We start from the raw sequence: 69,088 nt of genomic DNA, 5'->3' as shown, positions 1-69,088 counted from the left end.
CTATGGCAGCTGAGTCACTTTTCTGAGCCATTTGAAGCTCAAGTTTCAGAAATAACAGCAGCAGCCGCAGCAACAACAACACACAGACAGCTTTGCTTTGCTGCAAAACTATGGAACATCTGGATCGACTCTCAGTCTTGGTCTAAATGCCTCAGTAAAGTGGAGGGTCCAGTATCTGAGACCCAGAGTCCAGTACTGGAGTCCACTTGGGTGCTGCTCTCCCTCCGGCCCTATGTGCTCTGAAGGATCCAAATTTTAAGCCTCGTTCACTGTGCTGTGTAGAGTGATGGTCAGTAAACCACTGTTCACAGGTCCAGTCCAGCTGCTGCCTGTCTTGGGAAATATTTTACTCGAACATGGCCACACCCATCACTTCCATATTGTCTATGTCTGCTCGGGGCCACAGGGTGGAGTTGAGCAGCTGTAGAGCAAAGAGACTGTCTGGCCTGCAAAGCCTAAGATATTTACCACTTGGCCTTTTCATAGGTAAGGTGTGATGCAGAAGAGAGAGGATGTGCTGGGTTGGAAGCCCCGGGTCCCAGTCCTGACCTTGTGGCTGACTTGCTCTATGCCCAGAGGAGCTCACAGCCCCTCTCTCCTCTCCAGCGGAACTAGCTCTCGGAGTTTAGTTCGAACACTTTAGCACCTTTCCATTTTACGCCAGTCTCTCTGGGGCTCCTGCCCTGAGACTAGAGGACCCCACACTCAGTGGACTCTACCTCTTTGAGAGCACCACGCCAGAGAGACGCCAGATGAGCAGAAATCCTCAATAGGGTGTAATTAAAGAGATAACATGAAAGATCCCTGTGAGCAGCAGAGGGCAGTAACAAGGGATCCAAAGGCAGTTACCTATCCCTTGTATGAGGTGGGGAGCTACTTATGGAGACGGAGTAGCTGACGGATGGCTGTTCCGATGGGAGTGGACATGAGGACATCCTGGGGGAAGCTTGCAGGTTGCACCTGCACCCCAGAGGGGAGATAAAAGGTCCGGGCAGGGGAGCACTCTCACACTTGGGTGCTTGGCCCTAGTAACAACCCTGAGACTCAGATTTCTAGGACCATGGCTTCTAGCTGTATTAACAACTGCTGCTCTTCAAGCTTTGGGAAGTCGGTGTGAAGGCTCCTAGCTCCAGGCAGGCTATGGCAAGCAGCTGCCCCAGGAACTCCGTGAACTCCGTGAACTCCGTGCCCAGGGGCTGCCCAGCCTCCAGCCCTACTGGGGCCCACCCACAAGGGAGCCGCCAATCTAGTAGCCATCTTCCCAGAGCCTGTGGCTCATGGCTAGTCCAGCCTGGACAGTTTTGTGGGACTGAGCCCTTACCTTGTAGAATCTGACACTAGCTCCAGGCATATAATGCTAGAATTATAGGATATTCAGATGGTGTCACAGAGAATTGCTTGGTGTGTGAAAAGCCCATACATCTAGTGTCAGGAGTATCGTCAGTATAAGAGGAAAGAAAACAAACAAACAAACAGGAGTGCTTTTTCTAGATAGTTGCAAAGGAAGACTAGTTTAAACTATGTTCTGCTCTTGGGCCATAAACAGGGTAATGGGAAGGAAGATGGTGACAAGTCTAAAGACCTCAGTGTGAGAGTGGCACCACCCTCACAGGCCCAGAGTGGAGCTTTGTCACAAGTGTCTCCCCCACTCTAAGACAGGGACTGTGTCTTTTCTAGATGCACCCCTGGTGTCTAGAATATGTCATGGTAGGTGGGAAAATAACACTGATAGTGAATAAACTTTGTGGATCATGGGGCTGGACTAAGAAATCAGATGGTAGATTCTATCTAATTTGTAAGAAAATGTGCCTTTTCCATTCATCAAAGCTTCAAGAGTTGTATAACTAGAATAATAAAACGACATGCTCAGCCTCTTCATACTTTAAACAATAAAAAAAAGAAAAAAAGAGTATGTTTTTCTTGACCTCTGATTTTCTTTGCCACCATTTCCTAACACCTGGGAGACGTTGCAGTAGGAGGCGCTACACACAGGAGTTGTCTTCAATCTTTGCACCCACTGCAATGTGTGATGACGGGTGATGTTCCCACACAGGGCACAAACCCCTGGATGCTCCCATGCATCTTCCTGCAGGTAGGCTGTGGGTCAGGCACAATTTTCAGCTGCCAGCCTGCAACTCCACACCTTCCTCTCCCACTGGTTGAGATACATCAATAGGCAAAACACCATGTTTGAAAATAGCATCTCAAGACCACCGCTCCCTACTTCTATTTGCAGTAGACTTCCTGCCTCTGGAGACCAGTATTTCTAAAGTCAGAATCAGCCCAAAGAACTCGTGCATACAGGTGAGTAAAGGAGGACTAAAGGGTCCCGACCTCCATCTCTCCCTCTGCCTCTCCACTCCTTGTCACAGAACCTGGTTCATATATGTTCACCAAGGGCCAAGAGTTAGGAAGGAAGGCAGTTTTAGGTATGAGGGCAAGGATCCTCACCCCACATTCACCTCCTTTCAGAAAAATGCAAATCAGTAGAAACAAGCAATTTTACAAAGGAACATGCAACACCAGTGTCATTATGCAAAACAGCATACTCAATAGAAGCCCAAGCTAGGATGATAATGAGCTTAAATGAAGAGAAGCATCATCCAAACATATAAAGCTTCAACAGTGATGTTGTAAAGTATTTATGTTGAGATGGAAGAAATCGCGGACTTTAGCCAATGAATGAATCCTGCCAGAGAATAAGGTCAAAAGATGAATCCTATTTAGCAACTCAAGAGAAATAACTTTAAAAGTCAAGTTCTCTAGCTCACAGAGAAGATTGTTGCTATGTGATGAGGTGGTGGAGAGCAGCAAAGGGGTGTCTGAAGATGTAACCTATGCAGATTGCACGCAGAAGCCTCTGAAGGAGGGGATGGCCTAGCCTGGTAATGACTTCTAATTATGGTGTCTGCAAAGGGCTATTCATTGATGAGCTCCGAGTAACCCTAGACCTTTCCTTGAAAACCCAACTTGAACAGAATGCTCAAATTCTGTATTTCTTCTCGATAGAACTCCAATAGCCTATGTTTCACATACACATAGCTGGTTCATTCAGAGATGTCTGCTCAGTTTTTCTCAGTGCTCAAAGCACTGGCAAATACTCATTTTTTTCAAGGATCTTGTTATAACCACTTTGTAGGCGGGTCTTACTCCACATTAGGTGTTGTTCAGTCTTAGGGCCCTATCTACCTCCTGCCACAAATTTTGAGAAGACTTTCTGGACCTCAGCAGGCAGCTAACTTGGTTCCCCAGTACCAAGAGCCAGTAGGGTGTGCTAGAACTTTCTCCTGGCATCTTCTGGCATGGTCCTTGGAGAAACCCTGCCATATTGCGTTGGTACCACAACATCTGTATTTTCTGAGACACAAAGAGGAATAACATAGAATCTCAGATTCTTGTTTTATCTCTTCATGTCAACTTCTTGCCCAGTTTGTAGGCCTTTTAATCCTTCTTAGTTTTGGCAATGACACAGTTGTTCTGTTGGGATGGTGGTGGGAATGTGGGGGATGGGCTGGTGGTCAAGTTGAAGAGAACAAGGATAGGCTCTGGAGTCAAAAGAAGCTGATATTGAAATCAGGCTTTGTCATTTCATAATGGAGTTGATCTTAGAAAAATGACTTCACATCCCTGTTCCTCAGTGCCTATTTCTTTCTTTCTTTTCTAAAATTAAAATAATACATACCTCGAAGGATGGCAAGAAGGATTAAACAATAGCATTGATCAATCCCCTAACATATACAGTAGATGCTTGATAACAGACTTTAGAATCAAGGAAGTAAGAGGACCCATCATGACTCTGATAATTCAATGTCCTTTGAGTTTCATGGCCAATTCTTATTTGGGATTAAAAAGATTATTCTCATTTTTGTTGGTTTCTGGCTTCTTGAGCTCACTTTTCTTGGTTCAGATTAAATGGTTTTCAGGGTCACTCTGATACTGATGAGCCTCTCAGACATCTATGGCTGTCTGAGTTGTGGTTGTTTCCCGATGGACTGTACATCAGGTGTGTGGCGCAGAGACTTGCATGTAGGATGGGCTGGGAGATGTATGCTGAATGAATAGACTTATGGAAGTTTTTTGACCCTTGAGTGAGTCTGAAAGGCAAACAACTGAAGAAAAAAGAAATGTAGAACTTATTAGAAACCCAAATCATAACATCTACTAAGAACCAGTATAGGGAAGGCTGGTTGATTGTAAACCCAGAGTGCCACTGCTGTCACAGGGGTCTGTCTCTCCAGCTATTCCAATGACCCACAGTAACAGTCATGCCTTAGAGTGGGCAAATCAACAAGGAGGCCAACCCCCATCAAGGTATATACATCCAATGGCTAAGAGCACTTTTGTTCTTTGAAAAATAATAAAAGCTTCCCTGTCCTCCCACCAACAGACAACCTGATATCAGAGCCAAGAGGCACCTCGGATCATCAGCATCCCTTTAATGAGGTGAGGAACTCTTGGTGGTAAACTCAACAGCTGAGTAACAGGATGGCGGTACAACAACAGGTCGAGAATCAAGGCAGTGAGGTCAAAACGCTGAGCCAACACCCATCTGGGATGGGGTATAAAAGGCCCAGGAAGGAAGGGGGTTCTCAGACTCGTGTCTTGGCCTTTCCAGCTGCTCTGAACCTCCTGTGTAGCGTCAGCCCACACCATGACTTCCTTCTACATGACCTCAAGCCAGCCTCTGGGCAGCATCCAGAATCCTGGAGAAAGAAATATCTGCCCCTCCTCCGGTGATATTGGGTACCACCCTGGCTTAGAGGAAAAGGCTGCCTGCCAGGGCCTCTTGGCCAGCCTGGCACATGTCAACCGAGTTCGAGTGGGGACCACCCCGCTGGGCCGACCCAATCTCTGTCTGCCCAACAGCTGCCACAATGCTTGCCCCTTGCCAGGAACCCGCAACATTCCTGCCAACATTGGAAGCTGTGGGGCCTACGGTGAAGGCACCCTGAACGGCCATGAGAAGGTGACCATGCAGTTCCTGAACGACCGCCTGGCCAACTACCTGCAGAAGGTGCGGCAGCTGGAGCAGGAGAATGCGGAGCTGGAGACCAAGATCCGAGAGTGGAGCAAATGCCATGAGACCACCATGTGCCCCAACTACCAGTGCTACTTCCAGACCATCGAGGAGCTCCAGCAGAAGGTGGGGTGTGGAGTAGCCTGGGGTGTGCTGGGCCTGAGGGAGGCAGAGGGCGATGGCAGGCAAAACCACTGAAGGCTCAAAGAGCTTAGGGTTCTTGGGTTTCCTTGAGCAGGAGGGTGGACACCACACATAGGGCTGGAGCCCAGTGTGACATTAGTGTGTGAATGGTCTTCCTGGTTTTTCTTAGATCCTGTGCACCAAATCTGAGAATGCCAGGCTGGTTAGCCAGATTGACAACGCCAAGCTGGCTGCCGATGACTTTAGGATCAAGTAAGTAAGAGTCTAAGAAGGCCCAGAGTGACTCCTTCCTCCACCCTAAATCCCAAATGTCCAAGCATTTGTTGAGTGAGGGAATTACTGTTCTGTTTCTTCCTTCCTAAATTCCCAAATTAAAAACAAGTAATAGAAAGAAGGTAGAGAAGAAACAACACCATTAAGCATGTATGGCATAGCCTCAAGTTAGTCCTATGTCATCTATTTCCCTAAAATGTAAGATAAGGATGCCTGAGCTCATTACTTAAGAGGAAAATAGGGTGATTTCAAGAATAAACTGAATATGGGAAGCTATTGAATTTCACCTATCAGTTGGAAGAGCCACTTACGGAGGGGTCAGTGTCCAGATTTAGCTATGAATCCCTCAGCTACCAGGCATTTCCACTCAATAAAGGAGAGAGACGAACAAGTAGCATAACACAAAGAATAAGGGAGCAAATCAAGATCCAGGCTCCTGCTGTTGCTTCTCTTTCTTAACAATAGCCCGTGAAATGGCCCGAGCCCTGTACTGGGTTCTAAGACACATGTTCTTAGGCAAGTCAGTTAACTTTCTGAACCACAGTTGCTTCAATGCACAATGGTAAAAATATGACTGCTGCCCTAGGCCACGAATCCTTTGAGAGGAGGGGATGAGTCTAATTCTTCTCTGAGGCCAGAGACTGAGCACAGTGAGCAAATGAGGATCCACGGTACTTAGGAGGTGGGAACCGGGGTCAGGTGAGAGGGGCTTTCCTTGACATCTGTTGACCTTGCATCTCCTGTGATGGAAGGCACGAGAGTGAGCACTCCCTGCGCCTGCTGGTGGAGGCGGACATGTGTGGGATGCACAAGCTCCTGGATGACCTGAGCCTGGCCAAGGCCGACCTGGAGGCCCAGCAGGAGTCCCTGAAGGAGGAGCAGCTCTGCCTCAAGAGCAACCACGAGAAGGTCTGGCTCTGTGGCTGCGGACTCATGGTGGTGGTGGTGGTGGTGATGGGGGGCGGGGTGTTGGGCAGGAAAGGGAGCCCCTCCCACCCTGTGGCTCTAGGATTGGAGTCAGTTGGCATCAGGATAATGGGTTGATCTGGGTTTGAGCTGACTCTGTGGGATGTGGCAGATGGGAGTTTCTTCTCCAGAGATTTGCCTCATGAGTTTAGGAAGGTCTCCACATGGGTTCTTCTCATTGGCCCTGACAACAAGACCTTTCACATCAGTGTGTGTGTGGAGTCACCCCTCACACTGCTTGTCAGGAGAGCGGTTCAGGTGCTGTCTGCTCTGTCAAAGCCCTTTCCTCACTTGGGGTTCTTCTGTTGGTTCTTCTGTCCCTGCAGGAAGTGGACATTCTGAAGTGCCAGCTGGGAGACAGGCTCCGGATTGAGCTGGACACGGAGCCCACCGTGGACCTGAGCAGGGTGCTGGAGGAGATGCGGTGCCAGTACGAGACCATGGTGGAGACCAACCGGCGTGATGTGGAGCAGTGGTTCGAAGCTCAGGTGAGGCGGTGCTGCGGGGTAGGGGGCAGGGGGAGCCTGGCTGCCATCCGGGCAGGGTAGTGATCACGTCTCTGTGCACTGTGCTTCAGTCTGAAGGCATCAGCCTGCAGGCCTCGTCCTGCTCTGAGGAGCTGCAGTGCTGCCAGTCGGAGATCCTGGAGCTGAGATGCACAGTGAACGCCCTGGAGGTGGAGCGCCAAGCCCAGCACCATCTGGTATGGGTCCTCCTGCACCCGCAGGGCACTGCGAATGCCACTGCCACGGCCTGGTTGCAGCATATCTGAGAAGTCTCCCTACTCAGTTCTATAAACATTAAGTTTGAGCTTGATTTGGGTTCCTCTCTCCTGGGTGGAGAAGGCTTGCTTTTAAGGCTAGTTCGACCCAGAAAAATGGTTCCTATTACAAGTTAATTCCACTTCTTTCAGAATGAGGTGTGGAGGTTCAGGCGCTCATTTCACAAGATTTTGCTGGGTGTCTCCTTCATCTCATGTGCTGGAGGCATTAGGGGGAACATGACACAGTTCAAGTTAGACTTTTGTGTGTGTGTGTAAAAAGTCATGGTCACATTGATGGCAATTTCTTCAGAGCTCTAGAAATGCCCTGTGACTTCATGGAATTTGCCACCTGCCTGTTGAATTCAGCCATGATCTTCACTGCTGAATTTTTCATCCCCTGGGACTTTCCCCCCATTATTTCCCATTATAGAAAGACTGTCTGCAGAACTCCCTGTGCGAGGCCGAGGCCCGCTTCGGCACCGAGCTGGCCCAGATGCAGTGCCTGATCAGCACCGTGGAGGAGCAGCTGGCCGAGATCCGCTGCGACCTGGAGCGGCAGAACCAGGAGTACCAGGTGCTGCTGGACACAAAGGCCCGGCTGGAGTGTGAGATCGCCACGTACCGGAACCTTCTGGAGAGCGAGGACTGCAAGTAGGTGTCATCTAGGCAATTCCTGGCCAAGTCATTCAGCCGTTTCTCAAAAGCTCCTCCGGGTAACAGAAGGGCAGTCCTCACAGCACAAGGCTCTCCATGCACCTGTGGAGCCACCACTGCCAGTGCTGCACACACTCTGGGTCAGAGGTGGAGTGAGTGAGCAGGGACTGACTGTCCCTTCAGAGGAGGCTGCCATCTACCAGGTCTCTTGGCATAGATTTGAACCAGTGGGTTTTTTGGACTAGCTTTTCCTTTTTAAAATCTTTCCTAGTATGTTATACCCCGTGGGATAGAACCGGACTCTCCTGTACAAAACCTTGATTCTGGCAGGCATTGGAGAGATCGCCTGGTCGAACTCCAGAGGTGCAAACTAGGCGTCAGGGGGCAGAGGGCTTCGGTTGCATCAAGTCCTGTGGTTTGGGAGTGAGGACCCCTTCGTCATGCTCCACACACACATGTAGCAGTGAGCCTTCTATTAATTTCCACCCCTAACCTTGCCCACCTTTTCCATCTCTCTGCAGACTCCCCTGCAATCCCTGCTCCACGTCTGCCGCCTGTGTGCCTCCCGCCTGTGCTCCTCGCCCGAGCTGTGCCCCCTGCACCACTTATGGGCCCGGCTCAGCCTGTGCAGCCAGCACTGGGAGCCGGTTCTGAATGTCTGTGGACCAGCGGAGGCGGCCAAAGCAAGGGGATACCCACATAGCAATGCTCATTAGACATTTCGGAAATCTGGCTTCTATCACTGACTTTCCGCCTGCATAGGCCTGTCCAAAGCTACCCGGAAAAGTGGGATCTTGACGGGGAGCCTTCCCTCCCAGCTCCCGATTTTCCCAGATGGGCTCCACACCTCCCTGGTGGGTCCCGATGACCAGTGGTGGCTCAGAGTATCCACCTGGAGACACTCAGGGATGGGATCCGATGGAAGAATCATTCGGGGTGAGTCTAGGGCAGTGATGGCGAACCTTTTGAGCTCGGCGTGTCAGCATCTTGAAAAATCCTCACTTAACTCTGGTGCCGTGTCACATATAGAAATTTTTTGATATTTGCAACCACAGTAAAACAAAGATGTATATTTTTGATATTTATTTTATATATTTAAATGCCCTTTAACAAAGAAAAATCAACCAAAAAAATGAGTTCGCGTGTCACCTCTGACACGCGTGTCATAGGTTCGCAATCACTGGTCTAGGGCATGACTTGAAGTTGTGTTTCAAGGACACCGATGTTAACTTGAAAAATTTACCCACTAAACTTACTTCGTTTGTGACCAGGGAAGTGAGGAACAAACTTCACTGTTTAGGATTCCCCCAAATTGACTGTTTCTAACATCTCCAGGCTCGGATAATGGTCCCAGAGAGAAATATCGGACTAGAAACTGTATATTTGATCATTTCCTCTCCCACTTCCTCCTGCCTCCCTGCGAAGGAAGCTGGTTCCACTTCCTCCCTAGGTCAGGGGAGAACCTCCTTGCAACAAATCTGAGTTCTCTCCACTCAGGATCCCTGTCATTGACAAAGGGCCAGGCTCGCCTCTTGCTATGTCAAGGAACCTTTCACATTAAGAAGTCTCTCTTCTCTATAAATACTGCCTCTCACAACTATTGTCTGGCTAGACTCCCCTCTTCATCTAATTTTACCGTAAAATTTCAACAGTGACTTAATTTTTTCTAGCATGTCCCCCTGAAGTATTAAAACCTATTGATTCAACAGGAGAGGACTGCTGGCCACAAGGGTTTCAGGGTAATGGAAAAATAGATCACGACAGTATCTTCAACACATTTATGTTTGCTTACTTCCTATGCTTCTGCTCTTGTCTCCCACTCTTCCCCATCCTCACCATAATCCAACCACAGCGGCCTTTCTGTGCAGGACGTGCTAGGAGACCTGTCCCTGCTCTTCCTCCTCCCTGGAATGCTGTTCCCCTCTTCCCTTCCTGGTTATTCAGGTCTCAGCTGAAACATCACTTCCTCTGAAAGATCCTGCTTGATCATCAATCTTCGGTACTCACTTCTTCACTCTCTGTCCTGTTTATTTTCATCTAAGTATCTCTCAACAGCTCAATTTGCTTACTTGCCTATTATTTTCTCATTAAAATGGTTCCTTGAGATTAACATTTGTCTACTGCTGCTTCCCCAGGGCTGAGGCCACCACCCGACACAGAGCAGATGCTCAATAAACATCTGTGGAAAGAATGAACGTGTCTAGACCTGATTTTATCATTGACTCGCGATGTGGCTTGAGAATCGCCAGAGCCTCAGTGTTTTGTTCCTGCTATAAAATGGGGCTAATGTTACCTTTCCTACTAACGTCTTGAATCTGTCATGATGGCAGAATTAAAATACTCTGAAAGGGAGAAAGCACCATATAAACCTCCTCCTGAGCCAATATCATACCATGACTAGGAGTGTGGGTCCTGAGACAGATGGGTCAGGTTCAAAGCTCACCCCGGGCCTCCAGCCTTTTCCTTGAGGCAGTTAAAATAAAACTCCTTTAGCAGCTAAATTCAACCAGAAACAAAATGATATACTGAATAACTTGCTTTCCAGAACAAATTGTATTTGCATTTGTCCAAAGAATAAGGAACCTTTGCTTTGAGGGGCAGAGCCTTCTTAGCAACCCCCTTATACCGAGTTCATCCAAGGAGAGGGGACCCCGTTTTGTGGGTGGTCTTGTCTTCTTTTCCCCTATTGGACCCACCAGGGTTAAAGTGATGGGGAGACACTCAGGAATTCCAAGGGTCACTGATGACTTCTGCAGAACTTCGTTTTGGGGGGATGTGGATTATATGTTTGCAGTCCTGATTTCTAAGTGTGGTTGCCAGATGGTTGGAAAAATAGCTCAGCTCAGCCTCATGGCACATCCTACCTTGTGGCTCTTTAAGAGAAAAGGCGACGTGGAGACACAGAGGAGTGACACTGCCACCAAAGTTAGAGTCAAGGCCGGCCTGGTTCAAGGCAACCTTGTCTTCATGGGAAGGAACTGCCTGTTTGCATTTGGGCCCACAGCGTCCAGCTCTGAATGTGGCCCGTGGTGAGAGTGTCCTTCTGGAAGAACCTCTTGTGTCATCAAGTCATTTTGTCTGAAGTTGATTGACTGGGCGGTGTTAAGGGGCAGGAACTGGCTTGTCCCCCTTCCTACCCCAGTGATCTGAGCTTTAAAAAGCTCCCTCTGCAGGGTTGACATCTTCCTGAGAAGAGACTGTTGTGTGTGTACCCACCTTGAAGGCGCTGCCTGTCGGGAAAGCTCCCGTCTCCTGCTTCAGCCCAGCTCCAGTCTCCCACCTACACCTGGTGGGCTTCCGTCCTCACCATGGACAGCAGCAGCGACATCACACAGAGCCTGCTCTGCTCTCTTCCTATGATTGTTAAAATAAACACTGAACCCTAACCACACAATTTTAACTGGAGCTTTACGTAGCGGTGGTTTCCTCCTGCTGGTGTTAAATGCCATCTCTTCTCTCTGAGAGCTGAATGTCGTTCTCTCACACTCAGAAAGGCGCACATTATAAGCCCCTTAAACTTATGAAGCAGAGGGGCTCACAGGAGTTCAATAACTTGACTAAGGCTGAGCCAGGACTTGGACCTAGATTTCTCTGGCTGCAAAGCAATTGTGTCCTAGAGCTCGCGTCTTTATTCTCTGTTCTTTTGGTGACTGCCTTTTAAAGGGACACCCTGCAATGTAAGCCTTGGTTGCCCCTGTTTCTCACACTCAGGGTCACTGACACAGTGCAATTTGGAAAGTGGCTAGACGTGGATTTACTGAGCACAAACCTCACAGGACAGTGGATTAGTCCGTTCTCTGAACCAGCTGGTCTGCACCCCAGCTCACTGCTGTCTACATCCTTAAAAAAAAAAAAAAAAAGTACAGTGGGGCCTTGACTTACAAGTTTAATTTGTTCCGAGACCGAGCTCGTTAAGGAGCTCGTTAACTCAAATTACTCTATCAACTCAATGCAAAAAATTGGCTGAGAGACAGCTGGTATCTCAAAAAACTCCTTAGTCGGGACACTCGTAAGTCAAGGCCCCACTGTATGCATATAAGATCTTTGGTTAATCTCTTCCTGCCCTCTGGCCTCCCTCTTTCCTCTGAGATTCATCAGTCTGTTCCATGTTTTCACGCTTGTGCATTGAGTGTCTGCCACCTGGTGGTCAGTTCACATCATAGCTACGGGTCAAATGTCGCTTAGGCTTTTATATATATGAGATCCTAAATGAAAACAAATCTTATCCTGATTTGATTTAGGACCACAAGGTTTAGAAGTTCAGGATTTTCTTTCCTTGGCATAACATGCTATTGTCTGGCTTTATACTATGTCTCTTCATTCATTCATTCATTCATTGCACATTTATTGAGCATCACCATGCACCAGGCACTGTAGAGGTTAATACTGAATATGATTTGCTCCATAGCTGAGCTCATTTGATTATTTCTTTCATCTTTTCACTGATTGAGCATTTCCTGGGTGTCAGGTGCTATGCTGAGAATTTCAGAGATGAACAAGACAAAAGGAATAAGATGAAAATCCCTGCTTCTAAGGATCTTCCTAGTAAACTGACAGCAGAGTACACTATGAGGGGGGTTATATTCAAGGTAAACTAGGGACTCAGTGTGAGTGGAGAAGAAGAACTCACCAAATACCAAGTAAAGCTGGAAGAAGATTCAAGGCTACTCTTGAACTGAGAAATACGAACTCTTAGGGATAAACCTGACCTTCAGAAATCAGAGTATTTAATAATAGATTTTTCATGTGCAAAATGAAGCCAACTTGTCCATCTTTCCCTATTTTTCCTGCACAAAATTTGTGAAGTGGGCCAAATAAATACTTCTATAATGACTTATTCAGCTCATATTTCCCCAACGTCCTAAATCATTCACCCTCCAAGTTCCCATAGTCTATTTTCCTCCTTTCCATTTAATGCACCTTTGTCCCAGGACTATCTCCAGCCAGGTCAGTGAGAGTTTTATTAGCTTAACACCCACAGAAAATGGTCCCTGAGAAACCCAGAGTAATGGATGAGTGACATCCAGAGGCTTATGGGGACACAAGACAGCAGAGGTGGTTCCTGGTCCAGCACCCCAGGGACCTCATCAGCCAGGATCGTCACTCAAAGTGAAGGGTGTGAAGGGCAAAGGGGCTCTGAACACTGGGCAGAACAGCATTGTAACCCAACTGATTCAGCACAAAAGTCAGATTCCTGAGATGGGAAAAGGAGCCCAAGGGTATCCAGATGCTAACAAAACACCAAGCATTTTCTGTTTGTACAAGGCCTCTTAGAAAAATAACTCACAAAGTTATACAAGCAGAACACAAATACTGTAAAAACTTGAGACATAACAAAAGGCTACCATGTGCAAATAATCCTCCTCCTCAAGTTAGTTTCTATACACACACGAGTGAGGTGGTGGATATTAAAATATATATAAAATTGATTTCAGAGAGGAAGGGAGAGGGAGAGAGGGATAGAAACACCAATGATGAGAGAGAATCATTGATTGGCCACCTCCCACACGCCCCCCTCCCCAGTGGAGATTGAGCCCACAACCCAGGCATGTGCCCATACCAGGAATCACACTGACCTCCCAGTTCATAGGCTGATGCTTAACCACTGAGCCACAATGGCCAGGCAAGGTGGGGAATATTTTGATGTACTGATAGATGCGGCTCATGGTATTCTCTCTGAAACACAGGGCCCTGCTAACAAAAGCTATAGCCTTAGCCACATTTAATGATTCGGGGAAGGGATGGCATAGAGAAGGAAGGGAAGAGGCTTTTGAGGTTCAAAGACCAAGATCTGAGTGCACAAGAGCATGGACTTGTCTGACACAAGGAAGGGCATGTGTCCTGCTCTCTGGTTAGATGAACGCATGTTGGGATCAGGGGATAAAGAGGCAGGGAAGGGAAGAGAACTGAGATGCTGGTAGGTCCTCTGCTGGTCTGGCCCCTTCTTCCAGGCTGGGATGGGGAGTCAAGGGCAGGGGCATAATAGATACCCTAGGTAGGCTTGGGGATTTAGGAGCAGAGGGGACCTGTTCTCCCTTCCCCACTTGGAATCTGGAGAGGCACCAAGACCCTAGTGGAGAAATGGTCCAGGGGAGTCTGGGAAGTAGAACCTTCACAAAGAATCCCGAGGCCGAGGGTGACATAGCAGCTAAAAGTGATCGTGTGTGTCGAAGAGCAGCAGAGATGTACAGAGGGGGTCCTGCGAGCTCCAGGGGACTGTGGATGAGGATAAGGATGACCTGGCAACACCTGGGGGTTCTGACAACCAAGCTCTAGGCAGAAGGACCCTGGTGGGCCACCTGGGCTGCAGTGTGGATAAATGAAATCGCCGAGGACACACCACTGCCTTCCTCCTTGGCCCCAACACCATGGAAAAGAGGCCTCTGGAACTTGGGGTCACCCCTTGGGAAAGGGTACTTAAGATAACTGAGATTAAGGTTCTGCCCTTTGGTGTAGTGAGAGATGAAGATTAATAGTGCAATTTAGTTAAAGTATCAGAAAAGCTATATATTTTTCACACCCGACTTTATGGTCTGAGATTCAGTCTTGCTATAAATTTATGTCTACATAGACGTCCCTTTTGGTAATTATAAAACGTAGCATGCTAGGTATCTTGCTGTGCACTTGGATTTTTTTTTTCATTTACGCTTATATTGTAGGTGTCATTTCTATGTCAGCATCTATAGATCTACCTCATTATTTGTAATGGCTGTAAGCCTTTTCCTACACGGATGAACAACTCATTAACCAGGCTCCTGTTGGTGGGCATTTTGTTTCTTCCTCGTCTGCTGTGACTCCCAAGCTGTTGCTATGAATATCCTTGTTACCCTTGGACACGTGTCCATGTAAGTGTGTCTGCAGCATAAATTCCCGGAAGTGGAATAACTGGGTCAGAGGGTATGTGCAGCTGTACTTTTAATAGACATTTCTGACCTGCCTTGCAAAGAGGTTGTATGACGCCATAGTATGTGACGGTGCCAACCTTGTGACATTAACCTTTTTAAAAATTTATGGTTGACACTATTACAGATGTCCCCTATTTCCCCCCTTTTTGATCTTTGCTAACTTAAATAGGTACAAAATGGTAATTTAATAAGCATTTTTGAATTACAAATGATGTGAACATCTAAACCATGATTAAAGGCCATCTGAAAAAAAGTAACAGCTAACACTTGTTTAATGCTTCCTGCCAGACATTATTTTAAACTAGAGGCCTGATGCATGAAAATTCGTGCAAGAGTAGGCCTTCCTTCCCCCGGCTGCTGGCACCGGCTTCCCTCCGGCACCTGGGACCTGGGCAGCTTTGCTCCGGGCTCGGCTTCATCCAGAAGGACATCTGGAATGATGTCCAGAAGGACGTCCGGTCTAATTAGCATATTACCCTTTTATTATTATAGATGATTTATAGATATCAACTTTAATACTTAAACAGATCAATGACCTGGGTGTTATTGCTGCTTCCGTTTTTCACATGCAGAAACCACAGCATAGAGAGGTCAAGTCACCAGGCCCCGTTCATACAGCTGGTACATGGAAGAACCAGAATTTGAATCCAAGCAGGCTGGCTCCATAGTTCCTGGCCTTAACCACTCTGCTATGCTGCCTTAAAATTCTGTGTAATGGGTTGTAGTAGCAGATAAATATTAAAGCAAGTGTCCTAGGCTAGAATGTAGATAAAGGAACCTGGGATGGGGAAGGGAGGGGAAGTGAAGAGAATTATTTTCATATTGATCAGTCTCTGATGAACTGAATACCTGGGACAAAAATAAAGCAGAATAATAATGTTAAAAACCCTTAAAATCAAATTAAAGATGCTCAAGTAACAGGTACAAAATCCCATCCAGAGACAAAGAAGCACTGATCAGACCGTCAAACCTCAGAGAGAAGGCAGGGGACAGTGGGGGGGAAGTGGGAGAGATCAACCAAAGGACTTGCATGCATGCATATAAGCATAACCAATAGTCACAGACACTAGGGTGGGTGAGGGCACGAGTGGTGGGAAGGGGGGGTAATGGGGTATAAGGACACATATGTAATACCTTAATCAATAAAGAAAAAAAAGAAAACAAAGTCATGAACTATGACGCTAGCTGCAATAAAAAACACAGCCCTGTCCATTAAAAAAAATCACATGGAAGAGAAAAGAAAATGGTGACTTTTCCTCCGTTTCAAAGCCTCTCAAGATGGACTTTCGAAATCAGAGATCAGGTGTCCTCCTGCCAACTCTGATCTTTACCAGAAGCAAACTTCTTTCTGCTGTAACACACAGTGGGTGCTGCCTGTGGACAGCACGCGTTTGCTTAGGTATCTTCAGAGTCTCCCCCCTGCAACAGACAAGGTGGCTGCAGGTGAGACCCAAGCCCTGTGGGCTGCTCCAACTCCACTGCTTTTGCTCTCACTCAGAGACGCACCAGAATGGCCCCAACGCCACGGCATTGACTGATGCTATTCTGTACCCAGTGGCCCCCGCCCCCTGAAGACAGATGGTAGCTCAAAAAATTTTACCCCTGAAGAGAGAAGACAGAGGTGGCCCCTGTGGATGGAGGGCTGCAGGACTACCTTTCTCTTGGCCCTTCATCGCCAGCACCTCCCTTCATGTTACCCGGCTCATATGCTGTACTCAGGGACTGGGGCCTGTTTTCACAGGTGAGTGAACAGGGCAGTCTACTGTGTCCAGGGTGGGATCCTCCTCACCTACACAGCCAAGTGTATCTCAAACACGCTGTCCACTTACTGCCAGTTCCTTTGAGACAAAAGAGAAGCAGCAGAATCCACGGCTCTATAGAGGAGCAGGCAGCACCAATGCTGTTATGCAACACAAACCTTACAGAGCCCACATGGGGGGAGAGGGGGCACACAATCCAGCTTTAGAAGGGGGTGTCAGCCAGGGATGCAAACTTCAGCTCTGATGCCTAGAAGTGTGTTCTGAGATGGAAGGAACCGTGATGTTCATCAATGGGACAAATCCTGCCTGGGGATAGGGTCAAAAGATGGAGCCTATTTAGCAAATCAAAGGAAACCATTTTAATGGTCCAATTCTCTGGATTACAGTGATGCTATGATGACACGGAAGAGAGAAACAAAAAGGTGTTTGAAGATGAACATATGCAGATTGTGCTGAGGCCTCTGAAGGACAACCTGGCTGGGAGAGGTCTTCTAAGGACTGTCTCAGCAGAGAATTCTTCATTGATGACCTCAGTAGCTGGGAGAGGCTCAGCTGACCCAGAGCAGTTTTCCTTTGGGGCGGAATTGCAGTTCTCTTTATTTTATTTCTTCTTGAGAGAATTCCAAGAACCTAGGTCTCACCAATCCTCACATCCACTGCCTCCCATTTGGGTTCCAATGGGGATCCTTATTCCTGAAGTTCGCTCAGAGAAGAGACCTATTTATACTCTTTTAGGAATATCCCATTCTATCTCCCTCAGTCTTTAGGTCCCTCTACTTTTCCTTGGCCACTTTGGAGGGGCAATGCCTGGTCCCACAGAAGTTGGTCGCAATGGCCCCTCAGCTTTGTTGAAACTCTTTGGGATCCTAGATATGTTACAGATTCTCATATTTAAGTATAGCTTTTTCTATGTGCATTTTATTGTCCTCCCTGCCTCAGTATCTCTGTGCCGGAATACAAGGACCCTCAATAATATTGTTTTTCACTCCAACTTCCTGTCCAATAATTAAGCCTTGTACACTTTCCCGAGCAATGACCTGGGAAGCAGTACAGGTTGTTCCCCCTGGGGGTTGTGGTGAGGTTGAGAGAGAATGGGCTCTACAGATATGAGATGGAATCTAGCCCTTGCCAGTTTATCAGCTCTGTGAATAAAAAATGAACTTTATTCTAGTTTCCTCATCAAAGCTAAGAACAGCCACCTCACAAGTGGGAAGGACTCAATAGGAAAGAATATAGTAGAATAGCTAGCTTACCTGTATCCTCTATAAATGTTAGTTCTCGAACTTTTGTCTCAACATCCTTTGAGCTCTGTTGCCCAATTTACCTTTTTCTGGATTAAATAAGATTATTGTTTTTTGTTAGTAGTTTCTCTCTAGATACACCTGTGGTTAGGATGATGAATTTTCTATCTTTCACTAACTCTCATTGATCTATGATTTTCATTCAAGTTTGTTTAAGACCCTACGATTTCAGTGACACTGTTTTCTCCTGAAGAACGGGGACCACAGTGTGCCCTGGACCCAGCACACCACCTGAGTTATGGGGGTGGTCAGGAAACATGCTGAGCAAGTGAATGAATGAATGAATGCGGATGTGGACTAGTCAACTAAAACTGAATTAGCAGCAATGTTTTGTAGTGCATTGACGCTTTGTTGCTCCTCCAGGGGAGTATGCAATTTAAAAGAGAAAAGAAAAAAGAAGAAATGAGAACCACCCAATATTCAAATATCAGTAGACTTGCTAGTTTTATACAATGGCATTTCTCTTGAAAGGAAAGCTCGGTTGAGTCCAACCACAGGTGGGAGAGCCACTGGATCTTATAGATTTGCTGTCTCTCCTGCTACACAAATCATTGACTGAAAGATTAGATCCTTCAGTGTGGCCGCATCTACAGGGAGACCGTCCAGCCCAGAGTGAGGACATCTGAGGCTGCATTAACAGTTGGTGGTGGTTGAGTAGGAATATAAAACTCTGACCTTCCATGAACAGACAATCTGATATCAAAGAGGCAAGAGGCACCTCAGATCATCAACATCCCTTTAATGAGGTGAGGAACTCTTGGTGGTAAACTCAACAGCTGAGTAACAGGATGGCGGTACAACAACAGGTCGAGAATCAAGGCAGTGAGGTCAAAACGCTGAGCCAACACCCATCTGGGATGGGGTATAAAAGGCCCAGGAAGGAAGGGGGTTCTCAGACTCGTGTCTTGGCCTTTCCAGCTGCTCTGAACCTCCTGTGTAGCGTCAGCCCACACCATGACTTCCTTCTACATGACCTCAAGCCAGCCTCTGGGCAGCATCCAGAATCCTGGAGAAAGAAATATCTGCCCCTCCTCCGGTGATATTGGGTACCACCCCGGCTTAGAGGAAAAGGCTGCCTGCCAGGGCCTCTTGGCCAGCCTGGCACATGTCAACCGAGTTCGAGTGGGGACCACCCCGCTGGGCCGACCCAATCTCTGTCTGCCCAACAGCTGCCACAATGCTTGCCCCTTGCCAGGAACCCGCAACATTCCTGCCAACATTGGAAGCTGTGGGGCCTACGGTGAAGGCACCCTGAACGGCCATGAGAAGGTGACCATGCAGTTCCTGAACGACCGCCTGGCCAACTACCTGCAGAAGGTGCGGCAGCTGGAGCAGGAGAATGCGGAGCTGGAGACCAAGATCCGAGAGTGGAGCAAGTGCCATGAGACCACCATGTGTCCCAACTACCAGTGTTACTTCCAGACCATCGAGGAGCTCCAGCAGAAGGTGGGGTGTGCTGGGCCTGAGGGAGGCAGAGGGCGATGGCAGGCAAAACCACTGAAGGCTCAAAGAGCTTAGGGTTCTTGGATTTCCTTGAGCAGGAGGGTGGACACCACACATAGGGCTGGAGCCCAGTGTGACATTAGTGTGTGAATGGTCTTCCTGGTTTTTCTTAGATCCTGTGCACCAAATCTGAGAATGCCAGGCTGGTTAGCCAGATTGACAACGCCAAGCTGGCTGCCGATGACTTTAGGATCAAGTAAGTAAGGCCAGAAGCAGGCTAAGAGTGACTCCTTTCTTCTGTTTTATTTCTAAGTGGCCACCAGAGTACTTGGTCCACCAGAGTAGGGGTTCAAAAATAGTTGTTGACGAGAATAATGAATGAATCAATGAATAAGTGTCCTCTTTCTTCCTCTCCAAAACATAATTTAACCTATTACTAGAAATGGTCATTATAAGGGAGGAAAGAGAACAAAAACATTAAAACAAGAAAAGAGGTAGGGTCTAGATTGGTTAGATCCTATGTCATATTCTCCCCATATCTAGAAGAAAAGAGGGTTTTGTGTTATAACCTGAAGCAAAATCAAGTCATTCCAAGAATAAACTTTCAGTGCATAGGTCACTGACAGACTCACTAACCCTTGGCCTAATCCATTAGTCGGAATAATTGTCATTGTAGCTTCTTGTATTAAGAGTTGCAATTGAATGAATGAGAAAAACAATGAAAAATAATTAATCCAATGGGTAAAGTAGCAAACTGTAGGTCCAGAAGGCTTATATTTAAGCCATTCTTTTTCCTATGGCAGCATGAATACTGCATTTGAAGTTTGAATACTTAGGTTGAGTCCCTTATTTACTATTAATCAAGGTATATAATCCTAGACATCTACTATTCTTTCTGAGACTCAGTTTCCATCTAGTCAATGACCATGGGCTCTGTAGCTACAGAGGCTAACACAGTGATAGTTGATCAGGTGAGCAAATGAGGATCCAAGGTGGGAACTGGGATCAGGTGAGAGGGGCTTTCCTTGACATCTGTTGACCTTGCATCTCCTGTGATGGAAGGCACGAGAGTGAGCACTCCCTGCGCCTGCTGGTGGAGGCGGACATGTGTGGGATGCACAAGCTCCTGGATGACCTGAGCCTGGCCAAGGCCGACCTGGAGGCCCAGCAGGAGTCCCTGAAGGAGGAGCAGCTCTGCCTCAAGAGCAACCACGAGAAGGTCTGGCTCTGTGGCTGCGGACTCATGGTGGTGGTGGTGGTGGTAGTTGGAGGGTGTTGGGCAGGAAAGGGAGCCCCTCCCACCCTGTGGCTCTAGGATTGGAGTCAGTTGGCATCAGGATAATGGGTTGATCTGGGTTTGAGTCAAGCTGACTCTGTGGGATGTGGCAGATGGGAGTTTCTTCTCCAGAGATTTGCCTCATGAGTTTAGGAAGGTCTCCACATGGGTTCTTCTCATTGGCCCTGGCAACAAGAACTTTCACATCAGTGTGTATGTGGAGTCACCCCTCACACTGCTTGTCAGGAGAGCGGTTCAGGTGCTGTCTGCTCTGTCAAAAGCCTTTTCTCATTTGGGGTTCTTCTGTCCCTGCAGGAAGTGAACATTCTGAAGTGCCAGCTGGGAGACAGGCTCCGGATTGAGCTGGACACAGAGCCCACCGTGGACCTGAGCAGGGTGCTGGAGGAGATGCGGTGCCAGTACGAGACCATGGTGGAGACCAACCGGCGTGACGTGGAGCAGTGGTTCGAAGCTCAGGTGAGGCGGTGCTGCAGAGCAGGGGGCAGGGGGAGCCTGGCTGCCATCCGGGCAGGGTAGTGATCACATCTCTGTGCACTGTGCTTCAGTCTGAAGGCATCAGCCTGCAGGCCTCGTCCTGCTCTGAGGAGCTGCAGTGCTGCCAGTCGGAGATCCTGGAGCTGAGATGCACGGTGAACGCCCTGGAGGTGGAGCGTCAAGCCCAGCACCATCTGGTATGGGTCCTCCTGCACCCGCAGGGCACTGCGAATGCCACTGCCACGGCCTGGTCACAGCATATCTGAGAAGTCTCCCTACTCAGTTCTATAAACATTAAGTTTGAGCTTGATTTGGGTTCCTCTCTCCTGGGTGGTGAAGGCTTGCTTTTAAGGCTAGTTCGACCCAGAAAAATGCTTCCTATTACAAGTTAACTCCACTTCCTTCAGAATGAGGTGTGGAGGTTCAGGCACTCATTTCACAAGATTTTGCTGGGTGTCTCCTTCATGTCATGTGCTGGAGGCATTAGGGGGGACATGACACAGTTCAAGTTAGACTTTTGTGTGTGTGTGTAAAAAGTCATGGTCACATTGATGGCAATTTCTTCAGAGCTCTAGAAATGCCCTGTGACTTCATGGAATTTGCCACCTGCCTGTTGAATTCAGCCATGATCTTCACTGCTGAATTTTTCATCCCCTGGGACTTTCCCCCCATTATTTCCCATTATAGAAAGACTGTCTGCAGAACTCCCTGTGCGAGGCCGAGGCCCGCTTCGGCACCGAGCTGGCCCAGATGCAGTGCCTGATCAGCACCGTGGAGGAGCAGCTGGCCGAGATCCGCTGCGACCTGGAGCGGCAGAACCAGGAGTACCAGGTGCTGCTGGATGTCAAGGCCAGGCTGGAGTGTGAGATCGCCACGTACCGGAACCTTCTGGAGAGCGAGGACTGCAAGTACGTGTCATCTAGGCAATTTCTGGCCAGGCCACATACCTCACTGTCAGATTCCGTTGAGATAACTCAATGTACTGGTGCAGGAGATCTCATCCTAAAGAACCCGCCTCGCTTAGTAACTCATTCACCTTTGCTGGTGTGTACAGATTGTGCTGTTGATAGAATGGATCACAAATGGTAGCTGGGTCCCTAAGCCGAACCCCAGGGACGCCTGGATATGGAAAGATACGGCTGAGTGTGGACGTGGTTCTGACAGAAGAGGTTCCGTTGGGTTGTGTGATTTGTCTGAGGCAAACCCTCCTACACCATTTTGGTCTGATCTTTTCTGTCTCCAGCACTGAGATATCTTTTTATTTCCCATGTCTAACTCTCCCTTCTCTCTCTCCCTTGCAGACTCCCCTGCAATCCCTGCTCTACACCTGCCTCCTGTACCCTTCGTCCAAGCTGCCCCCCGCCGGCCTGTGGGTCTTCATGAGAGCCGACTCTGAAGGTCTGAGTTCCAACAAAGGAGGTCACAGCTGCCTGTCCTGGGGCTAGGATTGCCCTCACCTTGCTTAGTCTTTCTCTAGAAATACCAAACCCACTGGAGGCATTCTCACTGAATCAAAGGGCAGCAGACAACTTCTAAATAGTGGCTTCCTATCTGTGCCGTAGGCTGATTTTTAAAAACACTGCATTGTCTTCCACTGAAACTATTGTTTCCCCCCCTAGTCTCTCTTCTGGGATTTTCATTCTACTTCAGTGCTTCAGAATCTTCTAAAATGTAATTGGGCTCCTATATTAAATAAATGGCCAATAAACCTCCTTCCTGTATCACGCGGTCTCCTTCCTGTGTGTGGCAGTATATGTGGTGTGCTAGGGAGCCTGGGCCCTCAAGCCCTTGGGTGGTCATTGGCCCTGACATGTCGCTTCCAGGACCTCTCTGGGGCACTGGGGTCTGAGCCTTGGGATGAAGATCCTTGGCTGACCCTGGACATGTCTTTACCTTGCCCGTAGATCCCTACAGATGGGTGAAAGGAAGCAGTATTGGTTGCCAAGTTTGAATTCCTTCAGAACAGCTCAGAACTAACATGTCCCTACTGTGCTTTTTGGCATCTTCGGCCTCTTGGCATTTTGTTCCAGAGCAAAATCACACAAATTCGAGTTCCAACCCAGTCAAAGGGAGGTCATGTTGAGAACTACCCTGGCCAAGTTGCCATGTTTTTCTCTCAAACCGGCCCCTTCATGGAGTCAGGGCATTTCCTCCTGCTGTTAGACATGGAGGCCCAGCTTGGGCCCTGGGAACAGCTGTCTTGGTCCTGGCCCACTTCTGGGATGTGGTTTTCTCTAGAAAGATGCTGCCACAGATGTGCTTGTCTACTCTGCTGCCACCTTCCAAATGCTGGTGTGAGGACTGTGTTTGCCACAAATGCTCCAAATGCCTGCCAGCCTCCTAGATGGGACTCTGATACAGGCCCAGGTGGTCCACAGCCAGACTTGGTGGAAGAGCATTTGGGCAGCAGCAGTGGAGAGGCTGTGCCCCTTCCCTGCTGAGGAGTCAATTTCACTTTTGGCAAGCGCTGAGTGTGCCCAGATCTCAGCTCACCCATGTACCCTAGTCCAAAGACCAGTGCAAAGTTGGTCCTTCTTCATGGTAGCGTAGTATGGTGGCTAGAGCACATGTTCCAGATTCGGGCAGACCTGGGCTTAAATCCCACCTCTGCAACACCAGCTGAGTGACGTTGGCCAGGTCACTACACTCTCTTGAGACCTATTCGTAAAATTAGAAGAATGTACTTCCCTCTCACCATTGGTAAGTGATAATCCCGGTAATGTTCCCAGCATATACTAGTAGAAGGCACTCAATGAATACTGGTTTATGGGGCTTCCTGGGAACCAGCAGGGACAGTCTTTTCTTCATTGAAAGAAAGAGGAGGTAATGAGGTGGTAGCAGAGCCTGTCAGCAGTACCAGGAACCACATATTTCCATGCTGGTTTCCCGAAGGGTTGTCCATATTCCCATCCACTTATAAACAATCATGAAAACCATCGACTGTTGTTATTGGAGCTCAATTTCCCACTCCAAGTGGCTTAACCAAAATTTTTAAAAAAGCATTCTTTGGGCTGTCAGAAGATAAGAATGTCCATTGAGCTCTTTTGGGCTTTCTTCTATTAAGTGCCCCCCCCCCCGCCCCCCCCGACAGGAGTCATATGTTTTAAGCAGTGGCCAGGACCCCTTCCTGTGCCAGGGCCATGGACATCTGGTCTGTCCCGCATTCTCTGGCCAGGTCACACCCTGAATGCACTCTAATTGTAGGACCCCCATGGCTACTAGGCCTGCAGAAAAGGCTACTCAGACCTGGAAGGGACTGCAGGTTAGGGAGGCCGGCAGGTGGCTGGCCCTGGGCACTTGGACAAAGGTCTTGCTCAGTCATTACTGCAGCCTGAGGGCTCGGGGTTCCCTTCGGTACCAAATCCAAGCACTTCTCTTCCTCAGGGTGGTTCTCCCTTCTGCATGTCATCTTCCCCTCTGTGGCCTGGCTGTATCAGGATCCCCTCACTGATTGGCCCTGGATGTGGCATCTGCTTTTGCTTTGGTCACAATAATTTCAGCCAGATTGATTATTTTCCTCCCCCTGAGACTCTGGCTGCCTTGGCTTGAGACCAGGGCCAGTTTGGAGCCACCTACCACTAACCCCACTGGTCTTCAGTCAACCAGCCCTGCACTCCTGATGCGCTGGTTGGTAATAGTTCTTTCCAGTCGGGTCTCTTCAGGACCTCCCACCCACCATCTTTTTTCAAATGCCATTTTCCTCAAGTCCCAGAAGAGTGGGAAGGAGTAGGTGGCTGGCTGTGGGCCAAGGAGCTTTGGGAAGGGGCCCACACTTCTGCGCCCACCACTGCCCACACCGGGAAGCCAAGGAAATCAAGGTGGAATTATGGGCTCTCCAGAATAAGAGCATTTGAAAAGTAGATACTAGGTTTTCTGTGGTCCACCCTGGGTGATACCCAAGGCCCTGCCTCATCCTCTCCCCCTCATCTTCCTTTGCTCTTCCCGAGAACAGAATCAATGTGTCCCTTCTCAGGACCACTCACAATCACCTTCACAAGCTCATCTTGTTGAATCATTTTTGTCTTTTTTCATCATTTCAGTGTTTCCCGACCTTTTCCTCATCCATGGCTTTTCATTTAATGAATATTAAAAAAAAAACCCTCACCTTCTCATTTAATGTTGTATTAACTTTCAAAAATATAAATACCAAACTCATTTTGACTAAAAGACAGCTCATTTAGAATCCAGGTTTTGCTTGCTTTCAGACGACACTCCCTCTACCCAAAATATCTTCCCTGCCACTGTGTTAGAGATTCCAAATACCACTCCCCCCTAGGGTCATCCTCCCATTGAGAAGCAGGGCTGCCGGTCAGGTCTGAGCCTTGGGCTGCCTCAACCTCCCTACCTGCCCTGAGGCGTAAGAAACCTTAGCAGCTCAGAAGGGCTTCTCAGTACGTCCAAACAGCCCAGGCTCCAGGCACTTACCTCTGACCCCCTGGTGGCCAGTCCCACTCACTACATGTCACGCTCTCCAAACTTAATTCCACTTCTCTCCCTTCAGCCAGCTCTTTGCTTTAACTTCCCAGCTTCCCTTCCGATCACATTACACTCCCAGGGTGACCTCAAGAACATTTTGGTGTCTCTTTCTCCTCCCCCCCATATACAGCCAATCACTCAGCCTTAGAGAGTCCTCTTGGGACATCTCTGTCCTCCATCCCTCCCTTACTATTGGCACTGCTAGTGGCTGGAGGTTTCCATCAAGTGCTACCCGGACTCTGGTAAAAGCCTCCTCCTGCCCATCTTTCAAGCCCAAGATCATCTCTTTGATACTCTACATCTCTAAGGCTCTGTGGCCTCTCCTTCCTTTGAGTTACATGGTCTATCTCTACTGCTCTGGGTTTTTTTGAGAAGTGGGGTTTCTCTAATTCATCTCTGTAGACCCCTTAGTGCCTTGAGCGGGCATTGCTATGGCAGGAGCTCGTGAATATTGGAGTGAATCACCGGGACAAGGCCACTGATGGTGGTAAACCCTGCCTTGGAAATAGTGCCCACATCTGCACACATCTACTGGCAGCCTCTTAACCCAAACTCATCAGAAATTCACTTCTAAGACCCACACTTAAGGGTGATAGGAACTATGAGGAATGTATTCCGAGGAATTATACTCAGGATGGCAGGCAAGGGGACTTAGAACCATGCTAAATAAAGAACCAGGAATGAGAAATCACACAGCAGTCTTAAAGAGCTGAAGGTCTGCTATAGGGCAGAATGACTGGAATTTTCCTCTCTGGGACCCCATGGGTAGAATGAGAAAGGAAACTAACTAAAGAGCAAACTCTGACTTACTTGCTAATGCATCACCAGCATCCAACGCCTGTGCCTGCTTGCACAGGTAGGAACTCAATAAATTTTTGTTGAATGCCCGAATAAAAGAACAAATGGAAACAATAGGTAGAACTAGCAGGGAGGTAGATCTGTCTCTGCATAAAGAACTTTCTAACAATCCTGATGTGGAAAGTCTTCTAAGGCAAAGCTAGCTGTTACTTATCTCTTGATTCCACTGTCTTGTACAAAGCCTGGGATACTGGGAGCCACAAGGGCCAAGTTGGCCAGGGATGAGTCATCTTGAAAAATGGTGGTCTGGGCACCTAGTTAGAGGCAGGTTATCAGAAGGGATTCAATGCCAAAGAGTCCAAGACTAGTGGACTTTGAGATCCCTTTTGGCTAGATATTTGATGTTTTTGAGCCAGCTATGACATGTACTGTTGCCTCAAGGGCACTCCCGGTGCAGGTGCATTCATTCATCTTAAGAATGGGGTCAAAGTAGCGTCTTCGTTAGCATAGTCTTGAAGCTGGCTGGCTGCCCTTTTCCAGGGCTTATTAAACGACTGGCCACAAACTTCTGATGCGCTGAATGTGTCTGAAGATTAAGGAAATTTAAATTTTGTTCTAGAGTCTCCTAAGTAATGGGCAATCAAGGTAGGTGCGTTTCAAAGAAATGCAAGAAGTTTCAAAAGATGCAACATCAAAGTTCTTGAGTGGGTATCTTTTAAAATAAGACGAGGAGGGAGTCAGTGGGTGAGAGTGTCTGACGAGGAAAAATGCCCAGAAAGTATGGGAGGTGCCTGAGAACAGACACCCTACAGTAGGAATCACTGCCTGCCTTAATTAGATGGCAGACTCCAAAACACAGGAACATGATTTTATTTCCTGGGAATCACAAAGTACCCAGTTTCATTCCCAAGTGTTTCCCCACTTCCAAAACAGCTCATCGGCTTCACACTTGCACACGGAAAGCCTTAATTGCCAAAATCAGTTTGATATGTTGTATTTTCATTTTAATCCAGTTCAAAATACTTTCATTTCTCATTTGATTTCGCCTATGTCCCTTGGGTTATTAAAGTGTGTTATTTAGTTTTCAAACACCAAAATCAATTTAGAATTTAGGTTTTTCTTTCGTTGTTCTGGCCTACAGAAGGAAACTTCCTTCTCTTTTCTGTTACTTTCCTTCACGAGGATTTTGGCTATTTTTCCTCAGAGTTGAGGAAAGTCAGCTACCAGGGGCAGATCTTATCTTTGATTTGCCTTTACCTGAAGACTATACATGGGATGGTCCTGGCATTCAAGGCTCCCATAATCTGGACTAAACGCAACTTTCCAGGAGGGGCATGTAAGTGCCAACACAGTTAGATTCTTTCCCACTTTCCAAACATGTTTGATTCTGTTCATTCTGTTTTCTATGAGAGCTACTCTCTGTCCCAATCCCTCATGGAAACCATCATGCAAACACATTTTAGATGCTCCCTATTCTGTGAAGTCTTTTTCTGGTCTCTCCAGATGCTCACTTCTTAAAATCTCCACAGCTCTTCTATTTAAAAATACGTTTAACACTCCTCCTACTGCCTTTATAATACCAAGGCCATTAACTTTCTTCTCTCTCTTATTAAAATCAAACCCCACTCCCTCCAAGGAGGCCAAGCAGTGCCCCCTCCCTCTCCCCAGCTCTCCATACATATCTGCTGGGGGAGAAATTGTGATTTTTCTCTTTCCTCAATGTGCCTGATGGACTAGCATCTTAGACTTTGCCATGATGACAACATTCTAAGGTAGGAAAAGGCCACAGGAGGGACAGAGCTTTTGAGGACATGTTAGGAGTCCCAGGGTCTCGATTATCTCACAGATACAAGCTGACAGCGGGGGATGAATTCACAGCCCCAGAGTGTGGGTGGCTCAATGAAGAACTCTTCCCCTGTGTGCGAGGAATCTGCATGGATGAGCAGCATCCTGTGTGGGGTAGGCCTTTTTTATGAACTCATTAACTCTTTATAGGAGACAAAATCACTGACTAACCAAGTGATCGTATAACATTCGATATACATATTAATGAGCAAAATGCCAGTTTTCTTGCATCAACTCCCACTACAGGCTTATATAAGATCTAGAGGAGGAAGGTTTTAGGCTCCAGCAAATGCAACCGTGGACAAAGCCGGAGGCCAGCCTTTGAGCACCATGACTTCCGACCACTGCAGTTCTCCCCTCAGGGGGCAGGTTTCAGAGGCCAAGGCTGCCTGCCAGGGCCTCCTGGCCAGCCTGGCACATGCCAACCGAGTTCGAGTGGGGACCACCCCGCTGGGCGGACCCAATCTCTGTCTTCCCAACAGCTGCCACAATGCTTGCCCCTTGCCAGGAACCCGCAACATTCCTGCCAACATCGGAAGCTGTGGGGCCTACGGTGAAGGCACCCTGAACGGCCATGAGAAGGAGACCATGCAGTTCCTGAACGACCGCCTGGCCAACTACCTGCAGAAGGTGCGGCAGCTGGAGCAGGAGAATGTGGAGCTGGAGACCAAGATCCGAGAGTGGAGCAAATGCCATGAGACCACCATGTGCCCCAACTACCAGGGCTACTTCCAGACCCTTGAGGAGCTCCAGCAGAAGGTGAGGTTTGGGGTTCTCCAGGTCATGGGTTGGCAAACTGTGGCCCGTGGGCCAAATCTGGCCTGCTGCCTGATTTTGTAAATAAAGTTTTATTGGTACAGCTGTGCTATTTCATTGATGTATGGTCTTTGGCTGTCTTTGTGCTACAGTGGCAGAGTTGAGTAGTCATGACTGAGACCCATGGTCTGCAAAGCTTAAAATATTTACACTCTGGCCCTTTACAGACAAAGATTACTAACTCTTGCACTAAATGTCCAGGGCCTGGACTGGCAGTGGAAGCAGCAATAGCTGAAATGTTTTTTAGATGTGGGAAGAGAAATTCTCAAGTGGAGGTGAATGGGGACATGTAAAGGATGAGACGTAGGATTTGACTCGCCAGGATTTTGAGTTTATGCTTACTTCGGTTCAGTACTTAAATTCCTAACCTGTAGTTGTAAAAACAGTGCAACTAACTTCTGGTGCAGTAAAAGGGGTCAGAGGAGTATGCTCCAATGTCCTGCATGAGCCAGAGTATATCCATTCAGTAGCACTGGCCTCTTCTGCACATCAGCTGTCCCCTCTGATGATCATGTCAATGCTGCTTAAGAGCCTACATCTTAGTTCTGAAGACAGGAAGACAAGGAATGTCAGAATGGCCACCCACAGAAATCTAGCTAGATTCAGAGAAGACCTTTGGGGAAGTTGACCAACCAGCGCAAAGGACTTCTTATTAGGAATGGATCCCACCTTAAAACTTTCATAACCAGCCATTGTTCTCTGGTCTAGACTCCAGATCTTTTTGTTTATATCTGGCTAAGCATCACATCTGGCAAAATAAAATGATCTTTTTTATATGTTCAGTTTGCACAAGCATCTTTTACACGTTTGGGAGTTTGTGTTTGTCCAAGGGGATGTTGCAGTTTGAACCCAGCCAATAGGACTTCTTTTGACCTGAGGCCACAGATGGTCTGAGAACAGTGAATCACTGAGCCTACTTTCTTTCCTCAGATCCTGTGCATCAAATCTGAGAACAACAGGCTGGTCATCCAAGTCGATAATGCCAAGCTGGCTGCAGATGACTTCAGGACCAAGTGAGTTGGGGTCAGGTGGGAAGGGGACAGGGCCAGATGCCTCTTCTGGCTTCTTCTCTCCTGTGATGCAGTTGGCATCAGAGATGTAATGGACCAGGACCAAACCAACAGTTCCAGCAAGAGAAAATAAAGGACAATTAAGCCCAAGATCTTGGAAGAACAACCCCGCCCCCCCAATAATTGTTTAGCCTTTAGAGTTGACAACATGACAGTTTAGAACCACCGGCCACTTGATTCCATTGTAAGAAGAACCTTGTGAAGTATGCAGGGCAGTGATGGTCTCTCCTTCATGAGGACGCGGAGGCTCAGGGTGCTGATGTGACTTGCCAGAAGTCACGTGGCTACTGAGAGGTAGAACTGGAACTTGGCCCCTGGTTTCCTACCCTGAGGCCATTTCCTAGGAACTTTGCTGCCTCAGTGAGGATATGATTCCACACTGCAGCCTGACTAATGTGTGAGCTCTAGTAATTCATGATGCCATGGAGGCATGTGGAGGTCACAGGGTTTATATCACCTGAGAAGGTCCCGCCTGGGAGCAGGAAGGGGCCTTATGTTTTGTCGTCTTTCTTCAGGGCACCTGGAAGCCTCACTCCTCTAGAGCTAAAGAAAGTCATTTCCTTCATTCCATGCTCGCTGTTGGCTTTTAATCTGAGAGAGATCCCAGGGTCCGTCTCAGCAGGGAAAATGGAAGAGGGGGTTCTGCGGTGATCATACTGCATCGTAATTACTCATTACTCTGCTGCCTCCCCTCTGGCCGTCAGCCATCTGTCCATCCCAGTATCCTCAGTACTGGCCACTTTGCGGGTTCATCTTAGGTGCTTAGTGTTGAATGAGTGGGGAGCACCCTACTGCTTTCTGACCATGAGCACACTACACAGCAAATGCCAACTCACAATGAGATTGCAGAGAGGAGCCAGTGACGTTATGGCTGTACGTTGGGTCCTGGGGTCCCTTCTACCCTTGAACCTCAACTCCTATACCTGACTTGGTAAAGGTACCAGATGGAGCACTCACTCTACCAGCTGGTGGAGGCTGACATTTGCGGCCTGCGCAGGGCGCTGGATGACCTCACACTTGCCAAGTGCGACCTGGAGGCCCAGGTGGAATCCCTGAAGGAGGAGCTGCTCTGCCTCAAGAAGAACCATGAACAGGTGGGGTCCTTTGTGTATCTGTGTAGACGTCTGGGGGCTGAATGCAGGCTCAGTTGAAGGAAGAAACGAGGCTCTTCCTCTGGCTCAGGATGGAAGCTCTGCAGGCCCTGCCTTATGGTTAAGCCTCGGAAGCTATGAAGAGGAGCTCTGGTATTCAGTGGGAGCATGTTCTTCATCCGCAGAGGGTGAAGGAAAATCATTGGGATGATGGGCAGTGGGAGATCATTGAGGCTTTGGGTGGAGGTAGTAGGAGCTCAGTGAATAGGACATCCTCCTTCTGTGCCCACAGGAAGTCCACACTCTGACGTGCCAGCTGGGAGACAGGCTCCTGATTGAGCTGGACACGGAGCCCACCGTGGACCTGAGCAGGGTGCTGGAGGAGATGCGGTGCCAGTACGAGACCATGGTGGAGACCAACCGGCGTGACGTGGAGCAGTGGTTCGAAGCTCAGGTGAGGCGGTGCTGCGGAGCAGGGGGCAGGTGGGCTGGGGGAGCCCAGCTTCCATGTGGGCCAGTGAGCTGACCTGTGTCGTTTATCCCACTGTGCTTCAGTCTGAAGGCATCAGCCTGCAGGCCACGTCCTGCTCCGAGGAGCTGCAGTGCTGCCAGTCGGAGATCCTGGAGCTGAGACGCACAGTGAATGCCCTGGAGGTGGAGCTTCGGGCTCAGCACCACCTGGTGAGCTCCTGTGCGTGCATGGAAGACTGGGCTTGGCTCCCACTCCCAGGAACAGTTCCGGGTTCAGTACATGCTTCCCTTAAATAGAGACCAGGGCACAGCCTGAACCTTGACCTCATCCCTTTAGCATTGGACATTCTCATGATGTGAATGCTGAGGGAATGCACATTAACCCAGATGAGGGAGATTCTGCAAACCCCTCCTATGGTCTATGAAGAGCCATAGCATGTTGTCCGTTCCTCCAGCTGGAGACTGCTAACAGGGGCTAGACTGTTCTCTGGCAATCTCTTGGGGGGTGTCATCATCTGGCTGCAGAGCCTGCGGGTAGGAGTCCATGCTTTTTAACCTGCCTCTCATTTTCTTTGGCATCACAGAAGGACTGTCTGCAGAACTCCCTGTGCGAGGCCGAGGCCCGCTTCGGCACCGAGCTGGCCCAGATGCAGTGCCTGATCAGCACCGTGGAGGAGCAGCTGGCCGAGATCCGGGCTGATCTGGAGCGGCAGAACCAGGAGTACCAGGTGCTGCTGGACGTCAAGGCCCGGCTGGAAGGCGAGATCGCCACGTACCGGAACCTTCTGGAGAGCGAGGACTGCAAGTAGGTCCTCTAATGTCTGTGTCAATGTCACGTGTAAAAGCAGAGCCCTCTTATTGGCAATGCCCTAGAGGTGGCACTGCAGACACAATCTTTGAAGACAAACTTGTTATCCAAGGTCTAAAACCCTGTTTGCTCCTCCGATTCTAGAGTGCGGTATACTTTTGTCTTTCATGAACTTCTGATGCCAATGTTACAAACAGCGTTTTTCTCTTGGCAGACTTCCCTGCAACCCATGCACAACCCCGGCCTCCAGCACCCCCTGTCCAGCCCCTGCAGCCTGTACCCCCTGCCCTCCCTGCCCTTCCAGGCCTCTTCAGGTCTCCCGTGGGCCCTGCTCGTCGCCTCAGTGCTGACATATTCCTCAGCCCGAGGTGCCAGAAAACAGAACACGATCCTTCAGCTCCATCGAGCCTTACTGCCTCAGCCAACCCCGGAGACTGGAGCCAGGCGGGCGGCGCTTCTCCTTGGTGGGATTCCAGTCCTGCCGCTCAGCTCCGGGCCCTGGACTTGTGCTTCCTTTTCTCTCTTCCATTGCCTCCTGGTTTCTCTGAGATGTGGCAGGTAACCTTTTTTTAAAATTTTACTAATAAACTTCACCTTCTGCAGCACAAGGAGGCCCGAGCCTGCTGGTCTCAGTTTCTCCATCCCATGCCGAGAGCGATGCTGGGAGCTCCTTGAACCAGCCGTTCCCACAGAAGCAGGGCTTGTGGCTCTGGGAGATGGCAAAGCCGGTGACAACTGGGGTTGAACTGGGACTGCAGCAAATCGGCACGGACGAGAGATGCCTGTCTCTGGACCTGCCCCAGCCTATTTAGACCCGGATTCACAGAGCTTTTAAGACACAGACACTAAAACACTCCACCCCTTTATCTGGCTGCAGCATCACGGCTCTTGCGCAGAGGAAAAGCTCCATCCAGAGGTCCTGCCGGGTCTCTGCATAAAGTCAGCTTCGTGATCTCATGCTTCTGACCAGCAAGGCCCCGTGCTGGGCGTTACAGACCTGTGACCAGGGTCCCAGAGAAACCCGCAAGCGGGGAGCGGCTGTCATTATTCTCAGCTGGTGGCTGAGTCAAGGCTTGACCCGCAGTCCCTTTGAACTAGACCAGTGGTCGGCAAACTCATTAGTCAACAGAGCCACATATCAACAGTACAACGATTGAAATTTCTTTTGAGAGCCACATTTTTTAAACTTAAACTATATAGGTAGGTACATTGTTATTAACTTAATTAGGGTACTCCTAAGGCTTAGGAAGAGCCACACTCAAGGGGCCAAAGAGCCGCATGTGGCTCGGGAGCTGCAGTTTGCCGGCCACTGAACTAGACCAAAGCCCATCCTCTGGGAGCTTTGAAGGGGAAAACAATCCGACATGAGAAGGTTTAGGGTGGTGGTTAAGTGTGGTCCTCCAACCGGTAGCACCAGCACTACTGGAAACTTGTGGAAAATCCACATTCTTGAGCCCCACCCGAGACTTTCTGAAGCAGAAGTCTGGTTTACCAAGACTTCCGGATGATTCTATGCACTCTCACGTTCGAGAACCACCGGGTTAGGGGCTTTATTTGGGGAGTGAGCCCCTACCTGGCCAGACTCTGCAGAAGGGGTTGGCCCTGCTCTCCTGACCAGTCCCATGGGGGAGGAATCCCTCAGACCGCTGAGCTAGAGCATTTCCCCCGCACATGACGAAACTCTGGACATATTTAACCCTGGTGATTGCTGAGCCTGTCAGACTATCGGTCTATCCATCAAACTGACCCACCCACACTCCTCAACAGGCTCCCCTGGCAAGTCCTTCTGGCAGCTGCTGGGCTTGAAACTTGCAGGCAATAGACACATGGGCCGGAGGCTCCATATTTAGGCTGAGAACAGCACATCTCCAGAAAGCAGCATTGCATCTGGCCAAAGGCAGGAGGCAGGGAGTTCCCCATCACAGGAGATACGCAAGCAGGGCCTTTGCAGCCACCTGGTGGGGATGCTGAGGCGGGGACTCGGATAGTTGATGGGCCTGGACGAGATGATTGCAGAGGGTCTTCTAGTCCCCAGATTCTATGACTCCGCTCTTGAGGTTGTATTTGTCTTACGTGTTAAAGTGGAGCCCTCTCTGCTCTGTGATCCCTCTGAATCGAAGTCACTTGCTGGGACGTTTACAAAGTCTGGCTGATGGTTGTTGAATCCAGCCCATTTGGTGCAGAAGTGACCAGTCTCAAGCTCCAGAGGTGGAGAGAGCTCGGGAGCTCTCTGTCTCCAACTGCTGTCAAGCCTAGACTCTTCTTATCTATCGGCCACTGTCCGTGTAGACAGGGCTGATTTGCTTGGGAGGCGCCAGGACTCTGATCATACGAAGCTTCGGAAGGGTCAGAAGCTGTCACACCCTCCTCTCCCACCCCACGTGGTGAAGGTGTTTGGGCACAGGTGACACACCCCTGAGGCACTACCTGAGTGGGTCCCACTAAGGAAGAGCAATTTTGATTAGTCTTATTTTAGCACCTGGCTCAAACACCTTCACCTCCTCCTTTGTACTTAAATAGCTCCTTTCATCCAACAAGTTCAAAGCTGCCTAACAAAATAAACCCACTTATTCCTGCACATGACAGAGTAGGCAAGCATTATTCTTCCCATTTAAGGGGGGGAGAGAGAGAAGGTGAGTCATTTAGTGGTTGAGGGATTCTTCTGGTGACATGAAATGAGTCAATGGGGCCCCAGGGTGATTGACCCGTATTTCTTAAGTTCACATTCAATGCCCTGTCATTTATAATTATAAGAGTAGCTTTGATGAGACATTGTTTGTGTATGTGTGTGTGTGTGAAGTGGTTTGGGTTCCTGGGAAGAATTACTGGGTAGACGGGTCTATCATACTTGGGGAGGTGTGAGGAGCTTCCCTGGAACACAAGCAGCCCATCATTATCATCATCACTATCATCACCACCACCACAATATTCATTTTCATCATCATCATCACATTGTATTCAAAGCTCACATTCATTGAGCTCTTACTATAAGCCAGGCACTAAATTACAGATAAGTTTATATATATAAACTCAATTAACCCTTACAGCAATTCTATGAAGCCAATGCTTTTGCTATCCCTATTTTGCAGATGAGGAACTGAGGCTCAGAGAGATTAAGTAACAAACCCAAGATCACACAGCTGCTAGGTAGTGAAGCCAGAATTTAGATTCAGGCAGTCTGCTCCTAGCAACTGCTCTTAACCTCTGTGCTTTACAGAGGCTAAGTCTCAGATTGTGTCAGCAGAACCTTAACTACCCCCAGTGCTTTTCCTTGAAGGAAATGAGAGAGTGTTTATGCCAGAGGAACCATTTCTGAGGCTTTATGTCACAAAAGGTGATACAAGGAAGGAAACTCCTATAGCATCTCAAAATAGCTTGAGGAGCTTGGCCATTTTAATGCCTGGGAATCACCAAGGAAGGTCACCCTACCCCCAGCCATCACTAAACCCACTCTGTCTATTGAGGAAGAGGAGGAGAAGAAAAACAGATTCCCATATACACGTTCATCATTTTACCATTGACAAAGCACTTTCATATGTGTTATTCAGTTTGCCGAACCCCGAGAGAGACAGAACAGGTGTCCGCATGCCCATTTGCAGTGGGAGAAGTTCAGGGTTAGGGAGGGGAAATGACCCCCTAAGTTCTCACGGCTGGTCTCACTCAAGCCCAAGCTTCTCATTCCCAGGCCGTTGCCGTTTCCCTGTGCTGAACCTCTAAGGCAGTGTTTCTCCACCTTCCTAATGCCGCGACCCTTTAATACAGTTCCTCATGTTGTGGTGATCCCCAACCATAAAATTATTTTCATTGCTACCTCATAACTGTAATCTTTCTACTGTTATGAATCTTAATGTAAATATCTGATATGCAGGATATATTTAGGCGACCCCTGTGAAAGTTTCGTTTGACACCCAAAGGGGTCGCGACCCACAGGTTGAGAACCACTGCTCTAAGGGCTTTGTTGGAAGCACATCTGGACAACACTTCCCATTCAGACCTACCCCACCCACTGGGAGGGGTGGCTGAGATGGATTCACACAGCAAAGGGATTTCAGGGCCTGGGGTTCTCCCCAAGGAGAGTCTTCCTGTGCTTTTTCCTACCCTGCACTGTCCACCTCACCCAGCCACATTCAGGCTGAGCTCCTGGCCTCTGGCCACCTCCTGGCCTCTCTCAGCGGAGGCTCCCCCTTTACCCTGGTTTTTGTACCCAAATCTCCTTTTTCTCCCTTCTTCCTCCCTGGTTATCAGACATCCTCCACATGTGTCCAGCCATTCACGCTGGGCTCCACGACCCTCCGCCACACGTCTGCAGCCACAGGAGGGCTCTGTCCCGAGGGTGGCACAGCTGTGTCTGCTCACTAGCAGGTGTCACCTCCATTTCTCTCCACTGATCGCATCCCCCTTTCTATTTCCTCATTCACTTGTTTGGTTTAGCACTTTTTCTTTCTTCTGCCTCATACCTGGCTCCTTCACCTGCTTTGCAACTCATCTCAGTGCCTACGGGGATGCTGCAGGGCTGAACCATTTGTGGTCTCCAAAACAACAAGAACCAAATATCAAAATAATGAATTATGCCCGGCCAACATGGCTCAGTGGTTGAGTGGCGACCTATGAACCAGGAGGTCATGGTTCCATTCCTGGTCAGGGTACATGCCCAAGTTGTGGGGTCCATCCCCAGGGTAGGGCATGCATGAGGCAGCCAATCAATGATTCCCTGTCATCACTGATGTTTTTTATCTCTCTCTCCTTCTTCCTTCCTCTCTGAAATCAATAAAAATATATTTAAACGCACACACACACACACACACACACACACACACACACACACACACTACCAGGCCTGGTTGAAGCAAAGATTCTTAAAAAGATATGGGTTCTAACAAGATCAGTTGTTTGAATTCTACCTAACCCGACCTAGAGAGTGGGGTCACCAATACACCTTCAGAACACAGGTAAATCATCTGAAATGGCCTCATCCCTCAGCCCCTGGCTGAGAACTATGAACTGGGGTTGAAAAGCCTTGACTGGAGTTTGGGGCACGAATAGGTGTGGGAAGAAGTGGGAAGGAAGAAACTTTTTTTTGAGGGGGGGTGGGTGAAGGGCCCAAATACATTACTTCATATTAGAGTTCGTTGTGGACCTGTCTGTCTGCCCAACAGGACTGAGAGCTCACAGAGGGCAGGGGCCTGCCCTCTCCCTCCCATCCCCCTGTCCTCCCAGCCCCAGCCCAGTCCTATGCCACCTGCTATGTAGACATTCAACAAATGCCTGCTTTCCTTAATGTCGCACATACAGCCTTCTAATTACATTAAACACACACCTATCTCCAAATGTCCAGCTCACACCTTTAAAATTTCTCACTTCCTTACCTTTTTGTTATTTCTCAAATATTTTGGGGCCCACGTTAGCCTGAATTGCTCATGAAAAGATAAGCCTCTACCAGAATTACGAGTCTTCTGTATCACTGTGGTCCCATGCCCAGCACCGAGAAGCTGCTCAATAAATGCATTTGGAATAAAATTGAACTAAATGAAGAAAGTGGCTCTGATAGTCCATTGACTGCTCAGTTTCTCTCTGAATGAATAAGATTTGCAGCTATTTTAATTAGGACATGAGAGAGTACGTGAAGTCTGATCCTCACCTGTGGGGGGTCGTGGAGACCTCACAGCACCAGAGTCCCACTTCCCCTATGAATCCGAGCAACAAATTTCCCCAAGCCTATCGATATTCTAGAAACACCGCAAGAGAGAGGCTAGAAGATTTACAAGGGACAGCAGCATTTATGGTCACTCACCGGTCAGCCCATCTGCTGCTCCATTCAGAATTCTTGTGCCATTTCCCCTTCTGCAGGGATAAAGGAATCTCCAGGTAACACGGGTAACCTGTTCCTGCCCGCATCCTCCATGTGGCTGTTGATTAGCCGTGAACTGGAGCCCATGCAGGTCTGACTCCCTCTGCTCCTTGCTCCTCTGCACGGTCCTTACTCGTTCAGGAACAGGTAGCCCTGTCCCCCTTTTGACTTGCGCTGCCTGCATGCCAACAATGGTGTCCTTCTCAGCCACAGACTCATCTCAGTGTGGATCAGGGAGGTGATGCTCTGGTCTGGGTGCCTTGGAAGACTGCCGCTTCTTTCAGAGGCCCCAGAAGCTGTGGTCTCACGTCTATATAGATCTTTCCCGAGTCATCGCCACTGACATCTCACAGGACACTCAGCAGGTGGGCCACTCTTCCATCCACCGATGCAGGTTGTCTTGGTTACTTCCCAGTGTTGCATCCTCCAGGTTCACTCTTGTGAAGATGGGGCATCTTTGTCTGATATGCGTGGCCCCATGTGATTCTGGGGATTCCTTCTAGGTTTCCTTCTTCCCTCTTCTTCATGTTCTTACCTCTCTTATTAAACACACCTCTCCCTGTTCCAACTCTCTCCATTTTTCTGGTCTCTGCGTTGTGCACAAATTCGGTGCCATTACTTGTCAATCCAATCCTCCAATCTTTTCGTATTTACAACCTGCACATTCTCCTTTGACTAAAGCCTCCACAATGCTACACTGGCCAGTCAGTAGATCAGGCCAAAAGAGCGTGAAGGATGCTGCTGGCATTGAGTCTGTGCTCAGAGGAACCCTCCCTGGGTGGTGAGGAAGGCGGGATTGAGGAAACAGCTCCTTGCAGGCTGACAAGTTTGGAAGCAGGAGGCTCCGTGCTGTTCTCTACAAGCAAATGCTCACGAGGCTGATTCACAGGCCTTTCCATTCGTCCCCAGCCCAGACGAAGTGAGACGGGAGCTTCCTACTGACCGAGCTGCCCAGCCTTGTGCCTTTGCTCTGGAGAGTCGGTGATGCCTGCCCCGGCACCCATCTATTTCTTCTCCTTTAATTGCCCTGGAGGAAAACAAAGAAAATTTGATTTTATTATATGCCTGGGGCGTCTTTGTAGTGCGGTGGGGCATCTTAATGGCATTATAGTAAGTGGCGATAATGGCCTTGGAGAAGGCAGATGAAGGACCTTTTATCTGAGACTCAAGCAGAGAGCCGTCAGAATACTGGCATGAAAGCTGGATGGGGAGAAGGACTCCAATAAGTTGTCAATAAAGCTGCCACTCTGGCTGGCAGCCAAAGCCACAGTGGAGGTTGGGGTGCTGCTACCCAAGATGCAAGGGGGGCCCGGTGATGCCTATAATTATGCAACTGATATATATACTCAGAACTTTGGCCACCTCTTCCTCAGACCTTCGATGCCTGCCTTCAGACCTTCTGGTGCCTTTCCTCATCCCTCAAACCAACCCCAATCCTCCAGGCTTGCTTTGCTACGTCCCCTGCTTATGCGGCATCCCAGCATTTTCTCTCCCTGTGAACAGGTCCTTGGATTCAGTGTCATGACCATAGAGCCGTCCCTGGTACCTTCTAACTTTTGGTTCTTAAACCAGGTTACGTGGAACCGAGAAAGGCTGGGGATGGGAAGCCCAGGACAAGATCGGTACATCTCTTTGGTGTATCGATTTCACTTAGCGAACTGGGCAAAAAGTTAGATAGTTTAACTGGAGACTTTGGAACGATTTTTTATCTTAAAGCCAAAATGGGTATATGACAGAATATGAAGTCAATCCACGTGATGCTTTAAGACCAACCTCAAAGGTTTTCATGCTTGTGGAAGCCCCTCTGGGCGGTCTCTGGACTTTCCCAGCTACCTGCTTACTCTGTCCCAATGCTACGGACGCCTGTGGAAAAGTCCACCGTCACCTTCTTGTTCCTTCTCACCTGTCTCCAGATGCTTTTCCCAGGTCATTGAAAAGCATTTGTATGGCTCTCTCAGCTTGCATTTTTCCCAACTCTTTTTCGAAATGATCTCTTCCTCCAGAAACTCCCCTGACTCCCAACTAATGACCAAAGCCTCTACCTTTAAAGTCTCTCTACAACCCCTTTAAGGGATATACAAGAGGTGTTACACAAACAGCTGTCCACCTTCTCAGCCAGTCCTATCCACCTCCGGGTTTCCAAGGCTTGGGGTGCCACAGTGCTGAAGGATTCGACTCTTAAAGCAGATGGAAAGGGTGCCCATTGCTGCCACTTCATACAACTTCTTCCTTGACTCAATCCCAGTCCCTCCCTAGAGATGCCAGGTGGGCTATGAGGTGGGTCTGATTATGGGTTTACAGGATCACGTGATGCAAAAGAATGTCACTGAATAGACCAACTCCCAGTTAACAAGGGCAGTTACTTGGGCTAGACTGTGTGGCCTCTTTGAAGGTCTACCACAAAAGTCTGATTTCATGGGTGTACTGAGAGGAGTCCTGACTTAGCAAGAAGCTCAAGTAAAGAATTTTATGGGACAAGAATTTTATGGGACAAGAGACTCTTATGAGGAAGGCAAATAACAGACTGAAGGGAAGGACATTTGAAAAGTGGTGAAGATGTAAGAAGAAAAAAGACTTTACAGACTATGTCCACACCCTCTGTAGAGAGAGTATAAATGCTCCTAGAAGAAGGAGTCCTACATGCTCCTTGGAGAGCTGGGACTCTGTTTTCAGCTGGGTGACTTGCTCCCTCCCAGCACCATGCCTTACAACTGCTACCTGCCCAACCTGAGCTTCCGTTCCAGCTGCTCCTCCAGGCCCTGCGTGGCCCCCAGCTGCCACAGCGCCCCCCTGCCCGGGGCCTGGAACATCCCCGCCAATGTGGGCAACTGCGGCTGGTTCTGCGAGGGCTCCTTCAATGGCAGTGAGAAGGAGACCATGCAGTTCCTGAATGACCGCCTGGCCAGCTACCTGGAGAAGGTGCGACAGCTGGAGCGGGAGAATGCGGAGCTGGAGAGCCGCATCCAGGAGCGCTGCCAGCAGCAGGAGCCCCTGATGTGCCCCAGCTACCAGTCCTACTTCCGGACCATTGAGGAGTTCCAACAGAAGGTGAGGGGCCTTGCTGTCACTGCTAAGCAAGGGGAGTTTGCCATGATTGTCAATCTGTGGTAGAGAAGTGTGTTTCTTGCTTCTATGTCATCTTGACTCTAGCTTCTCCTCTTTACTGTCCTCACTAAGTGCCCTCTCATTCTCCAGATCCTGTGCGCCAAGTCTGAGAATGCCCGGCTGGTGGTGCAGATTGACAATGCCAAGCTGGCCGCAGACGACTTCAGGACCAAGTAAGTTCTTTCAGAATGTGCACTGGGGTCCACTTCTTTTGTTAAGTCTCCAGAAGAAAAGGGATTCCCGTGGCTTTATTAAACAACAGTTTGATCCGTTGGTCACAAAGGATTCTACAGGGATTGAGGGGAGCACAGCTAAGGAATCACCAAGAGATGAGGGCTCAAATCAATCTATTGCTTTTGGATCCATATTGGGTCTTGATAGCCTCCAGAATCCTCTGTCTCCTGTTTCACTCATTGCAGAAAGTGGAAAGACAAGAGGAAAAGGGTTATCAATGATCATCCCTGGGAGTCTTGGAGGTCTGCCAGTTACTGTTCTGCTCCTGTCCTTGTGCAGGTACGAGACGGAGCTGGGTCTGCGGCAGCTGGTGGAGTCAGACATGAATGGGCTGCGCAGGATCCTGGACGAGCTGACGCTGTGCAAGGCCGACCTGGAGGCCCAGGTGGAGTCCCTGAAGGAGGAGCTGCTCTGCCTCAAGAGGAACCACGAGGAGGTGAGGCCGGAAATGAGAAATGAAGAAACCTGATTTAGTCTCCTGCTGAGGTGGCTTTAGTGATTTCCTTTTAAAACACCAACACTTCATAATGACACAAAAAATGAAGAGATGAAACCTATACATGGTCTCAGATAAATTGTCTCTTTCACTCATAATTGGATTTCCCCGAACACTCCCACCAGCTTGTGATTGGTCGCTATGTTGTAGAATGCCCACATTGGCGGGGGGTGTTCCAGGCCCCACTGTTGTATTCATGCTATGCAAAGTCATTTCTCACCACGAAGAGCCAAAAGAGTCTCTACTCTTTCAAAGTCTTGGTGAAGAATAATCTGGGGCGCTTTCTTCTCTCTCCTGGGATTAAATTATTCTCTTACTTGATGGCAAGAATTATTTGATGCAAACTGGGAAAGTGGAGGATTAGTCTGACATTCAGTGGCATCCAAGCAGGTCCTTGGAAATATGTCTTTTAAAAATGGTTGACACTATTACAGATGTCCCCTATTTCCTCTCCCTTTGCCCCCCTCCACCCAACTACCACTCCTCTACCCTCTGAGATGTGTCAGTCTGCTCCATGTTTTCACACCTATGGTCATATTTTGTTCTTTGAATCCTGGTGGGATGGCACAGTCATGGAGAGGAGGGAGCTGGGCCCACATGGAGCACAGATCACCTTGCCTTGAACCGTCAGAGATTGTTCCACTAAGTTTCTTTCCTGAGGAAACAGACTAACCGGCTTCAACAAACAATGCCATTCCTTCGAGTCTATTCTTCACTGAGGATAGTCACTCTTGCTTTTTCTGAACCCATAGGAAGTCAACACCCTGCGTTGCCAGATTGGAGACCGCCTCAACGTGGAGGTGGACGCTGCCCCCACCGTGGACCTGAACCGCGTGCTCAATGAAACAAGGTGTCAGTATGAGGCCATGGTGGAGACCAACCGCAGGGACGTGGAGGAATGGTACACCAACCAGGTGGGCATCTCAGCACATGATTACCCAGAATCTCGGAACCCTTAAGGCAGGGTCTGATCCTGTCTCTTTCCTTTGGTGTTTCAGACCCAGGAGCTGAACAAGCAGGTGGTGTCCAGCTCAGAGCAGCTGCAGACCTGCCAGGCGGAGATCATTGAGCTGAGACGCACGGTCAACGCCCTGGAGATTGAGCTGCAGGCCCAGCACAACCTGGTGGGTATTGTTTAGACCTGCTGGTGAGAATGTAGGGGAATCAGAGACACAGGGCAGCTCTTTGGGTCATAGTCTCTTTAACCCTGGAAGCTTGTGACTTCTATGGAACCTTATGGGGGGACATGCTAAAGGAGCAGCTCTGTGACATTCTTCCTCTTCAACACACACAGAGAGACTCACTGGAAAACACGCTAACGGAGACAGAGGCCCGCTACAGCTCCCAGCTGTCCCAGGTGCAGTGCATGATTACCAACGTGGAGTCCCAACTGGCTGAGATCAGGGGTGACCTGGAGCGGCAGAACCAGGAGTACCAGGTGCTGCTGGATGTCCGGGCCCGGCTGGAGTGTGAGATCAACACGTACAGAGGCCTGCTAGAGAGTGAGGACTGCAAGTGAGTACCTGGCCGGGGGTGTTTGATGAAACATACACACACACACACACACACACACACACACACACACACACACAGACTTCTCAGTCGGACTCCAGGGAAAGATTGCATGCCTTGAAAAGAAAATTATGACTTCACACCAGACATGCTCAAGCAGAACTCAGGGAACACAATATGGCCATCATTGAAAACATAAAACGGCAAGAATTGTTTAATGTACAAACTGAAATTGCCCAGCCAATTCTTTGCATTCTAATGTGATAATATTGATGATATTTCTTATGTTTTATAATACTGTTTTCTGTAGACGGTACACTTCCACCCACCACCTCATCTGGCCTCATGTACAGTTAAGAGCAGGCAGGCTGGGTCAGTATTCTCCCCATTCTGTAGGGGAAGAAACTGGGCTTAGAGAAGTTAAGGGAATTTCCCAAGGTCACCAGCTGGGAATAGACAGTGTTGGGAGTCAAAGCCACAGTTTCAGAGTTTCTGTCTAGAATTTTGGCGCTATATGGTAGGGAGACCATGAGAAATTTGACCGTGAGCTTTGTAGCCGCTGAGCCTTTAGCCTTTCTGTTATAGGTCAGGCCAAGTCCAGATGGGCATTCCATTCTTGGGGTCTCTCTGGTACGTATTATAAGCCTCCCTCAATTCACCTTTCCACATCATTCTTTTCTCCAGGCTGCCCTGCAACCCCTGCGCCACAACCAACGCCTGCAGCAAGCCCATTGGGCCCTGTGTCTCCAATCCCTGCACGCCTTGCGTCCCCCGCCCCCGCTGTGGACCCTGCAGTCCCTTTGTGCACTAAGGGCTGCCAGAGGAGCCAGGAGGCAGGGCCCAGGGCTCCAGAGCTTTGACCTGGCCCTGATTCATTCGACACAAGGGCCTGAAGACACAATTTGCATGGCTGGAAATTCACCCAACCTACTCTAGATCATTCATTCCCTGCCCCACCTTGCCTTCACCAGGATCTGTTCCTTCTCTGCTTGTCCAGAGAACCCTCCCAAGCACCAGCGGCCTTCCTTGGAACTTCCTAATAAACTTGACTTCCCTGGCAAAGCAGACGCCTTTCTCATTGGTATTCATGTCTCGTTGGTATTCATTTGTTTCGCCACACCCATCCCTGGAGCACTCTATAAAAAGCCACTTGAAAGTCAGGCCATATAATGACCTGACTCTTGGATACAGAGCCATTCTATGCCCGGTGGGCAGAGGGCTGGCCTGGCACCCATGGGTGAGGCAGGGTGGCAGGAGGGAGGGCAGGGCAGCTGCAGAGCTATGGCTCCTCTCTCCCCCTGACCATTTCTAGATTCTCCCCCACCCCCATCCCTCTTCTCTTGACCTGACATCTCTTAGAGCTGATTGTATTCAAAGGCATGAGCTGGAGGCCAGAGAGAGAGGGGCTCTGGAAAGCTCATCTTCTCTAGGCAGGAAGTTATAGGGCCGGCACTGTATCACCTAGATGACTGAGGGTCCCACAGCCTCAGGATCACCTAGTGAAGGGACCCTCTGCTGTGCCCAAGACTTCCTCCTTCCTCCTGTGTAGGTGGATCATTACCAGCCTGGGCTTCAGCTGCTCAATTCCCCTCTGGGTTCTGGGGCTTAGAGACCCCCTCAACTCCTCACTTGATACCCCTGCCTTTCTCAGTGCAGTCCAACCAGTACCTGATGAATACCTGCCCCATGCAGACCCGGGGCTGCAGGGAGGGGAGACACATAAAGAAAAAAACAGTCCTGGTTGCAAGTTATTTACAATTTGTTGAAAGGCATAAAACTCGTCCCCAGGTAGTGCTGTTATAAGCCAGAGTCCCTGGCTCTGTGACCAAAGGCTGGAGAGGCAAGCAGATCTTGGGGTACTGAGGTGACAGCAGCACTCATCAAGAATGGGGATCTTTCTTTAATTCTAATGAAGAGCTAAGGAAGTGATAAGCATCCACTTGCTAAAACCTCAGAGGACCATTTTGATAAGAAGGGATCAGAGACCACAGAGGGGTCTAATTTTCCCCACTAATTTGCCCATCACACCGGGCTTCCTGAGGCTGGTATCAGATCCCACGTTAGTGAAACACAGTCTTGTGTACTAAAATAATAAAATGGGTTGAAAATATATATATATATTTAAATAAAGCAACTATTTATTCCTTCTACTATAACTTCCCCCTTGATCCTTTTTTTAATCCTTATTTTCAAAGCTCAAATTTCGGGATGGATTCAGATTTGCATGTTTGGCCACTTGGTTTGTGAGACGCCTCTGACCTGAACTTCCTTCTCTCATGTGGTTCGCCACCAAGTCTGTGATTTCCTCCAAATCCAAGGTCAAGTTCAGGTCAGAGGTCCTGCCTCATTTTGCTTGTTCATTGATTGCATATCCTGCTTACATATATTATTTTACAATAATGCTGGAGTAATTCTAAAAGCTCATGGGGTAGGCAGAATAACTGCTCCCCTCCCCTGCAAAGGTGTCCATGTCCCACTTCCTGGAACCTGGAATATGTTAGTTTATGCACAGAGGGACTTTAAGGTTGCAGATGGAATTAAAATCGCAAATCTGCTGCCTTTGCAATGGGGGGTGGGGGTTATTCTGGATTAGCTGGTGGGCCCAATGTAATTACAATGATTCTTAAAAGTGGAAGAGGGAGGGAGAAGAGAGTCAGAGGGAGATGTGACTGTGGACACAGGTCAGAGCGATGTGACAGGAGAAGCACTTGACCCTTCACTGCACGATTTGAAGAGGGAGCAAGGGGGCTCCGAGCCAAGGAATGCAGTAGCCTCTGGATGCTGAAAAAGGCAGGGAAATGGAGTCTTCCCTGGAGCCTGCAGAAAGGACCACAGCCCCACCAACACCTTCATTATTTTTTTTAAATTGTGGTAAAATATATATAACAGAAAATGTACCACTTTAACCATTTTTAGTGTATGATTCAGGGCCACTACGTGCATTCACACTGTTGTACAGCCATCACCACTATCCATTTCCAGAACTTCTTCATCATCCAAAACTGAAATTCCGTACTCATTAAACCTCCCAATCTTACCTGCCCCAAACCCCTGGTAATAACCTTGATTCTACTTTCTATCTGTCTGAGTTTGACTATTCCAAATATTCTCTTTTCTAAATCCCCACTCAACTCCTCAACTCTGAGCCAGGAGTGTATCTTCTACTCAGCTCTATTTGATACTCTTTTATAATTGGCTGGTATATCCAGATTGGAAACACTTCCGTGGCTCTTCATTAGAATTAAAGAAAGATCCCCATTCTTGATGAGTGCTGCTGTCACCTTCAGTACCCCAGGTCCCTTCTCAGTTGGCATGTCCAGTGAGTGCTCTTTGGTGATCTGTTTTATTGGCTCCTGAGCTTTCTTGGTCTGAACTCTAAGCCCACTGGGCATATCACGCTCCGATGTTTGACTGTTACCCAGGCTTACAAGCTAAATATTTTTGCTGATTCTTTTTCTTTCTGTTTCCCTGAAAATTTTATATTTGCTATGGGACAGAGATAAAGCATCTTTTTTCATCCTTGTACCTGGGGTCAAAGTCATTGTTGGAGCCCTTTAAGGCCTGAGGCTGCTGTCAGCATCTACAGGCAGGATAGCACTGCCCATGAGTCTCAGCATTTTCCTCTATAAAAGCCCATTTCATTACTTCCAGGAGTCATGCCTCATCACAAGCTTGTGGCATTTGTCACTTTTTAACCCTCATTCTATTGAGGAGCAAAGCAATATGTCTGTCCTCATTGCTGGCATCAAAATTCATGATCTCGTTTCCGTGTCTTCTTCCAGTTCTTGTGCTTGGACACTTCCTGACCTTGTCATCGTCTCATCTCTCTAATTCAGCGATCAGCAACCGGTGGTCCATGAGGTCCAAAAGGCTGGCGACTGCTGTTCTAATTCACAATGAGGTGGGATGGCCCAGGAAGACTTGAATCTAGCTACATGTGTCATTGGACAAGTTAAATTTCTTCCCAGTGTCTCAGATTCTTCATCTCTGACATTGATGACAGGAATAGAATCCAAACACTTGGGTGAGACAGGAACACTATGTGTGAAGGGTCCCATAGGCTACCTGACTAGAAAGGGATCTATTGGGATTCATTTCCTTCCTGCCTCACTGTCTGTGCCTCCGTTTTCTCTTCCATGAATTCAAGTCCTTCTAGCTAGAAAATTCTTTGATTCTAGGCCATGAAACTCACTGCTGAAGTGAACTTTTACAGGGCTAAAAGTTCAAGGCTAGGTAGGCTTCCTCCAGATACTAAGTCACCTTAGCTCATGCCATTGTGCATTATCATTTGTTTAGATGCTAAAAACACACAATTTAATTTCCAATCTGGATATACCAGCCAATTATGAAAAAGGATGGCATTGCCCTTAGAGAAAAGCTGAGTGTAACTTGGTCTTAGTTCAGGAAAGTGAGAGGACTGCTTGGGCAGAGAGGCCTGTGAAGGGCTGATGGGGTTAGTAGGGGTTGGGTAACAGGGCCCCAGTGGGGACCAGAAGCAAAAACTATGAGTGGGACAATAGGCATAAATTAATCCAATATTTCTGTCCCCTGGAAAAATCAGAGAAACTTCTGTGCCAAATATTTTGCACTGTGTTTAGGTATTCAGACTCAGGAGTTAGACAGCTGAGTAGTTTAAATCCCAGCTCTGCCATTTATTGGCCGTGGCTTGGGAAGATTCTGAGCCTTTCCTAATCTGTGTCTTTATCTGTAAAGTTGGACTAATTTTATAGACCAACCTTATAGGGATGTTGGAAGGATCAACTGAGAATTGTGCCATAGCACTTAGCACCTTGTTTGGCACATAATAAGTATTTATGAAATGGTATCATCATCTTCATCTTCATCACCACCGTCGTCGTTATTATGAATACTTGCACGGAAATGTAAGGCTGGAGGATTCCCAGAGGACGAGTAGAGCCCATTTCAATGCCAGTACAAGAAAGGAGGCTTTGGTGGCAGTACAACCCCACGTAAAGAACTTGTCCCCCTCGAGAACTACCCCAAATAAGATAACCAAACCCACAAGATCAGGAACTTAACAAAGAATGTGGGGACCATGGGCCATCTGCCAACTTCCTATTCTGGTCACCAAGTTAGTGTTAAAATTTGCATCTTTGTTGATTAATTTATAAGTATAGTTCTGTGTCCCTAGTGCTTGCAAGGTAGGTGAATGGGGTTTGATCACTACTGGGTTGGCATGGGCAACCTGTCCAGGTGTCTGTTCAACAAAATTGAATTTTCACAAAATTCTTCATCTGAATAATCTAGGCCAACAATAGGAAGGAGGAAGGTTACAGAAATAATCACCATCACCCCCATGCCCAACCATATTCACACACAATATCTTATTTAACTTGCGCAACAAAACTACTATTACTTCAATGTAAGAGATGAAGAAAACAAGAGTCAAAAAAGGGAACTCACTTCTCTGAGGTCATATCGTCAGTGAAGATGTGAACTAAGGTCATTTAGCTTCAGACATATGCTTTTCTGTTCCCTCCCCGCTGCCTTTGAATCTGGACACATCCTTCTTAACTTATCTACATTGTGTTCCACAAATGATCTTTTAGGAATTCTTTCTGAACCATGAGTTTGTTTCTGTGCAAAACAAAGGACAGATATAGTGACAGAAAATAGAAGGTGAGATGGGAGAGCTCCTTTGTTAAGATTCATTATTGGGCACGAGGGAGATGCCCAAGGGTTTTGAAGTGCCAAAGGGTATATGATCCCAGAGGTGATGGAGAAATATACACTCGTCACAGATGGTGCCCCCTTCTTAGGGACAACAGAGTCAAGATGCATTCTCATGGGCGCTGTGACTTGTTCTGGGAATATCTCGTGTTGGCAGAGCCACACTACTAGGGTTGTTCAATGCTCTCAGTAAGAGGATTAAGTCTAGGAATAAGGCAAGAGAAATTTCCAGAGACTTTGAGATAAGGTCACTATGGATACAAAGATAGCTCTGAGCACCTCATTCAGGTTTCCTTTCTTATTAAATCTGAAGCATTTGTGTCAACACTGCCACCTGACCTCTCTGTGAACTATTCCCAGCATGTTTCCCTCTATCTATCTCTCCTCTTTCTCAACTTGGGGAGATTATTGCTTCAGTGAAGGTTGGTAGACTTTTTCTGAAAAGGACTGATAGTAAATATTTTAGGCTTTTCAGGCCATATGGTCTCTGTTGCAACTACTCAACTCTGCCACTGTAGAATGAAAGCTCCATAGACACTGTCTAAATGAGTGAACATGACTACGTGCGGATAAAACTTTATTTACAAAAAAGGGCAGAAGGCTGAACTCTGCTTTAGTACTGTGCCTGCCCATTCCACTGGTTTCATTTCCCAACCATAAATACTCAATTATTTTCAGTCTCTTCATTACTGACAAATTCTCTAAGCCCCCAACTAAAATTCTCATGGAGTAAGACTCAGGATCCTTGCAGCTGATACAGGATGAATTTTTGCTGAAAGACAAGTTGTACTGAACACTAAAATGTGAATTCACCTGGGAGAAGAAGGCCACCAGAAGACACTTCACTCCAAACTCTCTTTCTAGGGATTCCAGTGGCACAACCTCATGGGTGAGGAGTCCCAAACAACTCCACCCCATGTCCCTGGCTGTCCTACCCTCTGAGTAATGGGGAGAACCATTTGGGGTTGTGATGATTCTGTCTCCTTTGAAGCCATCTGATGAAACTGTTTTCACCAACCATCAGTACCCAGGAGGAGCCCGTGTGACACAAGATGAATGGAATAATTTTATGGGATGAGGGAAGACTCTGTGGAGGCATCTAACAAGCATATTTTGGAGAAAAAATTACCTGAAGCATTAGGAAAGAAAACTATGCAACATGCCAAACCCCCACCCACAATAAAGGGTATAAAAGGACCATAGAGGAAGGAGAGACTCAAACCTCACCTGTATCCACCTCCATCAGCTCGTCTGTTGTTCCTTCACCTCTCCCAGTACCATGCCTTACAACTGTTGTCTGTCCAACCTGAGCTGTGGCTCTAGCTGCCCCTCCCGACCCTGTGTGGCCCCCAGCTGCCATGACATCCCTCTACCTGGGGCCAGCAACATCCCAGCCAATGTGGGCAACTGCGGCTGGTTCTGCGAAGGCTCCTTCAATGGCAGCGAGAAGGAGACCATGCAGTTCCTGAATGACCGCCTGGCCAGCTACCTGGAGAAGGTGCGGCAGCTGGAGCGGGAGAATGCGGAGCTGGAGAGCCGCATCCAGGAGCGCTGCCAGCAGCAGGAGCCCCTGATGTGCCCCAGCTACCAGTCCTACTTCCGGACCATTGAGGAGCTGCAGCAGAAGGTGAGGAGTTGGGAATGTGGGGGCACAGCAGCAACTGGCTGTCTTTGAACAATAAGAAGTTCTCAAGTTCAGGTGGTGCTCACAGTGGAACCTTGTTTTCAGATTCTGTGTGCCAAGTCTGAGAACGCCAGGCTGGTGATACAGATTGACAATGCCAAGCTGGCCTCTGATGACTTCAGAACCAAGTATGTTGAAACTTTTTGGCCAGGTAACCTCCAAGGTCCCTATGGCTCCTTCATGGCCCTGTGGGCCTAATGTTGCCTGGAAAAGAAGAGGAAGCCATTTCCCCCTTTTTACTTCTCCTCTAATGACTGGATATGTGAAATTCGTTTGAGAGCCCAGATTCATATGCTATCTGCTCTTCAGTCTCTATTGGTCCTTCTTAAACCCCCGAATTCAGAAATTGAAGTTAATTCTTAGAGAATGGATTGGTTTGGTGGTGTATTAACCAACAACATTGAGAGGAGAGAGAGAAACTCCATTCCAGGAGTCCCCATGGGCACCTTTGGGTGTTAGGATGAGTCAGGTTCCCTCTAGACTATCCATGCAGAGCTTGAGGGACACATGGAAAAGAAGGGACGGAAAACGGTGTCAGTTCAAAGACAGCGAGGCAATGCCATTCAAACAGGACATGGGGCAGGAAGATGGGCTTCCTTCCTGGCTTTTCCTCTCACTTCAACCTGTATGTGCAGGTACGAGATGGAGCATTCCTCCCGGCAGCTGGTAGAGTCAGACATAAACAGCCTGCGTAGGATCCTGGACGAGCTGACCCTGTGCAAGGCCGACCTGGAGGCCCAGGTGGAGTCCCTGAAGGAGGAGCTGCTCTGCCTCAAGAAGAACCACGAGGAGGTGAGAGAAAAAAACAAACACCAACAACAATAGGCTTCAGAGCTGACACTTCAGCATCAGGTATGAGGAGACACTTGCCCATCAGGATCCCTGGTTGGTACCTTTCTCTGAAGAATCAGGGTCAGATCAGGGAATAATGATGCTATGTCCATAGCATACAGCAAGGTGAGCTGGGAGGGTTGGGTAGATGCTGCAGATGCTGAGGAAGAAAATCCAGGTTCTCTGTTGGTCACTGTTGGGTCCCTAATTTGGTGGTAGAGATTGAGAGAGAAAAAAAAGACATAAGACATAGCCCCTCTCTTCAAAGACCCCACAGTCTTGTCTCTAGTCTGGGGGAGACAACAATGTAAAAACATGATGTAATCCCAGCAGAGGGAAATAAGTGCTATATGAGATGTACGAGCAGCCCTGAGAACAATCCAGTCTGCTTGAAAGGTAACTCTTCTCAGAGGCATGTTATGGAGAGTGGGAAAACTTCAGTACTTGGGTGTTGTAATCTGAGGGAGCAAGCTGAGCAAAGACACGAAGTGGCAAAGTGAGGTATATTTGAGAATGGCCATGAATGGGTATGGCTGGGCATGCGGTACCTGTAGGGATGTGACAGGAAATGACAAAGGACCTGCGCATGGCCAGGAGTTGGGACTTAGTCTTATAGGAAATGTGGGTCTATTTCAGTTTTCCCAGAAAGGAATCGATGTGACCCTTATTTGAATTTATTTGTATATAACATCTGTGTCAGTCTTTGGAAAAGTCAGGATATTCTTTTCAGTGAACTTTTTGGCTATCGCAGGAAGATAGCAGACCTATTTCTGTGGGTTCACACCTTTCCCTTCCTCCATTAGGAAGTCAACACCCTGCGTTGCCAGATTGGAGACCGCCTCAACGTGGAGGTGGACGCTGCCCCCACCGTGGACCTGAACCGCGTGCTCAATGAGACCAGGTGTCAGTATGAGGCCCTATTGGAGACCAACCGCAGGGACGTGGAGGAATGGTACACCAACCAGGTGGGCATCTCAGCACATGGCCACCCAGCACCTTGGGACCCTTAAGGCAGGGTCTGATCCTGTCTCTTTCCTTTGGTGTTTCAGACCCAGGAGCTGAACAAGCAGGTGGTGTCCAGCTCAGAGCAGCTGCAGACCTGCCAGGCGGAGATCATTGAGCTGAGACGCACGGTCAACGCCCTGGAGATTGAGCTGCAGGCCCAGCACAACCTGGTGGGTACTGTTCAGACCTGCTGGTGAGAAAGCAGGGGAATCAGAGTCACAGGGCAGCCCTTTGGGTCATAGTCTCTTTAACTCTGGAAGCTTGTGACTTCTATGGAACCTTGTGGGGGGACGTGCTAAATAAAGGAACAGCTCTGTGACATTCTTCCTCTTCAACACACAGAGGGACTCATTGGAGAACACGCTGACGGAGACTGAGGGCCGCTACAGCTCCCAGCTGTCCCAGGTGCAGTGCATGATCACCAATGTGGAGGAGCAGCTGAGTGAGATCAGATGTGACCTGGAGCGGCAGAACCAGGAGTACCAGGTGCTGCTGGACGTCAAGGCCCGGCTGGAGTGTGAGATCAACACGTACCGGAACCTTCTGGAGAGCGAGGACTGCAAGTGAGTATGAGGCAAAATATTTCTGGGGAAGTGTATGTGAGACTAATGACACTGTAGACACTCACATGTCGGCCATATTTTCAACTCACCCAATAACATTAATCAAGTGTCTACCATGTGACAGTTAAGCATATATGCAAGGTCAAAGGTAAAGTGCATACATCTCCTGCTCAGGGAGCTAACAATGGACGTAATATTTTTCAAAAGGACAAGTTTCTACCTCTGCCCATGTCATTCTGGGGAAGGGAAAAGGATTTGGTAATAATCACATTTGATTCCAACTAACTCCACCACTGTGAATTCATAGGTTTGTTTCATTGAACTTGGTGTTTTCTCCGTCCTCTCTCTAATCCATTCTAAAACTGTGTTCTCCCAGCCTCCCCTGCAATCCGTGTGCTACCACCAACGCTTGTGGAAACTCCTGTGGGCCCTGTTAACAAGTTGCTGTTTACTTAAATACTGGCATCCTCTTTGAAGACGACAATGAAGTCATTTAGATCAAACATGGAAAAGGTTCCTAGGTACTACTTTGCCGTAGCTCAGTTGCCTTTAGACATCTTGTCACGCCAACTATGATATTTCTAGACATGGAAATGCTTTCCAGATCCAACAAGCAAAGAAACATCAAGTTCCAATGTCTGGAAAACTCCCTCCTGTTGAAGGTCGAGTCTCTGTATCTGAAGATGTCCAGCTCCCTGTAATCTGAGCTCCAGGTATTACTTTAGGGCGTTTCCTATACATATATGTCTCCTGCTTTCCTGGCTTCTTTGGTATTCTCTGGAATGCAAGGAGCCTACTTCATTTACTTCCCAATAAACTTTATTTCTCTGGCATTGTAAATGTGTTTCTCATTCATATTCATGCATTGTAAAGTACTTCTCATGGCTGTTCCATAAAAAATACCCCTTCATTAGGAGGTTGACATGAGGTGAATGACTGAACCCAGCCACCATATTCCAGTGAGAAAGGGCTGTCCCCTGGGAGGCTCCCACCAAGGGAAGACCATGAAGAAAACCTGGCCTTCAATACTTGATGCCCATCTTGCTTTGGCTGCAGGGCCCTTGACAATTCTGAGACTCCTCTCCAACCTCACTGCTCTCTCCCACTGCCCCTTCATCACTGTGAAGTCCTCTGCTTCCCTTTCTCCTACACTGTGAAGACCAGCTTCTGTAGAAACTGCTTTAAAAGCAGCTACCTCTCCCTCTCAACACCTTGGCTGCACCTGCACCACCCATATACATACCTATCCTTCCTTCAAAATGTACCTTCAATGATTTCCGGCACCCTCTGGGTCCTCTTCTTATATCTCTGACTACCTGTCCGAGGACTCTCAATTAGCCAACTTCCACTTTTTGTCCCAAATAGAAGAAATGCCCAATATCCTTGGCTCTTTGTTTTGCTCTTTCCACATCCCTAGTCAGGAAGAGCTAGCACCTCTATGCTGATGATGCCAAAATCTCACTCACCCCAGCTCCAGCTTTGCTTGCCGTAGGACAGTTTCACTTGGTACCAGGCCATCACAGCCCATTTAATGGAACTAAAACTTATCTTTGCCAAACTGGTTCATCTTGTACTCACTTATTATGCCCAATATTTTGTAATCAAAAGATCCTTTAAATGCAGGCAGGCGTGTCTCCTTACCTCCCTCTCTTCAAATTTACTTTTTCCTCAAGGTCTTTGCTCATATCTGTAATGTTATTCCATGACTTCTTTATCTTTTATTTCCTACAATTCCAAAAAAGGCCAATGTTCATTAAATCTCCTCCAGCAAACATTGATTCTACCTTACCTCCCACTTGCCTCATTTCTGAATTATTAAAACTCTCAAGTCTATCAACCACTTTATAGATTATCCATTTAACTTAATGCTATCTCACCAACACAACCACCATCATTCATCTGGTGTGTGTGCCAGCACAATGAGGGGTGCTGAGAACACAGAAATAAATGAAGCCCAATCTTGGCCCACAGCACATTTAGAGTCCAGGGTGGAAAAGACAAAGAGATAACTGCCACATATCTTGAGACACTCATCAGTGTCCCAAGAAAGGTGTAACTAAAGACTGATGACTTTCCGAGGTTTGAGAGAATGATAAGAAGAGGCTCCAAGAAGGAGGCAGCGATCAATCAGGGCTTTGAAAACCCAGATGTTCTGATTATATAAACTTTGTTTGCCTGTCTCATTGACTACACTGTTTTAACCTGATCAAAATCTAGTGTAAACCATGAAATACTATACGTGGAACAAACAGGGAATAGTATCACTGGTGAGGATTCATGAGAAGGACATTAAAACTTTATATACTTCCAACTTCAATCAACTATGACTACATGACATTAGCATAATTCTGAAATAAAGTTTCATGGGATATGTTTGGACAGATGAGTGTATGTAGGTCTGAGAAGAGGGAAAGTTTTTCCAAGCATGAACTTTGCCTGGTAAGGAGATGAAGCAGGAGGTGTGTTTAGAGCCTGACAGCCCAATCTTTAGCCTGGAACAGAGGATCTGTGTGGCAGTGGAAGATGCAACTGCAAAGTAGTTAAGTAAAATCATATCTGGCAGTGCTCTGAATGGTTACCTGTGAGATTTGCTTGTAAGGAAGGTTGGCAGATGATATATCAGGCAGCTATGTATAAGCTGGGTTGTGGTGGGTCCTAGAAGACAGTGGGATTAGGTGCGAAAGAAGGAAGATCAATCAGGAGGTTGGCAAAAAACAAGGACTGAGATGGGTAGAGGTGGGGGAGTGGGTGGGGCAAGGGTGGGGTGCATTTCAGAGGCTCAGCTTCAAATATGGAAGCTGACTAGAGGTAGAAGAACAACGGAGTGAGATAAAAGGAAACTAGTACTGATTGGATACCTACGATGGGTCAACATGTGTGAAGTTTTTGAGCCTGAGAAAATGAAACAACAGTGGGTCTCGAGTGGAAAGAACTGAAAGAAAAAAAAGAAAGAAAAAAGATTGCGTTTGGGAGAGACACTGGAGTTTACCTAACTATAGTTAGAGCTGCAGGACTTGTTAAGATTGTCAAGGAGAAGGTGTTCAAGTTTGGAAGGACCTTGGAACCACTGATAGGAATGATAAAGTGGGCCTGGAGCTCTCCAAAGCCCTGACATGAGGTTCTGCCTTGGGTAACTCGGTCCCTGAAGATAGAGATGCATCTGGGTAAAAGCAGTTGGAGAAAGAAGGGGAGGAACAGCGGAAGTGACACAGAAGTAAAACAAAGTCATAGTTGTTGGGTTTTAATACATATTTTTATTGATTTCAGAGAGGAAAGGAGAGGAAGAGAGAAATAGAAACATCAGTGATGAGACAGAATCATTGATTGGGTACCTTCTGTATACCCCCTACTGGGGATTGTGCCCTGGGCATGTGCCCTGACCAGGAATTGAACCATGACCTCCTGGTTCATAGATCTACTCTCAACCACTGAGCCATGCTGTTTGGGCGGAAGTCAGAGATGAGAATTCAGACAAATCCACTGGAAACAGCAATGGGGAGATAAGTAGGGGATATAAAGGGTCTGTGGGATGCTGGGGGAAGAAGCTGTATTTCAGCGGCTTTCAGTCTGTCTCAGACCATCAACTTGATAGTGATCTTATTAAAAAAGTTCAAAGCAACACATTCACACTAAACATGAAGCTTGGAGCTTACGTTGCTCTATCCTCTGTGGGCTACTAAAATGGTTTTCGAATCTGCTGTCCCCTTTGATCTGCAGAGCAGTCTCATAACAGGTTCTCATTCTGTCTGAATCCAGCTTTCCCAGAAGACGAGGACAATGAAGTTCCATTGCTTTGGGTCATTTCATGTTCTTTTTTACTTCTCTGTTCTAAACTGTGCAGAATTAAAAACATAGTGATGAACTTTGCATTTTTCTGACGTGGATTGTCCCTTATGGCCCCTGTTGGGACTCCAATTCCACTGTGACTCCAAGAATGAGTATAAGAGAAGCAATGGTGGCCTTGGGGAGGGTTTGTGGAATGAACCCAGAATCCCATCTTGAGGTGTCTGTTCCTCTCTTTGCTCAGGGCATCTTGCTACTGACCTGGCACATTTTCTAGGTTCTCTCCTGCGTGTCTCTCATTGGAAACCCTGTTTGAGCATCTTCTCAGAGCCAAAACCGTGGGCTTAGTTCTTGGGTTACCATCACAATTCCTCCCCTCAATGTAGTGAGGCTGGGCAGTTGATAACTTGGCAACAGTCGTTTTTATAAAACAGTCTATGGAAGTCTTATATCCTGATCACATGAGTAGCTCTCACTGGGGCTGGGTCAGTATAATGGGTTAATGTTGGTATGGACAGTGTGTGCTTCTTAATTCCCAGTGGGTGACTTTTCATCTGTCTCTGGCATAAGTCAGTCCTCCTGCTCAGTGTATGCCTATTGATACTATTGTTGGCCTCTCCTTGCTGTGTGTACACATTAAAATACAATTAATTGACAAGTGGTTCAATGTGTTACTTTGTATTTCCTAGAGAACACATTTTATATTTCTCATTTTTTCTTTTTTACTGAATTTATTGGGGCAACATTGGTTAATAACATGATATACGTTTCACATGTATAATTCTATAATGTATTGCCTGTATACTGTGTTAAGTGTTCACCACCCCAACTCAAGTCTCCATTTATCATGGTGAGGATTTCAAGTGCCAGGACCTGGCCACGTGGGAAGATGGTTTTGGGAGGAGAGTGGGGGGTGGTTCCTAATGCCTTTAAAGTCCTGCCACAGGGAGGATGGCCTCAGCAGAAGGTCTGCCTTGACTCCACTCCATGGTTAACTACCACTGATGACTTTACGTGTGATCTTTCCCACGAAAATAGCCTCGGCTTCCATCATAAATAGTATCCTTAAATCTCAACTGCAATTTGCTCACATCTGGAAACCAGAAGCCTTACCATGGTGGCGTCTGCCACAATTACATGGGCAGGTGTAAAACCTCTCTGTTTGTTAGGATTTGATTTGCTCATCATGTTTATTGAAGGGTCATTGACTAGAGACAATGCCATTATTTATGCAAAGGCAAGAATTCTCAATACACAGTAAGTGGAATAAATAAAGAGCAATTGTCTTCCAGAATTCCTGGGGAGCTACTTGAAACCTGGCTCTTTTCTCCATAGACTCCATAGACCCAAGCCCTCTCAACCATCATTACCTAACAACCATGTAGTTATGCAGCAATCATGGTTACTTCTTCTCAAAAGTGGGAATAGTCATGTTTTCTAAACTCTGCCTTCCACTATTGAAGGGTAATCCCCTCTGGATTATTCCATTCTGACTGACATAGAAGCTATAGTAATGGTTACAGGGACCCCCGTGACTTATGTACCAGTTTGCAACACAGTATGCCTTTCCTATTCTTTAAATTGTCTAGATTTTCCTCTTTTGAAGTGTGGGGAATAGAAGAAGGGGAGAAAGACAGAGAGAAGCCTATGAATCCAGCTACTCAATTTATGTTATTTGATCTCAGCCAGTATAGGGCTTCAGTCAGTCCGGCACTTATTTGAAACCCACACAGCCATTCCACTTCTCGCTAAAGGTAGGGACTCAGGCAGGAGGGGCAGAGAGTTGTGGATCGTGAACGTGGGTGAGGCTGTCAGCGCCTTCAGAGCACACACTCTGGGAGAGCACACCTTTCCTCCAAAGCTGCTGTTTTTTATGAAAGTGTATTTTTTAAAATATATATTTTTATTGATTTCAAAGAGAGAGAGACAGAAACATCAATGATGAGAGAGAATCATTGATTGGCTGCCTGCTGCACGCCCCACACTGGGGAATGAGCCTGCAACCTGGGCATGTGCCCTGACTGGAAATCGAGCCATGACCTCCTGATTCATAGGTCAACCACTGAGCCACGCCAGCTGGGCTGAAAGTATATTTGGAACTCCATCTTGGAAATGACTTTTAGAATCACCCAAGAAAACGTACACTATTATTTTATAGTGATAACAAGTTTCTTACCCATCAAAGATGCGCTTTAGTTTGGTTGTTTATCCCACTCACTAGAGTTGGTTCCAAATGATATCTGGCTGATTCCAAAAATAAACACACCCTCAGAAGGTGAAGATTTGCCTCCAAACGAGGATGAGCAAAAGAAATGTCCCAGGCTGTGAGGACAAGCTTGATGAAGGGGTGATCTGAGTAATGGCCTTCGGGGAGGAATCAGCATGGAGCTTCCAAGAGGAAGTACTTTAAGGAGTCGCTGTCATATTTTGAGCACTGGTCGATTAAACATGAAATCTTCATAGTTCCTACCTCTGTCTGGAATAGCATGAGGGCAGAATATCTGTTTGCCAAAATATATTGATGGTCACAAGATGCCACCAAGCATGTAACAATGTGGTGGCTTTTCAGGGTCACATCCTTTGGAGAACTGGGTTCAGGTGTTTCTACGTCAAAGCCACCGAGGACTTCCTTTTTTCTAGCTTTTGGTGGGCATTTCACTTCCCCACTAAATAGACTTCCTTCCGTTAGAATGAACCATCCTTTTCTTCTTTGGTCAAGACCAGGCCTTTATTTCCTGGCCCATTCTAAGGTAGGAGGGGGTATGGCCTGGTAGTGGTTCAGTCCCATTGGATTCAATCCATTTGTGTCCTGTTGCATCTGAGCAGCAAGAAGATCGGAAGAGAGAGAGAGAGAGGGATGGAGAGAGCGCGGCCTTTGGAATCAGAGAGTTCCGGGTTTGAATGCTAGCTCCACCACGGAGGAGCTTGATGTCCTCATCTACAAACCCTGCAAGGTTTTGGGGACCTGCAGCAGATGACGCATCTGAGGTGCTTAGCACAGTGGGTGCTCAGGAAGCAGGAGCCATTCTAATAACAGTCATACTGTGTGTAAGCACATGCCACAGTCCTCCGGCTGCATAGGTCCCAAGACGTTAGTTTTCTTAATGTTCTGTGAACACTGAGGAAGAGCAGAAACGGAGCCTGGGGGGCGTCCTGTAACCTCCCCCTGCCCCTCATTAGGAAGAGGCTGCCATTGCCTCCCCCTGCCCTGGATGGCCTGGCTAAGGGACATTGAACTGGATGGCCTCCTAAGTCCTTTCTGACCGCAGCTTCCAGGATTCCCTACCCCAGGAGTCTGGTTTCCAGAGGGGCCTCCGCCGAGGGTTGTTCTTACCGAGTCCTTACTGAGTAGGAGCTGGGTGAGGCACAGGCCACTCCTTGGGTAGGACAAAGAGGCACACACGTGCCCCCATCGTGGGGGGACAGGGGACAGCTGTCAATCTACCTCGACACCCTGTGAATAAGCGCTCCTGTGGACAAGGTAATAGGCTGGTCACTTTGAAGCTTACTTAACTAACCAGCATGATGGGTGAGGAGTCCTGACTTAGCAAGAAGCCAGAGTAAAACATTTTATGAGGTGAAGGACTCGCGTGAGGCGGCTAGAAAATGAATGGAAAAATGGGTAATCAGGGTAGAAGGGGGCAATGCTGTACGTGGTTGCCACACCCACGGCTGACGGAATATAAAGGCCGAGGAGAGGACCAGGGCTTACACCAGAGAAAAGGAATCAGGCTTTGACACTGACCTTCAGAGCTCGGCTCCCTCCCAGCACCATGCCTTACAACTGCTGCCTGTCCAACCTGAGCTGCCGCTCCAGCTGCCCCGCCCGGCCCTGCGTGGCCCCCAGCTGCCACAGCACCCCCCTGCCCGGGGCCAGCAACATCCCCGCCAACGTGAGCAACTGTGGCTGGTTCTGCGAGGGCTCCTTCAATGGCAGCGAGAAGGAGACCATGCAGTTCCTGAACGACCGCCTGGCCAGCTACCTGGAGAAGGTGCGGCAGCTGGAGCGGGAGAATGCGGAGCTGGAGAGCCTCATCCAGGAGCGCTGCCAGCCCCAGGAGCCCCTGATGTGCCCCAGCTACCAGTCCTACTTCCGGACCATCGAGGAGCTGCAGCAGAAGGTGAGGGGTGGGCATCGCACTGCCAGATAGTGACCTATTTACCCAAATTCAACGTACCCGCTTCTGCACGGATTTAACACTGTGCGAAACTACTGTGGAGAATGAAGACACAGACTTCATCAACTTAGGTGTGGCCCATCAAGTAGTGTTAGAACATCTGTTTGGGAAGCCCCATGAGGGAAACTTACAGACAGGGGGGAGGGCAAGGCTTTAGGCTGAAATCAGCCATAGCAATCTTATACTGCTTCTTATCTAAAACCAGAATAGCAGATTCTTTAATTCTATTATGATATCCTGGTCTTGTTTTCAGAGTCTATACCATTCAAAACAAAACATGAAACCAAATTATTTCTCAGAACTAGGAATATTGTTAGTGAATTCTCAAATATTCAAAGCTTTCAAATCTGTAGTATTAGGCTGTGGAAACAGCAGAAGGGTCCTTAACTCCAGAGCCTCACTGATAGGCGCAGACACTGTGCCACCCCCTAAAGCAGGCATGCACACGAGTGAGAATTCAGGGCCAGATATGCAGAAGCAGAAGTGGGGATAAGTAAAGAGTCAGCACAGAGTGGGACTTAATACATAGTGCAAACCAGGGAGAGCTTTCCGGAAGAGGCAGCATCCGAGCAGAGTTTGAAGGATGAGCGCTATGCCAATTGCACCAGCTCTTGATTCTCAGAGGGGATCTACTGTCCACAGTTCTGTAGTTCTGACAGAGTGAATGCCAGAAAGAGCTGTGCAATCTGAAGAGCATGCATATTGACCCACACTTAATACCAGGCTCAGTGTTGGAGTGAGGGATGAAGTACTAAGACAATCCAACAGGGGAGAGAGATGTGGAAATGAATGACCATGGTGAAGGCGGTAAGAAGTGTAAATAGCTAAGGGCAAAGTACTGTGAGAGCTCACGGAGGAAGTGACCCCCTGTAAGAGCTGGGGAAGGAGAGGAATGTGGGTTATGCAAGGGGTCTTGCGAGGTGGGTGAGGGCATCCCTGGGCACTCCAGGTAGAGGGAGAAGCTTTGTGCAACAAAAGCCTTGTCCAGGGTAACTTGAGGGGAGAGTGGAGAGAGGTCAGCAGGGCAAATATGTGGGTCTGGGAGTTAGGATAACCAACTTATCCCGGTTTGCCTGGGATCTTCCTGGGTTTAGTATCCCAGGAACCCCCTAATCCTAAGCAAACTTGGGCACTGGTCCCACTTTGTGAGGCTTGGTACCCAGGGTCTCAATGCCTACAGGAAGCCAGCAGCAGACCAAGAGGATTCCTGACAGCAGGCACATTTCCCCTCCACGGTTCTAGTTTGGAAATGATCAGTTTGATCAATCTTCCTTTTATCCCCAAACTGAACATCCGAGAAGACTTGAAGCTGTTTGAGAGAAATGTGGCTGAATTAAAATAGCTTTTTACGTGAAGAGACAAGGCATTCTTTCTTAGTATAACTCACCTCACAATTAATTCTGGCTCCAGATCCTGTGCAGCAAGTCGGAGAATGCCCGGCTGGTGGTGCAGATTGACAACGCCAAGCTGGCTGCGGACGACTTCAGGACCAAGTGAGAATTCTCTAATGATCAAAGAAGTCTAGTTAGGGGCAGGCTGAATGGCAAAGTGAGGAACTCTGTCCAGGGAGCATGTGAGCAGAAGCTGTCTGGATGCTATGGGAGGATTCTTCCATTGGCTTTGTTAGGTCCAATGTGTCCACATCTCACACTGAACCTAAGATTCTGTATTTGAGGTTTAGCTTGAAGGAGCGCAAGAAACCATCCATTCTTTCTCTCTTTCTACTTCATGTCTGGATCAAGTTTGAAAAGTGAATTTCACACTGATTTCTTAGCATAGGTTAGTCACTCTCAGCCCATGAAAATACAGGAGGCAAAATCCATGTCAGAGAATCTATCAATTTTTCTAGGTATGACCATCACAATAATAAAATCCTTTGCATTTTGATGGGACCCTACAGTTGACAACGTAATTTTACTGATGGCCTTTCTCCATCTTCAGGCCAACCGGATGAAGTGCTAGTGTGGTTCCCCTTTTACAGATGAGGAAGTCAAGGCTCAGAGAGATTAAGGAACTTATCCACAGCCACAATGTCAAGGTTGAATCCAACTGACTTCTAATTCACAATGCCAGATGGCTTCTCGGGGTGGTTGGAAAGGAGGGCGAGACAGTCTGTATGTCAGGTTTACGAAGTTTAGATTCATGTAAGAAGGCAAGATATCAGGACTTAGCTGACAGCAACCGTAAATGGACTCTTAGAACAAATGCAGTTACTATTAGATTAGAACCTTCTCTCCGAGTCTCAGGGAAGAAATAGGTCTTTTTACTCAACATGGTGATATTTTTTCCTTTCATAAACTTTGAAAAGAAATTCAAAATATAAGTCAGCCAAGTAAAGCTTGGGAGAAATTCTTCCTCTTTAGCCTCCTTGGACCTTTGGCTGTGTGTGCAGGTACGAGACGGAGCTGGGCTTGCGGCAGCTGGTGGAGTCGGACATAACCAGCCTGCGCAGGATCCTGGATGAGCTGACCCTGTGCAAGTCTGACCTGGAGGCCCAGGTGGAGTCCCTGAAGGAGGAGCTGCTCTGCCTCAAGCAGAACCATGAGGAGGTGAGGGAGTCCCAGTCTCCAACATCCCAATAGTGGGAGTTCCACAACGCCCCTGAGCAGGATAGGGCAGGTCTTTGCTAAGCATCCTAGAGCTAACACAACATTTTGCTGGTTGCTCAAAACCTATTTGGGGGATTGTTAGGGAATGAGTCACAGGCCTCCTTTTCTTTATTTTTATTTTTTAAATCTAAAAGAGTGTGTCCAGTTGACCTATTTCTACTTGGGGCCAGACCTGTAATGAATAGTCCAGACAAAGATGTTTAAGATACTTTCTACTGTTTGATAAGATCTGTGATCTTCTGAATAGATGTCAAATGAATGACTGAGACTGGAACTAGATAGCAAACTCTTTGTATTAGGTGTCACCCTAGATATTAGAAACCAAGCTGGGTGGGTGGGTGGTTGGGTGGATGGATGGATGGATGGATGGATGGATGGATGGATGAGGAAAGTGGGAGAAATGAAGGTTGATTCAAATAATGGTTGATTCTGACCTGATGATTGAATGTAATACTAGGAAATCAGATGCGTGTCTCAAACATTAGATGTTGTGATGAAGAGGATACAACCCTTAACAGATAGTGTATGATGGTAGGAAATATGAAATAAATGGTAGTTGGTAAACCTCATTTCTCCATATCTAAGTAGCAACAATTATAAACCAGTTATCATGCTAGGCTTATCACTGAGAAAAGAGAAAATCTGGTGAAAATGATAGAATCTTGGAGTGGGAAGAAACACTAGCAATCATTTAGCCAAGCAGCCTCACGATACAGATGAGGAGAGGCTCAGACAGGAGGACTGAATCTCAAGAGGTAATTTAGCTGGGTTTTCCATCTACTGGAATTCAACTCATAAATCCTAAATTTCAGTGCAAACCTCTTCCAACCACACCAGATTCCCTCAAAGAGAGTTTATTTTAGACTCTTTCTGTGGGTTCACGCCTTCTCCTTCCTCCACCAGGAAGTCAACACCCTGCGTTGCCAGATTGGAGACCGCCTCAACGTGGAGGTGGACGCTGCCCCCACCGTGGACCTGAACCGCGTGCTCAACGAGACCAGGTGTCAGTATGAGGCCCTGGTGGAGACCAACCGCAGGGACGTGGAGGAATGGTTCACCAACCAGGTGGGCATCTCAGCATATGGCCACCCAGGACCTTGGGACCCTTAAGGCAGGGTCTGATCCTGTCTCTTACCTTTGGTGTTTCAGACCCAGGAGCTGAACAAGCAGGTGGTGTCCAGCTCAGAGCAGCTGCAGACCTGCCAGGCAGAGATCATTGAGCTGAGACGCACGGTCAACGCCCTGGAGATTGAGCTGCAGGCCCAGCACAACCTGGTGGGTATTGTTCAGACCTGCTGGTGAGAAAGTGAGGTCGGGGAATCAGAGTCACAGGGCAGCTCTTTGGGTCATAGTTTCTTCAACCCTGTGGAACCCTATGGAAGACATGTTAAAGGAGCAGCTCTGTGACATTCTTCCTCTTCCCCACACACAGAGAGACTCACTGGAGAACACGCTGACAGAGACAGAGGCCCGCTACAGCTCCCAGCTGTCCCAGGTGCAGTGCATGATCACCAACGTGGAGTCCCAACTGGCTGAGATCAGGGGTGACCTGGAGCGGCAGAACCAGGAGTACCAGGTGCTACTGGACGTCAAGGCCCGGCTGGAGTGTGAGATCAACACGTACCGGGGCCTGCTGGAGAGCGAGGACTGCAAGTGAGTACCCACAGGCAGCACAGGCCCAGTTCTACTGAAGGATACATTACGGACTTTGCAAGTCAAGTTTCAGAATCCAACATGTCTGTAGAGACCAGATGTACGGCATTTTTGCTACCATAACCTGGGCTAAAGGTATTTTCGGGTCCAAAGGATACTTGAGAGACTTGACTTGGATGCTGATGGGTACATAAAGCTTTGTACCGCCTTCAGGGTGGGATTTAACCCAAGCACCCAAATCCATTGTTTTGTGGATCCCAGTTGGACCCATCTGAGGCAGGCAACATGAGGATCATATAACCATCATCGAGACGAGCATTTGAACATCAAAAGGGAGGATAACTCAGTAACTCAGGGTCCAGCACTTGGCCCCTAACACAGAATTTTTATGAATACAGTCTTGTGGACTTTTCACAATTCTGTATGGTAGGTCTTACTAATCCTGTTTTAGCGGGGAGGCCAAGGCTTCGAGGGATGAAGTGACTTCTCCAGGACTCCAGGGTTACAGAGTGAGGGCTGGGATTACAACATGAGGCTTGGCTCTTTTCTGCCACCACTGTCTGACTTTTTAGAAGGGTGATCAGAAGAGGCTTGGCTTCTTAAGGTGTCAGAGAATGAATTCCTCTTATCCCCATGTCTCCTGGGGTTGAGCTCCCTCCTTTTTAAAAGAGAAATTATCCCTCTCATGCTAACAAGCTAATACTTCTGTGTCCCAGCCTGCCCTGCAACCCCTGTGCCACGACCAATGCGTGTGACAAGCCCATCGGACCCTGCGTCACCAATCCCTGCGCCCCTTGTGGCTTCCGAACCCGCTGTGGGCCCTGCTAGACATCCTGGTGCCAGCAGGAGGATCGCATGAAGACAGAAGACCACAGATGGACCAGCCCTGTTTCTCTGACAACCATCACCGCAGGCATCACCATTGATCCTGGTCTAGAAGAAGAACATATGCCCAGCATGTGGCGGCTCTGAGCCCTGCCTGCCTGATCCTCTTCATTCAAGGCTGCTCTCCTGTAGTTATTGTCTGAGCTGAGAGTCAGACAGGTGTGGGCCATGACGGTGTCATCTGAGATGTTCTGTGGTTCTCTCTGTTGCTTTGACCTTCTCTGGCAGTTCCCCAGTCCCTTTGCACATCTTCTAATAAACTTTCCTCTTGCAAAGCAGAGATGATGTGTATTCATACTTTTCCAAGTGTTCGCTCTATGTTATATGCTTCTTATAAACCCACTTGAAAGCTTAGGCAGACTGTGTAGTTGAATCCTCTCCTAAAAGGTCTTCGTCATCATTAATTAGCATTCATTAAGCACAAGGAGCCCCAGCATGCACTCGGGCCAGCAGGAAACCAGTGAGGCCACGAAGGCAAGAGGCCTCATCTAAATATGATAAACACATTCATTATGGGACCTTACTTAGTAAAATACAACGGTTACCATTTCTAGAAAGTTCCACTGTTTCTTTTCCAAGTGCGGACGAGAAGAGGGACAGCAACCAAGTGCCAGGAACTGCACGGCTAATTTTCTCTCTTGCTCGCATAGTAACAACCATGGGCCTGAACCCAGAGCTCACTCTCTGAATGTCAGTTACATGTGAGGTGTGACTATGAGAGAATAAAACTGATTTCAAATAAGCACACAGAGTTTATGCATCCTTCAAAGTTGTCACCTGGGGAAAGATGATGCTATTAGCACCCCAAACATCTCTTGAAACGCCTTTGGGCAAAGAACTCATAATAGCAGGAGCTTATATTTGAGTAAAACCCAACAGATTTTTCACTTCTCATTTGAATGTTTTAATCACTGAGATTAAATTTGGATTTTGGGACCCCTCCCCCATAAAAAAAGTACTTTAGCATCAAACTAGGACGCCGAATCTTTGCCAATGTGAAAACTGACAGCTTTGCTGGGGCCCTGCTCCTACTGGTGCCCACTGATGTCGGCCAAGGTTAGTGGCTCCCATGGCTATGGCGCTGTGGTCTGGACGATGCCATTGTCCCGGTCATTGGCCAAAATCCTAGTCATGTCTTCTTTCCTTCAGATGAAGCTGACACTATCTCCCCCTGCTGTGATGTCTGCTCCAATCTTGGTCTTCAATTCATACTCCAGTTCTTTGAATGTTTACTCTATTGTTGTTGATGTTGTTGGAGCTCCCTTATCCAGATTTAAGGCATGAGACCCTGGGAGATAATTGAGTGACACTCCATGCTGTGCACAGAATGTCCCAGACCCAGTGGGTGCCTTCAAACCTCTCTTCCTTCCTTCAGGGCAAGTTCAATCCCAGGAACCACCTCCACACCTTGTACAAATACCCCTGTCCAATCCTTCTCATCAGTTCTCTGTACACGCTGGGACCACTGTCCACCAATAGTTGCCTGCAGCTGCCTTTATCAGGGACAGGTGCTTCCCAAACACCATTGTCTTTTGTGTTTTGTTGTCATTGCTGAAAAGCCTACTGTCAATCTAATGGTGGTTCTATTGCTGATAATCCTTTTTTTTATCTCTCTTGGACTGTTTCTAAGATTGTCTCTTTGTTTCTAGTGCAGTGTAGCTTCACTGCATTATGTCTAGGGCTGGGGCTGGTTTTGTTTTCCTACTTAGGAGCGAGGGGCTTCTAGAACTGATTCATGCTTTACAACGTCTGTGTAAACTTCTCAACCACTATCAATTTTTAATATGGCTTCTGTCCTATTGTTTTATCCTTCAGAATTATTATTTTAAAAATAGCTTTATTGAAACATAACTCATACCATCTACACTAATAAAAGAGAAACATACAAATTGGTGTCACTCCGCTATGCCCACCAGCCAATCAGAGTGACTATGCAAATTAACCCATCTTTGTTGATGGCAGTTAATTTGCATATGCAGGCGTGGAGCGAAGACAGAAGGCTCCGGCCAGAGTGAAGACTAAAGACTGAAGAGGCTTGGCTTCTCCTCTGTGGCCGGACCAAAGGTCTGGGTCCCAGGTGCCGGAGGAAAACTGGTGCTGGCAGCCAGGGGAAGGAAGGCCTATTGCGCGAATCTTCGTGCAACGGCCTCTAGTAATATATAATTCATATACCATAAAATTCACCTATATGAAGTATATAGTTCAATGATTTTAAATATATTGATAGAATAATATAACCTTTACCGTAATTTTAGAATATTTCATCACCCCCCAAAAGAACTCTTTTACCCAGTTAGTAGTCACTCCCATTGCCCCCCCACCCGCCAGGCCTAGGCAACCCCTATTGTCTCTATAGATTTGCCTATTCTGGATACTGCCTATGAATGGAATCATACAATATGTGGTATTTTATGACTGTCTTTTTAAAATATAGCATACTACTTTAAATTTAGAACCCAGTAAGAGCAAGTTCAATTTCTTCTTCTTTAAACCTTCCTGTAACAATGAGCATACATTTTTTTTTAAGTTCACCTTTTCATTAAGGGTGCAGTCTTTTGAGAGATGTATCTTTTCTCAATGGTTTGAGCTCCAACACTCACAAAGACCAAAGGCCTTGTCTCCTGTCCCTTATTTCTCTA

The 69,088-nt window shown here is 47.8% G+C and overlaps 6 protein-coding genes across 6 annotated transcripts; all 6 read left to right on the top strand.

The window, feature by feature from the left end:
* The first annotated feature begins 4,651 nt into the window (after positions 1–4,651).
* On the top strand, positions 4,652–8,471 carry LOC138993704 (keratin, type I cuticular Ha8-like). Its single transcript, XM_070393014.1, has 7 exons — positions 4,652–5,143; positions 5,331–5,413; positions 6,187–6,343; positions 6,727–6,888; positions 6,978–7,103; positions 7,594–7,814; positions 8,339–8,471. Exons 1-7 carry the CDS (start codon positions 4,652–4,654, stop codon positions 8,469–8,471), a joined length of 1,374 nt encoding a protein of 457 aa, XP_070249115.1.
* Positions 8,472–18,737: 10,266 nt separating this feature from the next.
* LOC138995044 (keratin, type I cuticular Ha7-like) lies at positions 18,738–22,380 on the top strand. Its single transcript, XM_070395407.1, has 7 exons — positions 18,738–19,229; positions 19,400–19,482; positions 20,289–20,445; positions 20,818–20,979; positions 21,069–21,194; positions 21,685–21,905; positions 22,299–22,380. The coding sequence occupies exons 1-7, from the start codon at positions 18,738–18,740 to the stop codon at positions 22,378–22,380; spliced, it is 1,323 nt and encodes a 440-aa protein (XP_070251508.1).
* Positions 22,381–28,446: 6,066 nt separating this feature from the next.
* Positions 28,447–33,184, top strand: LOC138995043 (keratin, type I cuticular Ha7-like). The gene is made up of 8 exons (XM_070395405.1): positions 28,447–28,875; positions 29,863–29,945; positions 30,940–31,096; positions 31,386–31,547; positions 31,649–31,774; positions 32,149–32,369; positions 32,587–32,693; positions 32,976–33,184. Exons 1-8 carry the CDS (start codon positions 28,447–28,449, stop codon positions 33,182–33,184), a joined length of 1,494 nt encoding a protein of 497 aa, XP_070251506.1.
* Positions 33,185–40,920: 7,736 nt separating this feature from the next.
* On the top strand, positions 40,921–44,378 carry LOC138995090 (keratin, type I cuticular Ha1). Its single transcript, XM_070395458.1, has 7 exons — positions 40,921–41,268; positions 41,416–41,498; positions 41,839–41,995; positions 42,808–42,969; positions 43,054–43,179; positions 43,350–43,570; positions 44,252–44,378. The coding sequence occupies exons 1-7, from the start codon at positions 40,921–40,923 to the stop codon at positions 44,376–44,378; spliced, it is 1,224 nt and encodes a 407-aa protein (XP_070251559.1).
* A 6,032-nt stretch (positions 44,379–50,410) lies between these two features.
* LOC138994777 (keratin, type I cuticular Ha4-like) lies at positions 50,411–53,778 on the top strand. The gene is given in 8 exon segments (XM_070394940.1): positions 50,411–50,482; positions 50,484–50,885; positions 50,988–51,070; positions 51,578–51,734; positions 52,577–52,738; positions 52,823–52,948; positions 53,121–53,341; positions 53,718–53,778. Coding segments are annotated over 8 exon segments (1,284 nt in total).
* Positions 53,779–60,897: 7,119 nt separating this feature from the next.
* On the top strand, positions 60,898–66,392 carry LOC138994778 (keratin, type I cuticular Ha1-like). Its single transcript, XM_070394941.1, has 7 exons — positions 60,898–61,245; positions 62,713–62,795; positions 63,695–63,851; positions 64,815–64,976; positions 65,061–65,186; positions 65,344–65,564; positions 66,281–66,392. The coding sequence occupies exons 1-7, from the start codon at positions 60,898–60,900 to the stop codon at positions 66,390–66,392; spliced, it is 1,209 nt and encodes a 402-aa protein (XP_070251042.1).
* The last annotated feature ends 2,696 nt before the right edge of the window (positions 66,393–69,088 follow it).

Source organism: Myotis yumanensis, unplaced genomic scaffold (genome assembly GCF_028538775.1).
Source record: "Myotis yumanensis isolate MYYU_CA2020_CCGP unplaced genomic scaffold, mMyoYum1.0.hap1 SCAF_16, whole genome shotgun sequence".
Taxonomy (NCBI): Eukaryota; Metazoa; Chordata; class Mammalia; order Chiroptera; family Vespertilionidae; genus Myotis; species Myotis yumanensis.
This window is presented reverse-complemented; position numbering and strand designations above follow the sequence as displayed.

Excerpts from the sequence above, each read along its gene's own strand:
- LOC138995090 (XM_070395458.1), top strand. The coding sequence starts at position 40,921 with ATGCCTTACAACTGCTACCTGCCCAACCTGAGCTTCCGTTCCAGCTGC. Across the intron at positions 41,499-41,838 it reads GCAGACGACTTCAGGACCAA|GTACGAGACGGAGCTGGGTC; the intron begins GTAAGTTCTTTC and ends GTCCTTGTGCAG. Across the intron at positions 41,996-42,807 it reads TCAAGAGGAACCACGAGGAG|GAAGTCAACACCCTGCGTTG; the intron begins GTGAGGCCGGAA and ends CTGAACCCATAG.
- LOC138995044 (XM_070395407.1), top strand. The coding sequence starts at position 18,738 with ATGACTTCCTTCTACATGACCTCAAGCCAGCCTCTGGGCAGCATCCAG. Across the intron at positions 19,483-20,288 it reads GCCGATGACTTTAGGATCAA|GCACGAGAGTGAGCACTCCC; the intron begins GTAAGTAAGGCC and ends CTGTGATGGAAG. Across the intron at positions 21,195-21,684 it reads GTCAAGCCCAGCACCATCTG|AAAGACTGTCTGCAGAACTC; the intron begins GTATGGGTCCTC and ends TTCCCATTATAG.
- LOC138993704 (XM_070393014.1), top strand. The coding sequence starts at position 4,652 with ATGACTTCCTTCTACATGACCTCAAGCCAGCCTCTGGGCAGCATCCAG. Across the intron at positions 5,414-6,186 it reads GCCGATGACTTTAGGATCAA|GCACGAGAGTGAGCACTCCC; the intron begins GTAAGTAAGAGT and ends CTGTGATGGAAG. Across the intron at positions 7,815-8,338 it reads CTGGAGAGCGAGGACTGCAA|ACTCCCCTGCAATCCCTGCT; the intron begins GTAGGTGTCATC and ends ATCTCTCTGCAG.
- LOC138995043 (XM_070395405.1), top strand. The coding sequence starts at position 28,447 with ATGACTTCCGACCACTGCAGTTCTCCCCTCAGGGGGCAGGTTTCAGAG. Across the intron at positions 28,876-29,862 it reads TTGAGGAGCTCCAGCAGAAG|ATCCTGTGCATCAAATCTGA; the intron begins GTGAGGTTTGGG and ends TTCTTTCCTCAG. Across the intron at positions 31,548-31,648 it reads AGCAGTGGTTCGAAGCTCAG|TCTGAAGGCATCAGCCTGCA; the intron begins GTGAGGCGGTGC and ends ACTGTGCTTCAG.
- LOC138994778 (XM_070394941.1), top strand. The coding sequence starts at position 60,898 with ATGCCTTACAACTGCTGCCTGTCCAACCTGAGCTGCCGCTCCAGCTGC. Across the intron at positions 61,246-62,712 it reads TCGAGGAGCTGCAGCAGAAG|ATCCTGTGCAGCAAGTCGGA; the intron begins GTGAGGGGTGGG and ends TTCTGGCTCCAG. Across the intron at positions 62,796-63,694 it reads GCGGACGACTTCAGGACCAA|GTACGAGACGGAGCTGGGCT; the intron begins GTGAGAATTCTC and ends CTGTGTGTGCAG.